This window comes from Rattus rattus, chromosome 4 (genome assembly GCF_011064425.1).
Source record: "Rattus rattus isolate New Zealand chromosome 4, Rrattus_CSIRO_v1, whole genome shotgun sequence".
Lineage (NCBI taxonomy): Eukaryota > Metazoa > Chordata > Mammalia > Rodentia > Muridae > Rattus > Rattus rattus.
Window position 1 is genome coordinate 81942408 of NC_046157.1, and position 70174 is coordinate 82012581.

At 52.7% G+C, this 70174-nt stretch overlaps 1 protein-coding gene across 4 annotated transcripts; it reads left to right on the forward strand.

Moving 5' to 3' along the window:
* The first annotated feature begins 20789 nt into the window (after positions 1-20789).
* On the forward strand, positions 20790-56171 carry Foxp4 (forkhead box P4). 4 transcript variants are annotated; one of them, XM_032900557.1, is made up of 16 exons: positions 20790-21023; positions 36816-36911; positions 44000-44122; positions 44518-44604; positions 45979-46126; positions 46234-46447; positions 46682-46786; positions 47453-47540; positions 48680-48763; positions 48888-49092; positions 49175-49251; positions 49941-50042; positions 53249-53370; positions 54833-54899; positions 55331-55500; positions 55744-56171. In XM_032900557.1, the coding sequence occupies exons 1-16, from the start codon at positions 20805-20807 to the stop codon at positions 55889-55891; spliced, it is 2055 nt and encodes a 684-aa protein (XP_032756448.1). In that variant the 5' UTR covers positions 20790-20804; the 3' UTR covers positions 55892-56171. The 4 variants fall into 4 exon arrangements, with proteins under 4 accessions (XP_032756448.1, XP_032756450.1, XP_032756449.1 ...); XM_032900559.1 differs by having other exon boundaries at positions 48924-49092; XM_032900558.1 differs by having other exon boundaries at positions 46237-46447.
* Positions 56172-70174: the final 14003 nt, after the last annotated feature.

The following is a 70174-nucleotide window of genomic DNA, read 5'->3' on the forward strand; positions in this document are numbered from 1 at the left end:
CAAAGTCAGCATACCTCACCCTCATGCGAGGCGACATTCGTTCATTAGTTATCATCAAATCCTTGACTTTTATTGTTTGTTTTTGGATTAAGAAAGACATTTTAAAAAATAAAAAATAATTTATTTTATATGTGTGCATGCATGCAGAAGTCAGAGAACACTTTCAAGATGTGGGTCCCAGGGTCCAACTTGGGGAAGTCATCGGAGGTGTCTCTACCCACTGAGCAATCTGGCCAGCACTTTTTCGGATTTTTGAAAACAGGGTCTCTTGTAGCCCCAGCTGGCCTGGAACCCCATCTGTAGGTGAGGACCTTGAACTGCTGAACCTTCTGCCCTTACCACCCAAGAGCTGGCCACTACACCTACTGTCATTTGAGTCTCATTTCTACTAGAAAGATCCCTGTGAAGTCCAAATATAAATGAGCTGGGCTGTGGGTGTGGCTAAGTGGGAGAGCATGCGTTTAGCATTTATGAGGCCCGGTTTGCTCTCTAACAGCACAAATATCTAAACAATGGCACAGCAGCCCTCTTCAACCTAACACCTTGCAAACCTTGAGCGGGGTCTGTGTGTATCTGCTGTGTCTGTCCACTTGGGCAAACAGATGCTTCAGACCTGGGTTGTTACTACCACCCTTCAACTCCTGGCTGCCTCGCCCAAAAGGGGCAAAATAGGTGAGCGGAAACCGCTTAAGCTAACTGTAATCTCAGAGGCCCATGGTGTTTGTTTGTTTGTCTGTTTTGTAAGTTTTCTCCAAAATATGTTATCCCCACTTAACCAGTTCATCCTCCATGGGGTCTGCCTGCCCTTGGTCACCTGTCTCAGGGTAGCCCAAAACCAAGGCTTAATACCTTCCTGTGCTCAACCCATAGCAGGGGTCTGGGGACCTGGCTTCGCTGGGGCGAGTGGGCCAAACACGGAGGGTCCCTGAGGCGCCCCTCACCTTCACGCACCCACAAAGGGAAGATGTTTGGGGTAGAGAGTGGGAGGATTTTTTTTTCAGCTCTTCACCAGTCTGAGCCTGGCTCCTGCTACCCAACTTAGCCCTCCCCCTCGGAACGTGGGCCTTTCCGTGCCCGGACTTCCCCCTCCCAACCCAAACACACACCAGCGTCCCCAACCCCAACCCCCCATCCTCCCAGTCCCCTTGGGCACAAGTGGTATTCAGGGACGCGAGTTTTGTTTACAATCTAATTTGTTCAGATAATTGCCTCGACTTTGCTCTGTGCTTGGCCCGCGTGGATCCAGCCTGAAGCCCCTTCTCCATTGGTTCTCACAGCACTTTATAGGAAATTCCCCTTTGCAGACCGAGGCGGCAGCGCGTGCGCGCCGGGTTGGGAGAAAGACTGTTCACAAAGCCCAGAAAGAGCCTCCCCAGCCCCAGCCCCCACACAGTGGGGAGTCAGAGGAGGCGCGGCAGGGCCCGCGCTGGACGTCGGCTTCGGACTCGGGGGGCCCCCTGACCACTCCCCGCGCCAGGCGCAGCCCGCCCGAAACCAGTGAACCGTGTGCCAGCAGGACTTGGCCGTACCTCCAGGCTCTTGGAAAAGGCCAGAGTTAATAAAGCGTCCCATCGGATGGGTCCCCAGTCCACTGTGAACCTCTACGGCCTATCGACTCTAGCAGATCTGTAGCCCCACGTCCCCATTTTTTTTCCTTCCCCAAAGTTTGGTCCACGTGGTCCTCTTCGGCTTGCCGCTGGCCGTCTCGCAGGGGGAAAAGTGGCTGCACCTGCTTTAGGCGAATTATGGTAGCACTAGAAGTTAGTCTCCCCTCCCTCCGCCGCTCGCTCGTTCGCTCCCTCCTCCCCGTCGCTCGGCGCGCTCCCTCCTTCCCTCCACCCCTCCGGTCCCCCGCCCGGTGCGCCCCGCCCGCGCGCCGATCGCTCGCAGCCACTCGCAGCCGGGGCTCAGTCGCAGCCCCTCGGAGTCCGGAGCCGGTCGCCCCTGCGGACCGGACAGTACCACCGGCTGCCGGGACGGAGCCCCCCAGCACGCGAGCAGGGCGCGGCGCAGGCGGCCGCGGCGCGGCGGGGAGGAGCCCGGGCCGGAACCAGGGCTGGGCCGGGGGCGGGGACGCCGGGGTCCCGGAGCCCCGGAGCCGGAGCGAGCTCAGGAGCGTCGCCGGAGCCCGGGGAAGGACGATCGGAAGCCGGAGAGAGCTAAGCCATCCTACAAAGTGCGATGCCCCCAAGGGGCTGAGGCGCGCGGCGATCGGCGCTGGAAAGATCGCTTCGGAGCGGCGGGGCGCGCAGGGGCAGCCCCGGCGAGTGGCGGCGGGCCCGGGCTGCGACCCGAGCGAGCCCCATGCCCCGTGCGGGCTGACGGGCCGGAGCCCGCACTGAGCGGCTGGGCCGGACAGGTAGGTGGCCGATCCAGGGACCCCAGGGACCCGGATGGGGGCTGGGCCGGCGACTCGTCCAACTCCCCAGCTCGCTCACTCTCTCGCCTGTTCCCTGGCTCACTTTGTGTTTGCAAACTGCCCGCCCGAGGCGCGTCGGGCGCCGGGAGGAGCCCGGCCCGGGGCCGGAGCACTTTGTTCCAGCTGGGCCGGCCGCGGCGCACTGACCCTGGTGAGTTGCGAGACCCTGCCCCCGGTCTGGGCCCCTAGCGGATCGGAGCTGTCTGGGGAACAGGTGGGGGCTGCGGAGCCGGGCTGGGGGGCAGCGGGAAGCCGGCCGGGGGGGGGGACAGCTTGGTGAGGCCACTGAGGCCCGCCCTGCCCCAAGAATCTGGGCTCCGCCCCCTCCTGGCCTCGCTGCTGGGAATGGGGTGTTAGGGGGCGCGACCCCCCCTCCCGGAGTGAGACAAAGAATACTTCCCGGCCCGGACTTTCCTGAGCCGGGAAGGGAAGTGGTGAACTGGGATCCCCCCCAAGTCCAGTCTGCCCGGGACTCCCCAGGACAAACAGAAAGACTTGAGTGTGTGTGTTTGGGGTGGGGGGGCAACAATCTCAAACACCTCGTCGCCTTGGTTTGCGGAGGTCACACTTCGGAAGTGCTGAGACTAGTCAAACCCCTTTCCCCGCATCCCTTAATCAGATCTGAGATAAAGCGGAAAACTTCTTGGGGACTTGAGAGAGACTGGTAATGGCCCCTGTGATTTTTTTTTTTTTTTTTCTTTCTTTTTTTTTTTTTTTTTTTTTTTTTTTTTTTTTTTTTTTTTTGTGCGCCGGAGCTGGTCTGTGGGGGACTGATCTAGTGGATACCCTCCTCATTCGGACACAGCTCCTGCGGGAATGTGGGAATAAGGTAACGGAGGGTGGGCCCAAGGCCACCAGAGATGAGGCTGCCGGAGTGACCAATCTGGACTCCCCAGACCGAGGACTCTAGTGACTCGCTAGACGTCTGTCTCCTGCACCCCTCTGGCCCGCGGCCATCCTCCGCGGCGCTCAAACCTTGCACTTTGCTTCTCCGTAAAACTTCTACTTCTTGGGCTTCACCGGAGCAGAACCCGGTGGCGCCCGGTGGTGAGGTGTCCTACGAAACCTGGGGCCGAGGCCACCTGTGTGAAGGAACGTGTGATTTCGTGGGACGCGGATTCGAGGCTCTAACCATCACGGATTACCCCCACACACACACACACACACTCCCCAATACTGAAGCGACCTCGTGAACGCTCTGATATTGCATCCGGCGACTCTAGGTTGGGAGGGCGGGATATTAGCGGGGATCCTTTCTCTCAGACAGTGACCCTCTTTTTTGCACCCTGAGCCTCTTGCGCCAACACTGCCCCGTGGGTTTCCACGTTCCCTTGCTTCGCACCTGAGATCTCAGCTATCTGGAGATCAGCGCTTGTGGCGTGCCCCCTTGCACCGGTCTCCTTACCCGGCGGACCGCGGCGCTCTGATCCGAGCTGGGTAGATTTGGGGGCCGGGAGGAACAAACCTGAGTCCGGAGCCATCCGTTTGGCGGTTCCGGAGCAATACCAGAATTTTGGCTAATGCGGGATTTTTACCTCGAACTTAAAGCGTCATTGCCCGGGTTAGAGAGCACCCGCCTAGACTGGCAACCGACGGCGTTGGGTCTGTAATTCAGGGTCGGGAGAGAGAACGCAGTTTCAGCGACAGTCGCTGTGGTTTGCTCGAGTGTCCCACGAATAAAGGAAAGAGTGGTCCTCGCTGTTCCACCGCTGCCTGGAGAAGCTTAACCTTCCACCATCCCCTTCCCATCCCCACCCACGTGAACCTCAGTGGGTTGGCCCCTTGGCCTAGGTACCCTGCGGCACCGGCATTTTAAGTCCCTGGTTGATTTCTACAGAGAAGCCAGGAGGAGCCTCCTGAAGGGGAGCGGTCGGCCTCAGACGACCTCTGCCCGCCCCCGCGGAAAACCGCTGTGGGGAAGTCTGCAAGCTTTTCTTCTTTCTTTCTTTCTTTCTTTCTTTCTTTCTTTCTTTCTTTCTTTCTTTCCTTTCCTTTCCTTTCCTTTCCTTTTTCTTTTTCTTTTTCTTTCTTTTTCTCTCTCTCCTTAAACTTAAGAAACTTCTCCCTTGTTAGATGGCTTGCTGGCTCTGAGGTGCCCTGAGAACAGAGAGTGTGAAGACTGCAGTGGACCACCAGTCTAGGCTGTTGGGCAGGGTGGCCTGGAGTATCGGGGATGTCGTGCCCCCCATTCCCCACTTGCTGCAGATCCTGTGATATCCGAATGTAGGCTTGTGGGGATCCTTAAGTGCCTCACTGGTTTCTTCTTGTCGTTCCTGTTGTGTTGTTTTATTTGTTTTCTGGGCCTGGAGGGGGAGACTTGAGACAGTGTCTCTTAAGTTGCCTAGGCTGGCCTCACACTCAGTGTGCTTCTTTCGAAGTAGCCTCTGGGATGCTGGGATTACAGGTGTGCCACACACACCCCACCAAGGCGCCTACTTCATTTTATCCTAGTTCAACCTTGGCAATGAGACGGAGGAGACCGTGGCTACAGTCTCTTCTGGCGCTAAGGCTGGGCCCCTGGAAGGGGATTGGAACTGAGGAACCTCTGAACATAGGGGAGCCTGACTGGTCAGGCTAAACTTGCTGGAGAACCTGCTCTCTTTCCTTCCTAGATTACCCACCCCTTCCCTCTACCTTTGGATAGAAACTTCCTTTCTGACTGTCTGGCAGGCCGTTCCCTTTTGGCCAGGAATGTGTATATCCTGCTGGGCCCTGGCTCCAAACACACCTTTTCTTAGCAGGGCAGGGCCCCCAGAGGAGTGGAAGACGGTGGCTTTCTTTGATCTGGTGATCTGGACTCAGTGTTTGCTGAGTCCCTACCCTGTCTAGGCAGATCCCAGGCTGGGTACTAGAGTCCCCTTGTGCTGCCATGGGGGATCTCCTCTTTGGACCTCAGACTCCTGGAAGAGAAAAAGATATGATTGGGGGGGGTGGCGTGGAAGGGGTTTGGTTTCAGAGGACTGGAAGGACTCAGAAGGACTGAGGCAATGAAAGGACATCTCCCCCTGAAGCCATCCTTTCTGCTCTGCATTTTAACCCTTTGCTGCCCATGGTACTTTTTGGAAGGTCTCCTTTCCGAACACAATATGCTCCAGCCTGAGCCTTTATTCTTATTCCCTAAACAACACAAAATACTTCCTTCCATTCACGGGGCTTCTCGGTTTCTCTGCCCCCCATCCGCCCTCTCAGCTGCTCTCAGCCTCCCCAGGCCCAAGGCAGCCATGGGCCCATCTTTTTTTGGTCAGGCTTCTGTGCCTCCATTGGCCAAAATAGCTTCCTCTGAGGTGGTTCCAGAGCCCTAGAACCCAAGGCACAGAACTCATGCGTCCCTAGGGCCATCCATGTGTCAGAGTGAAAAGGGCTTTGGAACTTGGCACTAGAGATAGGGCTCTAGGGAACTTCATTAAGCTGCTGGAACCTCTATTTTCTTAGCTTATAAGTAGGTCAGCGGTGCCCGGAGTAAAAGCAGCTTCAGAGTTGAAGCAGAGGTAAAGTTCCCCGGCCCAGCAAGTGTCTGGCCAGCCCAGTGCCGTCACCGATGGTCCTTGCTACATTTTCTTTCTTTTTAAAATTAGTTTGCCAGCACTGCCAGGCCACTTGTTGGGCCGAATGCTGGAAACGTTGGAGAGTATAAAACCTTCATTTTACAGGCTGGGAAATGGAGCTAGAGAGAGGTGGCAACATCTGTGAGGTTTTCTCCTGCACGGGCGCAGAGCTGGGACTAAATTGCCCAGCTCCAGAGTGACCAGGGGCTGGAGCCTGTGCTGTGGGCTGGCCACTCCTTTCTGCAGCCTTCTCTCTCCCTGGTGTGTCTGGGCTGTATTTCCTGCTTGCTTTTAGTAAGGGTCTGCACTCCTTACTCTGGCTTGTGCCTTAGGCCTTCTTAAGTCTTTAATAGGAGCAGATTTTGGAGATAGACTTCTCCAGAAAGCTGAAAAGGAAAAAATTACTGGAAGCCTGGTGTCTTTTCTTTTCAAGAGGGAGATTCCTAGTGTTTGGGAGTGGATGCTCCTGTTCTCGTAGAGAACTGTCAGGCTGGGAGTCTCAGATTTAGGAACTACCACTGAATGGTCATCTCAAAGAGGCAAGAACCTTTCTTGCTAGGAACCTGAACTTGTTGGCTGTCCTTCCCGTCCTCTGTGGAAATGAAAACTCCTTTGCTTGCTCCTGGGGGAACCCTGCTTCCTTGGCCTCTGACTCTGTGCTTACTCAGAGGGATTGGGGGGGTGCTGATGGGCTGGAAAAGGAGCACACAAAAGGTCTTCTGCATAGAACCACAGGATGGCGAGTCATTCATTCTTCCTTGTTGGGTGGCCCTCCTTGGTTCCAGGACAGATGGACACATACACGTATACACACACACACACACACACACACACACACACACACACGTATCCACTTACCTGCAGTAAATCTATAAATTACCCGCCCCCTACCCCCAGCCCTATTAGGCCTGTGTCTTCATCCCCAGAGGTCACCTCATCACCTGGGTTCCTTCTTTACCACTGCCTCAGCCTCAGGATAGCTGGGCTGCATGTGTGATGCCAGATAGCAGTGAGGGGGATTTGCTCCCACCGTGGTTGGTTCTGACGGATCTGACCCCAAGCACTACTGGGAAGTCCATGGTGGGTTTCCACATAATAGTAGGCCATGTGCAGAAAAACTGAAGTAGGGAGTGGGGCAAAAGAAACCCAAATCTGTCTGTCTGTCTCTCTGTCTGTCTGTCTATCTATCTATCTATCATGATGTGGAGCATGGCCCGTCTCAGAATTCTGAGAGGCAGCAGGCAGAGAGGGAGAAGTGCTGGCTGCCCGGCTTGGACAGGACTCCAGAAATACTGATAGACTTTGCAGTATGTCCGGTCTCTGAACCCATCCATCCTGTGTGCTACAGACACACTGGAAAGACCCAGAGAAGAGAGGAAATGAGAGGGGCTCTCTTGCAACTCAAAAAACCCAAAATTGAGCAAGTAGGGGAATGTGGATCATGGAGATGATTGCTAGGGACAAGAGAGGCCAGCTGGGGTTCTGACAGGGTGCATGTGTGGGGGTAGAGTTCTTGCCTTACTCCTATTCCACCCCAGCGTGAGGGGCTAAGTGGAGGGGTGGGCAGGTAAGGAAGCTGCGTTCTGCTTTTCTCAACCCTGCTCAAATGGAGCTGGCTCCTGGGATACAGTTCTAGCTGGCCTGCATTTCTGGGAGTCCGTACTTCTGGTAGACCTTAGCCTAAAGAAGTCACTCCCAAGAGAGTGACTTTCTCCTTTTCTGCGGGAATTCCCTGAGTGAGGGAAGGAAAAGGCCCTGCCATGCAGAGTTTGAGGGGAATAATGAAACATCAAGATATACCCAGGGTCCACTGAAGGGCAGCTGCTGGAAATGCTGGGGGCGAAGGGAGCCAGGGGCTAACGGCACTCAGGGGCAGTAGGCTGTGTTCAGGGTCTTATCTTTGGTCCCCTGGGACAGTCTCTCCTGCTTTACTCCAGAGACCACAGCTACCTGCCCTTCCCAATTGGAACACAATGGAGGTTCTGAATGCCTCCCCCAGACCCCACCCCATCATCTCCCAGCCCCAAGAGCATCAAGCATCCTTGCCCCTTGATGGGAGGTCACATATAATGAAGACCTACCTGGGCCTAGGGACAGAACTGTGCATTGTGGGTGCTCAGACTTTACCACGTACACTTTGCTCTGGAGCGCCGCTCAGCGCCATGCTCCGAGTGCTGAAGGGTAATTTTGTGGCTCCTTCAGGTACTCCGCGGAGGGTCCCGCAAGGCATTGTTAGAGTTTCTAACTCACAGCCTGGACTTTGGCCTGCTATTCTCTGCCGATATCAGGTTTCCTACTGTGCAGTTGGTGATTGGACAGCCTCCTGTCTCTGGCCTAACCTTCTTAAGGATGTGCATGGGGTTGGGGACTTAGCTCAGTGGTAGAGCGCTTGCCTAGCAAGCTCAAGGCCCTGGGTTCGGTCCCCAGCCCCGAAAAAAAAGAACCAAAAAAAAAAAAAACAGACAAAAAAAAAAAAACACAAAAAAAAAAAAGAAAAAAAAAAAAAAAAAAGGATGTGCACAATGTTTGTCCCGACCGTGTATCCCTGGCCTACTGCCCTTGAAGGGACTTCCTGAAGGGGGCGCTGTGGAGTTCAGGGCAAGAAACCCTGTGACTCTTGAAAGCCTCCTTTTTGCCAGTTAGAGAGGCAGAGCCTGACTCAAACGAGTTCTGCCCGCCTCCTCCTGCCTGATCCCCATCGACGAGATTTCCCTTCATCAGAATCTCACATCCTCCAGAAATTAATTTGATGTCTCTTGTTATCAATTAATTGAATCTCGTTGGGAGAGAGAGCTCCGAGAGGCGGGCTGCAGCTTGGTCCTTATGTGTTTCTGTCCCCACCTCCAACACCTGCCACTTAACAGGACAGCCTAACCCTCCCTCCCCCAAACTCTTTCTTTCTGCTCTTAATTTCATATATATATATATATATATATTTTTTTTTTTTTTTTTTTTTCAAAATGAAAGCGCTGCTGTGAGCCTCTCAGCCAGGTTTGACTTGAACGGCTCCCTCTGGCAGGGTCCTAGTTGGACCCACCTTTACAGACAGTCTTTCTCTCTCTTTGGTTTCTCCTTAAACAAACAAAGTCTCACCCTTCCGGATTTGTCTCTGACCCTGATCCTGAGTGCTCCACGGGCTAGAACTTGGGAGGGGTTGGGACAGCTACATCCTAGTTAGGAAAAGAGACACGGTTTTTTTTGTTGTTGTTGTTTTTTGTTTTTTTAAACATTTTGTGTGTGTACACATGATCATGTGCCATGGCAAACATGTAGAAGTCCAAGGACAACTTTCGGGAGTCAGTTCTCTCCTACAACACGGGTTCTGGGACTCAAACTCAGGTCGTTAGGCTTGGTGACATCCTTTACCTGCCGAGCCACCTCACTAACCCATCCTCCTGCCATCTTGTTCCAGCCCCTTTAGGAGTCATTTAGAGGTTGTTGCCCTTAGTATGGCAAAAGGCACCAGTATGGACCCCCTCCCCCAGCTTCCTAATAGCCAGGGTAACCATTGGCAGGAACCAGATCTCAACTTCATTCAGAAACATGTGGAATGACCGGATCCATCCCTTGAATGAAAGATGGTGGCGGGAAGGCTCCTTAAGATGCTCCCCGTTCTAGAACTTACAAGGAAAGACGTGCTTTTCGGGAGTTCTCAACCGGACACCCTGCACATGAGATATTTACCTTACTGTTCACAGCAGTAGCAAAATCACAGTCATGAAGTAGCAAGAAAATGATGTTACAGTTGGGATTGCCACAGCACGAGGCGCTGTATGGTGGGGGTCGCCACAACATGGGTTTGCAGTATCGGGAAGGTCGAGAAGCTCTGCTTTCCAGGTTCATCTGATCTACCCCACACCCTGGAATGACCCCCAAGGTGTGATTATTATTGTCATGACAGCTCAAGGACCCAGGTCTAGAGAGGTGCTCTGACGTAGCTGGAATCTCCCGTCCCCTGGGACACATCTCTTGAAATGCTTCATTATTGCAGGGGGAGGGGGGTGTCACATGGTGACCCCTGGCAACTTCCGTGGATTCCCACATAATCCAACCCATTGTAAGTGTCACATGAAATATTCCCCGGTTGGGCTTCCTTGGGACAATCACAACCTGCCTTTCTCTGCAGGGAGGACATGTTGAGATTGAGTGACAGATGCTTCTCCCCTGGCCTCTTCAGGAGCCATCATAGCTACTGGGGGCATATTACTTAGCATCTTTTTTTTTTCTTTTTCTTTTATGTGTATGGGTGTTTTTGTCTGCATGTATGTCTGTATACCACATGTGTGCCTGACTCCAACAGGATCCCTTGAAAGAGAGGCCATTGCTCTTAACCACTAAGCCATCTCTCCAACCTGGACCCCCCCACCCCCTCCTTTCCTCTCTCCTTCTCTCCCCCTTCTTCCTTCCCTCCCCCTCTCTTTCTCTCTCCTTTTTTCCTTCCTTCCTTTTTTTAAAAAAAGATTTTATTTATTTTATATATGTGAGTACACTGTCACTGTCTTCAGACACACCAGAAGAGAGCATCAGATCCATTACAGATGGTTGTGAGCCACCATGTGGTTGCTGGGAATTGAACTCAGGACCTCAGGAAGAGCAGTCGGTGCTCTTAACCACTGAGCCATCTCCCCAGTCCCCGGGGCTGGCCTTTAAGTTCATATATATTCTGTCTCTGCCTCCCAATCCCAATTCTGAGATTCTAGAAATTAAAACTGGTTAGCATCTTCCACACGGATGTAATTAGCTGCTCTCCGTATTCTTTAAGGAGGCTTGGGGTCAGGGCTGGTTAGGGAGAAGCTGCCTCGAAGACTCAAAAGAGATGTGTCAGAGAAGATGATAAGGACCCTCTGACCAGATCAAACTCCCCATGCTGCTGCCTAAGAATTGACGATGGCGTGCAATTCTTGTTGGATTTTGGCGGTACTGGGGGTTGAACCAGAAACCATTAAACTGAATCATTTCAAGTAAGTCTATCCCCCCTTTCTCCTGTGAAGTGAATTGTAAGGCTCATGCCTCCAGAGACTGTGCAAGTTCAAAAGGAGCCACCAATCCCTGTCCGGGTAAGGCTCTCCACTGCAGAAATTCTTAGCGTTTCTCCTCTTCCCACCCAAAACGTATCCTTCTTGTGTGGGCAGGAGCCCTCCCCCCTCCTACCATTCCCCAGGGTTGAGATTTCCCCCTCACCAGAATCTCACATCCTCATGAAAATAATCTGATGTCTCGTTATCACTTAATGGAATGGGGGAGCAGTCCTCTAAGAATGGGATCACGAGTGGGTTCTGGCCTATGGAGGCCTAGGGAGAACCAAGCACTTCTGAAACCAATCGGCACGGGGACAGAGAGGTGCAGGGGCGTCGAGCCTTTGTGTGTTTGCATGTTGCTGTGTTATAGATGTCTTTGAATTGATGCCTAAGATCCTTCTGAATGCCGTGCTTAGAAATCTTCTGGGGAGAGAGAGAGAGGGGCCAGGGCCGGGTCAAGGGTCCATGGAGCACCAGACCAGGTGGTCTGCTGCAGGCCTACAGGAGCCCTTGGTGCCAAGGGCACCGCCAGAACCAGACTCCAGACAGGTTCCAGATGGTCACTTGGGCCCTGAATGAGTTGCCCCTACCCCTGAACCGGCAGGCCCCCCACGTAAGACGTCACTATTTAATTAGCTGTGTCTGATTAACCAAACTTGGCATTAGACTCCTCTTGCCCTCATCTTTCCCAGCTCCGAATCAATGGCTTTGATATGCTAATTAGGGAGTAATTTAATTTCAAAAGGCCGCAATTAACAAGGGTGTTGTGGACATGCTGTAGTTAAGCGGAGTAATCTAATTTGCATTAGTAACAAGCAGGGACTAATTAGAAGCTTAATTAGACACTTAGATGGCTCTTATGTTTACCTTCTTAATGAGATGGAGTGGGCTCTTTGGTTCTCTCCGTCTCTCTGTCTCTGCCTCTCTGTTAATCCTTCCTTTTGGTCATGGTAATAGGAAGGCGCATTGAATGAGGCTTCCTTGCCAGGGCCTGGTGGAAGCATTGTGATGTCCCCATTCTCCTGGTAAAAGGTGAAATGGAGAAAAAGTGTTGTGCGTAGTGTCTCAGGTCTGTGGATTTGTCACCGCTGGGGTGGGATGCTGGGAAAGGTCTGGGGCTAGACGACCCTGTCTAGTTTGCTGTCTTTGAAGACTGGTTCCTCTTTCAGAGTGAGCCCCAGGCGTGTGGGGAAGAGAAAAGGATCTGAGTGAGGTGGAGGCGGGCAGGGACTGGGAGTGGACTGGCTGTCATTAAGAAGCACACGATGCACTTGGAGGTCTAGACCTATAATCAAGGCTAGTCAGGAGGCTGGGGCAGGACAGGCACACATTTAAGATCTGTCTAGTTATAGAGTGAGTTCAAGGCTAGTCTTGGCTCCCTTAGGGAAACCCTGTCTCCTACTTTAGGGGGGAAATGTGTTTTGAAGGGTTGATGTGGTAATAATACCCTTGTCTGACATACATAAGAATCAAGACTCAGTCTCCAGTACCGTATGGAAAGAAAAAGAGACACACAGAATGACAGACACACAGAGAAGATAAAATACATCAAATTGTGCTTTGGAGGCCTTGCGCCTTAGCTCAGAAGTCACCTGCAGGAGGCCTTTCCAGAACACCACACCCTGTTGGGCCACCCATTCTTCTTCCTTTCAGTGCCTAACATAACATTTGCAGAATGGAGGGTGTGTGTGTGTGTGTGTGTGTGTGTGTGTGTGTGTGTGTGTGTGAGAGAGAGAGAGAGAGAGAGAGAGAGAGAGAGAGAGAGAATATGCTTCTCCACCCTGACTGCAAAACTGTTGGAGGTACCCACTCGTGCCTGCATCCCACTCTGCAGGGTCTGATTTAACTGACCATGGGTAAGGAGGAGGAGCGGTTTATTTTTAAGGCACCATCCGTCCCTCGGAAGAGCCTTAAACACCTTTGTTTGCTTAGGATTCTTTTCACTCTGCCAGAAGCCAGGGCTGTGTTTTCTTCACCTCTGTTTGCCAAGATTCCCACTGCAGAACAAGGCCCACTCCCACCTCTGTTCCTGGGGTTTGAGCACGCTGCACAGACTTAGGGTTGGGTCCTTATGTGGGGCTGAGACTGTCTCGCAGAATGAGCTGTGAGGATTGGAGGGAAATGGCCCCAGACGTTTCCGAGCCTTCAGGATGAAAGGTCAAATCAGTGGACACATGAAATCAAGAGCTTTAAAGATACACAGTTAAAAAAGCTGGGCGGGGACGCCACAGGCCGGAGATCTGAACACCTGGGCAGTGGAATCAGAAGAATCAAGGGTTCAAGGTCATCCTCGGCAGAATCAAGCTTGAGGTCAGTAGGATTTTGCAGGACTGTGTCTTTGTAGTCAGGAGATTCTCGGGAGTTCCAGGCCATCCTGGTCTACCCAATAAGATCATGTCTCAGGAAACAACAAAACCAAAATGAAGGACAGAGAAGGTGAAGAAGAAGAAGTGATTGTACCTTCTTCTAAGTGAACTGTAGCGGATCCTGTTTTCCTAAGTGAAGGTGGGTGACGTTCAGGTCTCAGACTCTGGGGCTAACGAAATAAACTCTGAGGGCTTGAGAGATAGAACTTGTTAGGTAGACCAGGCTGACCCCAAGTTCCCAGTGACCCTCTTGCCTCTGCCTTCTAAGGGCTTGGATTACAGGCTTATGAAGCCAGACCTGGGTTTTTGCTTTTTTAAGACCGGATCTAACTGTGCAGCCTGAAACCTCATCCTCCTGGCTCAGCCTCCCCAGAGCTGTGATTATAGGCATGGAATACCATACCCAGCATGCATCCTTCCCTCCCAGAATACTATACCAAGATGTATGTCTGTTGCTTTTAGCATTAGAAAATAAAAATTTCGAAACTTAGTGGAGGACCCTCCTCCAGGAGATAGACCCCCTCCCCCTCAATGCTTCCCAGTCAAAGGCTGTGTGGGTAAGGTAGACTTTTTAATGGGCCATCCTTGCCCTGCCCCTGAGAGGCCTTGAATGGTCCCTAGAGTTGGGGGCAGGTAGCTCTTAAAGTGCCACACGTCATTTAGGGAGGGTCTTTGGATTGGTGCTCAGCCATAGGCGCATGGAGAAGCTGAGGTGTGGCCTCTGATCCACAGATGGGAAGGTTCCCGTGTTCCAGGAAGAAAGGAACTTGGGGACAGGTTTGTTTTGGAGATGAAACCCAGGGCTTTGCTCACTGTGGACAACTGCTGTGTACTGAGCTGGGTCCTCAGCCCTGAGTGGCATTATACTTGTGGGTCCGACCTTAACTTTTCTCAAAAGCTGAACAGAGAGCTGGAAGAAAGGGACCGGGCGAACCTTTAAACTGCTACAGGCCCTTTGGGAGTCCGGAACTGCCTTTCTCTGATGGTCTCCATTGTGCTCGTCTTATTTGATCCTTGGAGGGGAAAGTTTACCCGTCCCAAATTGAAGATCTGGACACCAAGGTTCAGACTGGTGACCGCTCTGTCCCATGTCATGAATCGTGCCAGGAAAGGGTTAGCAGTAGGATTGCTGCTTGTTGAGGTGGCTGTCCTGCTGAGCCCTCCCTACTCCTGGTAGCCTGCAGCCTGTGAAGGTCAGAGCCACACTGAGAGAGGCCGAGAGAGGCCGTGCCTGGGTCCTTGGCTTAAGATGCACACTCAGCTGCCTGTAGGACCAAGGTCGATGGCTCCGAAGAGCTATTTGCTGTCTGTTTCTTACTAAAGATCCGTTAGCGGGATACTCGGAAAGGACTAGACCGCTAAGGGCTCCACACGTCACCCCATGTCGTGCGCATGCGTGTCTTTGTATGTGCCTAGGAAATGTCACCGCGTCAGAGACCCGTAGCGCTAGAAAGGTCTGAACCCAGTAGGCTCTCTTTTGGGAGATGAAGGCCTTTGCGTGTGCTTTTGGAGCAGACAAGCTAGAGTGTGCCTGACCAGGCCTAGTCATCCATCACCGTTTAGCCTACGCATGGCTCAGCAAAAGAGGCCTGCCCTTACATTTGAGGCAGAGCCCCACAAGCGGTTTCATATGCTCCAAAGACACTGTGCGTATATATGAAAGTCTCGAGGATTAAAACCATCATGTGTCTATTTAAATTAGAGCCCCATTTATTCTGTGTACTCACGTCAGACAGAATTCATCTCAGGTGAGAAGGGCTATGTATCATTTCTCTCCCCCTCTGGGAATGTGAGCTCCAGAACTGCAGGTTGAAGCCTACTCCCGGCATACCCAGCCCGGTACACTGTCAAGGCCTAAATGCTGTTTGAGACTATGGGTGAAGTACCATTGTTAGTCCAACACCCTTACTTCTGGCTGGCTAGCCGAACACAGGGAGAGACACCCCACACACACAAGCGGCCACACTTCAGAGACAGACACTCAGGAAGACAGGAGAGGTCTTGTTGTCACCAGTTGCCTTGGCTGAGCTGAGTCCTTTCGGACTGGTCAGAAAGAACTGCCCTTCAGGCTCTTGTGGCTAGATCTAAGTTTTTAGCTTAATTGGACCCTAAGTGCTTGTTGAGTGAATTCATGACCTTAGTGGCCCATCAGGTTGGACCACGGGAAATCTCTTCGCTGAAGTTTGCTCTGGTCCTCGGAGCTCTACTGCCTTAGACAAGCAGGTCAGCATCACTGGGGATATTCAGGCAATACAGATTAACCATCGTATTCAGACCAATAGAATTAGCCTCTCTGATGGAGCTCAATACAAGCACGCTGAAGTTGTGGCTGATTCTGGGGCTCCTTCTCCTCAATGGCATTAGGTTTTAGGACCGTCTCTCTGTACCCTTGGCAATCAGTTTCCTGGTCTCCTTTTGGAGTTTTAAGTAAACAACATTCACTTTTACTGACCTCAAGTGCGTTCAGCAAGTTTTTGTGACCGACAGGGTTGCAGCTAGACTTAAGTGTCAGGCTCTCCTCAGGGCCAGGATCTGCTTGGGGGTGGGGGAGAGCACCAGGACTCTGGGTACAGGTGACTCGTGGCCACGCCCCCATCTGCCCCCTCGCCAGCTGCCGGTGCGCGTGCTGCTTCCCCGCGGACGTGCGCCCCGAGAGCGCGCTGAAGCTGCGCGGTCCCCTCCTTCCTTCCCTCCCCCGCGGGTAAACTCCGGGCATCCATCAGTCTGTTAATTGCACTAATTAGAGATCGCGGAGGTGTTAATTGGAAAACCCTGGTATTGTGCCTGTTTGGGGGACGAAAACGTCAATAAAAATTAATTGATGAGTTGGCAGGGCGGGCGGCGCGGGTTCGCGGCGAGGCGCAGGGTGTCGTGGCAAATGTTACGGCTCGGATTAAGCGACTGTTAATTAAAACGCGATGGTAATTAATACTCCCCACGCCATATGGGCCCGCGAAAAGGCACAAAAGGTTTGTCCACGTGTGGGGCTCTGGTGTCTTCCTCTCCTCTTCCTCAAAGCACCCCAGTGCCCGGAGTGCCCTTTTGGCCCCTAGCTAGGTGCAACTCGTCACTTCCGGCAAGGAGGGGACAGGGCGGACCCTGGCTGGTTCAGAGAAGGCGTTGCTGTCTTCGTTCCCGCTGGGGTGCGTCACAGAGGCAAAAGCCTCAGGGAAAGTGGGAGCCTCAGATGGCCACAGAGTTCCCCAAAGTGAACGAAGGGTCTGTGGCTTTGACCTAGCTTTCGGACGATGCCTGCTGGAGCCTCGGCCTGGCTATGGCTCCTTACGTGGCCGGACTTTACCAAGGGAATCTGAAAGAGACTAGGGGGCCTCCAATTCCTGGAGCACGCCCACACCATCTAAATTGTCCTCCACTACCCAAAACGACGTGTAGTGGGAGAGTAATCTGGGAATGCTCTGGTGAGAGAGCCTAGTCTTAGCAAACTTTAGGGAAATTTTAAAAGGTTTGGTGTCCACTCCTTATTGGCTTTTTGAGGGAGGGAAAGGCAGAGCCTGTTGGCTGCTAACTTACCATTCAGCTGGGGTTGGACTTGAACTCCTGATCCTCCCTGCTGACCCTTCTTGAGTGCTGAGATTTGGTAGCACACGCCAAGCTCTGGGTGTGTGTGTGTGTGATTATTGTATGAGGAGTAGCACAGTGGTGTGTGTGTGCGTGATTATTGTATGAGGAGTAGCCCAGTGACTTGCCCAGGCCACACAACTGGGGCTAAATAATTTAGTCTCGTCTTTACTTTCTCTGCAGCTGCAGATGTTGAGTTACGGATTGTTGCGGGAAGGGATGACTCTGTATTTAGAGGGAACAGGAATATGTAAGGTGGGAGTGTAGGAGTGAAGGGGTGGCCAGAGCAGCCAACTAGGATCCATGTTGGGTGGAGCCTTTAGGATAAGGGACTGTGTCTGTGCACTTAGTGGCATCCTGGTGGCTCCCAGCAACACCCAAATACCACTAGCTTCATATCCACCAATTGCCCTAGGGACTTTTGCCACTCCCCTACCCCCAAATCTTAGGAGCTTCCGAAACCACTTTCTTACGGAGAGAAGGGAAACTGAGGTCCAGAGATGTAGGAAGGCAAAGGGCTCTTGGCTGACTTGTGACCGAGTTTAGGCTGCTATCTCTCCTAGTTCCTAGGCATTGTAACAAGTCACATCCCAGCACCCCATCCCACTGAACCCTCTAGTTGGCTGGGCCCCAGACACCAGTGCCTGTTCACCCACAGAACAGCCAACTTTGTTACAGCATCCTGCAGAGAGGTGGGTAGGAGGCCTGAGGCTGTTGGCTGTCCGCCTCAGCCTTAGAGAGCAGGTGAGGATTCCTAGAGGGGCTGGTGCTCGTGGGTGGGTGGAAACCTGGAAGCAGGTACATTAGGTGTGTGTCAGCAGGCAAAGGCCATGAGAGAGGGCAGAGCCCTCCACAGGAATGGCTGCTATTCATCCCCAGCGCAGAAATGACTTTTTCAAATGCACATAATCTCAAGCATGCAAATGAGAGGTTTGCTTCACCCTGTTCAATTCGAGTGATCGGCCCTTGAATAGCTATTATTACACGGCACATGGCCACCATTATGTTGTTCACTTGGTTTTGCTATAGTCCTCCCGCTCCCAGAAACAACGAGCTGGAGGGGACAGGTCTGTTGGCATTCTCTCTTGCAGTCTCCCTTTTCAAAACTTGCTGTTAGAGCTACAACTTCGCTGTGTTCCTGCGAAGGTTGGAAGGGGACCACTTTCCCTTCCCTGGGGGAAGTAGCTGCCAGATTCTCTTTGCTTTCTCCTCTGCGTGCTTACACCCCTGAGGCGCTAGTCTTTGTCCCCTGGGGCCCAGGAGTTCTCAGATCTCAGAGCAGCTAGTCTGGGATGCTGAGCTGGCAGCTGCTTTCTACCCCAGCAGGGCTGGAATCAGAGGAGCCGGAGAGCTGAGTGGGCAGTGGGCTCCCTGTTGTCTTCCTATTTCCTCACACCCAGCTGAGGCACAGGCCTGAGTGGGGGAAGTTGCTCCTGTAGTTTGAGGGGTGGGTGGTTTCAGGGGAGGGGGCTGAAACCCTGTGCTGTGGTGGGTGGAGGCCAGAGCCCACCCCATCCATCATTTGGTAGCTACCAGCCCTGGGGCTGACACTGCCATTAAAGGCTTGGAACCAAGTGCTTAATCTCTTCCAAACCATCGCCCCCACACCCTAACCCTGCTCTAGCTCCCCTCAGAACTCAGGAGTGGGAGCCACTGACAGTGAGACTAAGGCCACTTCAGCTGTATGAGGATTCCCTCTCCCAACCCTTACAAGAGACAGTTCAGAGTCAGAAACTGAGAAGACACCCAGAGCAGTGGCGTGACCTCTCTGCACCCCCAATCCCCTCCCACTCTGCCTCCAGCAGGGATAAAGACTGAGCAAGTGGCCCAGGGGGGCAAAAGAAAGGCTTAAATGTAGGGATGAGAGGCAGAAGCTACTGGGAGCCTCCACCCTGGGAAGAGGAGTAATTCAGCTCCCCCCTACAGGTCCCCTAACTTGAAGGGCCTCCTCCAATTGGCTGAGAGAGACAGTGGGCTCAAGGGGCTTGATTGCTGTGTGATGTCAGACAGACCTTTAACTTCTCTGAACTCATCATCTCTGCTCTCACAATTAGGTAGATGGAGAGTGGTTTGCGGGGGAGTTAGGGAGGGCGTTCCTTAGGCAGGTGCTCTAATTGTCATGAAAGAACTCCAAGAGACTAGGACTAAAGACTTTTGACAGACAAGGAAACTGAGATTTAGAGAATTTGAGATGTATGTTAAACCAGAATCCATAGTGGGTACCAACTGTTCCCTTTAGGGTGATTATTCATGGGGTAATAGAATATAGAACTGGAGAAGTGCTTTGTGTCTGTGTGTCCGTGTACGTATATGTGTGTGTGTGTGTGTGTGAGTGTGTGTGTCACTAGTTGTGTGTCACTAGTTAGTGCTGGTTAGGGGTGTAGCTGAGGCAGTCTTACTGTAGAACTCTGGCTAGTTATGAACTTGTAATGCTTCTGGGTCGGTTGCAGGCATGCACCTGGGGTCAAAGGTATACACACTTCTAGCCTCAGAGTGGCTTTTTATGCTAAACGTCCCCCATCTGAGGTCTGTATGTGGAGCTGGTGAGAGGTTAGACTTCTACAACTAAGGGAAGGGAACTGAGCTCTCCCTGCGCCTCCCTGCTCCAAGGACACCTCTCTGGAGAATTTACAGCCACTCCATGTCACCCATACCTCAGGAGAGGGATTTAGGCCTTCACACTCAAGCTTTGAGTAAAGGGATGATGGCTTTTAATTAATTCATTTGTACTTTTTATTTTTCAGATTGTGTGTGAGCGTGTGTGTGTGTGTGTGTGTGTGTGTGTGTGTGTGTGTGTGTGTGTAGATGCTCACTTGTGTGGGTGTCTGAGGAGGCCAGAGAGGTTGTCAGATGGCCTGAAGCTGGAGCGACAGGCAGTTATGAACACTCCTTTGTGGGTGCTGGGAACTGAAAGCAAGAGCTGTTACCCTCTAAGCCATCTTTCCAGCCCTGTGTTTCTATGTTTGAGGCACAGTCTACAGTAGCCCAGGTTGGCCTGGAAATCCTCCCACCACACCTCCCAAACTGAGATTATACACAGGTTTTTTTTTCCTTCTTTCTTCTCCCCCAACCCCACTTATATAGCGCTGGATGGGAATGGAAGGCAAACCCATACTCTATCCTTAAATTACATGGGGCAGGGCTTGCTAGGACTTGATCTAGGGAATCCAGCCTGCCGGGCCTTTACCTAAGCCTATACCCTCAGCCTCTGTTTTCCCATCCGTGAAATGGGTGTTAAGTACAGACCTCACTGCGCTGGCGAGGACAACTCCCAGGGCTGTGTGTAGTAAGAAATAAGATAGAACAGCTGCTTTGGTAGCTAGGCTAAGGGCTTAAGACTTGATGGAAGGTGAGAGCTGGCGCTCAGGACAGCTGGTCTCCTGTGTCGTCTATGTCTAGGGCCTTCTGTGACCTGGGGAAAGCAGTTCCTGCCCCCAGGGGACTCCATATCTATGTAGGAACAGAAGCAAGGGCCATTTACTGGTGGAAAAGGAAGAGATTTGTTAGGTCCCAGCTATGAGGAGAGACTGAAACAGGTTTAGGACCCCGAGGGAAGAAGCAAGGGCTCACCTCCTACCCTCCCCCATCTAGTCTTACTGGAAAGAGGAAATGGGAGATTGCAGGGAAGAAGCCTCGGCTTCAGTGTGTTGCTGGCTGCCCCTCATCCAGGTCCCTAAGGAAGGGATGGCACTAAGAGGGTCTCAGGAGGAGCTCCTGGGAAGTTGAGGAAGAGACACCTCAGAACGGGAGTGGGGGAGGTGGGTGATGGGTGGGGGCAGCTTTCAGTTGCAGTCCCAGGTAGAACCTGCTCTGCCCAGCTCTTCTTGAGCCTCAGCCCCTCCCCCATGTCTCCACTCCAGGTCCCGATAGAGCGGCAATGATGGTGGAGTCTGCATCGGAGACAATCAGGTCGGCTCCGTCTGGTCAGAACGGCGTGGGCAGCCTCTCTGCGCAGGCTGATGGCGGCGGTGGGGCCGGGACCGCAGGCACGGCCCCGGCTGCAGGCAGGGACGCCTCAGGCAGGGAAGCGGCCAGCGGAGCTGACAGCAACGGCGAGATGAGCCCTGCGGAGCTTCTGCACTTCCAACAGCAACAGGTAGGAGCAGGCTGACCTCCCCAGGCCTTTATCCCCGCACCCTCTGGGGTCAATCACTGCTCTGTCCCGCCCAGCAGCCTGGCTTTCGTAAGAAGGGCCAGCCTCCAGGGCCTTCCCTATGTATTTCCTGTTCTGATGGCTAGCCTGGGCCTGAGGAGCTCTAAGTGGTACTGGTAGCCCAAGTTTATGGAGTTTGAAATAGTCCCAGCAAAGCCATAAGGACCGACAGCCGCCTGGCCAGCAGGCTTTGAAAGTCCGCTTTGAGTGTGTGGGTGTCTTGGCTCTTGTAGGCGTGTGGCTGGGAAAGTGGCTATATTAGCAGGGTTGGGAGAGGTGCTGTGCACACTGGAATGTCTTTATTTCTACTTTGAGCCATCCGCTATTCCGAGTCTGCTTAGGTCCCTGAACCGTGCTGCGAAGAGGTTGAACTTAAGGCACCGATGGCCAAAGCATCTAGAAGAGGTACTAGGAAAGCAGGGGAGAGGCAGTCGCATGCATGCATACATGTGTATATACTACATACATACTACATACTATATACATGCATACATTCATACATTCTTATTAAGATTTATTTTGATATCTTTAATTATGTGTATGTCTGCATTTTGCACACTTGTGAGTTTGGGTACCTGCAAAGGCCCGAAGTGTCAGGTACCAAGAAGCTGGAGTTATAAATGGTTGTGAGCAACCTGATAGGGGTTCTGGGAATCGAACTCAGGTCTGCTGGTTGAACAACAAATATTCTTAATATTTGTTGCCACCTCTGCGGCCCGGGCTTGTTTTAAAGGCTCACCCTAGGACCCCAGTGTGTGTTCCCTTTCCTCTTCTATGACTGAAATGTCCGCCCTGAAGGGCAGCCCCCGAGGGTTCAGGCCCGGCCTCTGAAGCTGTGAGGGCATTAGGTGGAGAACACAGTTATGGATGAACATGGCCCTTTGGTCCCAGCTCTACCCAGGGGTTAGAGTGGAAGGGGTCACACTTAAAGAGTTCAGAAGAACCAGCCGAGCCAGCCCAGCCTTGGGTCTTGTCTGAGTTTGCCCTGGCACTTAGGGGCTCAGGGGGGGAGGGTGGAACAGGAGAACCCCAGATGTACCTCACACCACCCTTCTCTGCTCTGTAGCCAGGGCCTTCATGCCTCCTCCAGCCTTCTCTCCAACCCAGGCTCCTCAACCACACCACACCACATCCCCATAACACCCAAGGCGTCAGGCTTTAACTGAAGGTTCCTGGTACTGCAACTGATCAGAGGGCTTCAAAGCAAGGACAGAAAGAACCCATCCTCGGGTCTCAGCGGGATCAGAAGCAGACAGGTGTGACACTCATTCAAGTAGGTGTGAACAGGTCGAGGACTTACAGGGTTCTGCGAGGGTTGCTTGCATATGTGCGTTCCTGCGTGCGGAGGTCAGCGATGGATTTAGGGTGCCTGCGGGGTTTTTGGTTTGTTTCTGTTTGTTGGTTTTGTTTTGAGACAAGGTCTCTGTAGCATGGCTGGCCTGGAACTCAGAATTCCTGCCTCTGCTGAGATTAAAGGAGTAAGCCACCATACCTGGCATCTTTTTTTATGTTACATTTGTGAGTATGTATGTGTGTCTGTGTGGGTGTGTGTGTGTTTGTGTGTGTGTCTGTGTGTGTGTGTCTGTGTGTGTGTCTGTGTGTGTGTGTCCGTGAGTGTGTGTGTGTGTGTGTGTGTGTGTGTGTGTGTGTGTGTGTGTGTGTGTGTGTGTGTGTGTGTGTGTGTGTGTGTGTGTGTGTGTGTGTGTGTGTGTGTGTATGTGTCTCTGTGTGTGTGTGTGTGTATCTGTGTGTGTGTGTGTGTGTGTGTGTGTGTGTGTGTGTGTGTGTGTGTGTGTATGTGTGTGTGTGTGTGTGTGTGTGTGTCTGTGTGTGTGTCTGTGTGTGTGTGTCCGTGTGTGTGTGTGTGTGTGTCTGTGTGTCTTTGTGTCCATGAGTGTGTCCGTGTGTGTCTGTGTGTCTGTGTGTGTGTGTGTGTGTGTGTGTGTGTGTCTGTTGGTGTGTGTGTGTGTGTGAGTGTGTATTGTGTGTGTCCGTGTGTGTGTCTGTGTGTCTCTGTGTGTGTGTCCATGTGAGTGTGTCCGTGTGTGTGTCTGTGTATCTCTGTGTGTGTGTCCGTGTGAGTGTGTCCGTGTGTGTGTCTGTGTGTGTGTGTGTGTGTGTGTGTGTGGTGTTCACATGCCACAGTGTATTTATGAAGCTTTGGAGAGTTCATTTCTACCATGTGCGACCGAGGGATCAAACAGTCTTCAGGGATCTATGGTCCTTGGGAGTTGGTGGTCAATCTCCTCTCCCTTCCTAAGCAGTCTCTATGGGAAGAGACCCACTGAGTCTGTGCTTTCTGATGGAGCAGAATCCTATTTTTTTAAATATCAAAACCTAACCAAACCTGGGCTGGAGCGGTGACCCAACAGTGAACACCACTTGCTGCTCCTGCAGAGGCCTTAGGCTTGGTTCACAGTACCCGTGTGCAGCTCAACTCCAGCCTCGGGGATTTGGTGCCCTCTTCTGGCCTCTGTAGGCACCTGCACTCATAATTTAAAATAGACATAATTAAAAATAATTCTTAAAAACTGTACTCCTAGAAGTTTCCGGAGGCCACGTGTTTCATATGACTGTTTTGGACCCCACTACATCTCTTTGCAAAGAGAACTATTCAAAATTTCAGTTGTGGCCAGGGGTCAGAGCATCCGCCTAAAATAAAAACAACATAGGACCAGCAAAATGACTCAGAGACTTGCCAGCAAGCCTGACAGCCTGAGTTCAATCTGTAGGACCCACAAGGTAGAAGGAACTCACTGATTCCAACAGGCTGCCTCCTGACCTCCACGCATGCACCGTGGCTCCTGTCGCATATACATCCTCACAAAATAAATAAATGAAATGTAATTTTCAAAAGCAAAATAGAAGGCTTGCCACGAGGCATAAACACAGGCCTCTGGGTAACGGGGGAGATGTTTGGGTGGGAGAAGGCAGAACCATCTGTGCCGATCAAGTTTCTAGGCTCTGCCCTGTACATAGGCCACGACTTCCCATCCCAATTCCATGGTCCAGTTGTTCCTGTTTGTTTTAAGTACCATCCCAAAGTCCTGGAAAATCCTGTATCGCCTTCACAAATAAACCGGGATGGGGATTTGGAGGCAGGCAGAGACCCGTTTTGTCCATTTGGGCTCACCATGGGGGAAGTGCCCAGGGCCAAGGAAAATATGTGAGACTTAAAAAAGGAAGGTTTCATTGGCTCTAAGACTGACATTTTTAACCAAAGTGAAACCACAGTGTGAGGGTCGTTCTCCCACTTCTAACAGACAAATGGGGGCTGTGTCCCTACCCACCCCTCCACACGCACAGATGTTATGTTATTATTGGTAGGGTAAGCAAGATGGAGAAAAGGAAGTTGCTCTGTTGGGTCTACCCGCCCTTCAGCCACAAGCAGGAAGTCTGCAGAAGACAGCTTTTGGATTTGCCCCGTGTTAAATGTCATTAAGTTACCTTGCCCTCCCTGGGGCGGGGGCCGTGTCATTCCCACATCACAGAAGAGGCGGCACAGACAGCTCCCACTACAGGCACCCAGTCACCTACATGATGTGGAAGGAAGAGCTCCTCACACACAGTAGGTGCTAAACACGCGTGTGCGTGCTTGGCGAGTGTGAACACTTCTTGCCTGACTGTAAGGGTCTCTCTTTTTTTTTTTTTTTTTTTTTTTTGGGCTGAGGGCCTTGCGCTTGCTAGGCAAGCACTCTACCACTGAGTAAATCCCCAACCCCTGTTTTTCTGCATTCTTTAGTTAATGTTTTTATTAGTGTGTATGCGTGCACGGTGCCCCAGCTACTCGCTGTGAGCCGGGGACAACTTTCCACTGCTGGGTTTCTTCATCCACTATGGCCCTCAGGAGCTTGCATTCACTCAGCTAATGACCAGTGGGTCTTGTCTCTTTTTCTTGTTTTAAGAGACCCTTAGGGGTTGGGGATTTAGCTCAGTGGTAGAGCGCTTGCCTAGCAAGCGCAAGGCCCTGGGTTCGGTCCCCAGCTCCGAAAAAAAGAAAAAAAGAATGCAGGAAACAAAAGCAAATTTAAAGCCAAGTGTAGTTACACACGCCAGTAACCCCAGCACCAGGAAGCTGAGGCCAGAGCGTCTCAAGGTTAAGAACACTGGGCTACTCGGTGAGACCCTGATCAAACCTCAGTGGTCCTGGGGCTCTGGAGATGGCTGAGTGAAGACGGTGCGTGTGTGAGAACCTGAGCTTGGATCCCTGGCACCCACATAAAAGTTGGATGTCATGGGACAAACCTATAATCCCAGCATAGTGTGTCTGGGTGACAGGGAGAGAGAGGAATCCCCCGATATGGCTGGCCACGTAGTCTAGTTTAAACTTTAAGCCCCAGGTTCAGTGAGAGACACTGTCTCAGTAAGGTGGGAATCTGCGCCTGCAGGGCGGTGTGTGTGTGTGTGTGTGTGTGTGTGTGTGTGTGTGTGTGTGATACAATTTAAATACATTGCACACATGTCCATAACCCTTGAAGCGTAAATAATTTAAAAAAACAGTAATGTGATAAAGCAACGGAGGAAGATATCCCACTGTCAGTTGCTGACCTCGACACATGCACCTGCACAGGTGAGCATGCTGGCACACACGTGTGAACATACACACACACACACACACGTGTGAACACACATGCACACACATGCATCCCTGCGGAGCATGGTAGTACAAGAAAACACAGAGGCTGGATGCCGAGAAAGTCAAGTTCGTCCTCAGGCACCCAGAGTTGGAGGCCTACATGAATCCCTGTGTCAGAAAAAGGGACACAGGGAGGACTCTGCCCGCTGCCCTAAGTAGCCACTCTTGGTGCCTGCTTAGAGGCAGAGAGGTTTGACAGAATAAGTCTGCAGGTCACATTTTGTCCTCTTGCCTTCCAGGGTGTCCCAGCCCAGATCCCTTTGTCTGTGGGTCCCTGTCTGTCTGCTGTGGGTAAACAAATTGAGTCCTGGCCTTTGGGAGTAATGAGTTGAGAGACAGCCAGACAGGGCTGGTCAGACAACAGGCAGGCGGGCGGGCGGGCAGGCGGGCAGTGACAGGACCTTAGGCTGGAGCAAACAGTACGGAAGAGGGCAACCACGTCACTTCAGAACAAGAGCGGGTGCTCCTGTTTCCATTGCAACCCCAGGCTGTGACCTTGTTTAAACAGAGGTGAAGGGACATCCCGGCTTAGCTGCCAGGTAAGTTCTGGCTGCACTGAGTCTCTTGCTGTCCCAGTTCAGTATTTCCCAGAGCCTTTATTAGTAACAGAGCCACTGGGGTGCCAAGCTCTGTTGTTAACTCTGGGGCTTTCCTCACATCAGTTGCTACACTCTCTGTGGAGTCTCGATCCTGTGATGGTGGTGTGGGAGGACTGCAGACCTCTCAGATGCTTTAGCAGAAACACTAGGGCAGGGGGCAAGGCTCAGTCAGTAGAGTGCTTGCCCTACATACACAGTGCCGTGGGTTCGAGCCCCAGCATAAACTGGACACGATGTCACAGGCCTGTAGCACCCATACTTGGAAGGTGGAGACAGAAACGTAAGAAGGTCAAGTTCATCCGCCACCTTATGGAGTTGGAGGCCACCCGGAGCGAGGGACGGTGGAGCCTTATTTTGCCTCTGCTACTGAAAATGCTGTGTGGACCCACAGATACCCTTTGGGTTTAGGCTGTGAGAGGTGGGCCCCTGGTTTTGGAAGAAGGTCTTAGACCTTCTTGGTTTGCTGTCAGCCAGCTGGACTTGGAGCCAGGAAGGCTGGACTGGCAGGATGGGGATATGCAGAGCCTCTGGCCATCGAGCTGAAAGGCTCCTGGGCCCCCGGACCCAGCGGTTCCCATTGTCCTTGGGTTGCAGGGGTGACAGGTCAGGGAGGGTCACCAGAGGGTTGCCTAGCGTCTGGGAACTCCCACTGCAGTTGCCACAGCAACCGGGCCAAATCCCACCCTGGTCACATCCTGTGAGGGAGATTCAAAAGGGTTGGGGGGCTCTGCACAGTAATGGGCTTTTAACTCACCCCCTCCGAAGAGAAAGAGGTGGGGGTTGGGGAGTCAGGGGGTTGGGGGAGGGGAGGAGAAGACTAGAAAGAGTCTTTCCCCCATCTGGCCCTCTTCTGCCCAAGCTACTTAGAAGGGCTGGGTGGAGAGGGAGCTTCCAGAGGGGATCAGCCCCGCCCCACTGCACACAGGCAGCCAACAGTTGTCTGAAGGCTTCCTGCTAGTCAGGGGCCCCCGTGTCTTCTGTACTCCAGCCTCATGCCCTGGATTCCTCTGTGTCAGCCTGGCCCCTGTACCTAACTTCTCTTTGTCCAACTGGGGATGGACTTCCTCCCCAGAGGAGCTGGGGTATAGGGACAGAGACTGCCCAGGGCGAGAAGCGCTTCGGAATTGTACCTCAGCACAGAAGTAGATGGGGAAAGACTGCCCTCCGTTTTCTGAATTAGTAAGCCAAAGGTCACCCTCTTGCCAAGAGGTAGCCCCTTTAGGAGAGAGGAAAGGGCCCAAGGCCTGGGTGAGAGCCCCCCTTTCACGGCAGAGGGTTTGTCCCCATTGAGGAGGATTGAGGGGCTGGAGGAGGATTTGGGGGAGAAAGCAAAGGGCTTAGGGTAGGGTTGTATCCTAGCCACCCATAGGGCTCCCCTAAAACCTTCAGTGGGAGCTAGTGTTGCTCTGAGATGCTCTTATAGGAGTCCTGGGGAAGGAAGGGATCTGCCAGTTTGTAGTCTAAACCCAGCCCCCTGTAGAATTAGCTGGGGCGAGGCAGTGCAGAACAGACCTGCTTCCAGAGAATTCTACAGCTAAGACAGAGAGAGGACCTGACTGTGAACTATGCTCTCCACCTCTGCACTGTCCTTGTCAGTGACCGGATAGCATCCCTTCAAACGCTGGGAATGCTGTCCTGTCTCTCTCAATACTCCAGCACCTCGCCAAGCTGGCTGTGGCTGGCACAGGGAGCTAGGCTGTCGAGAAGCTCACCTGTGCTGGTGCCAGCAAGGGAAGGATGGAGGAACCTTCCTAGGACAGAGTCCTTTCTGTGCTGCAGACCCTCCTCTGCTCTGCACCTGCAGAGGCCAGCCTCACGAGGAGGGAGCCCTCTGTAGAGTTGGCAGGGAGAATCTGCGACTGTACCAGGATGTCTTCCACCCTCCGGGGCCTGTCTGCGTGTGCTTCGCTGGGTTTCATTTTAATGGTTCTAATTTGAGAATGTGCCGATGTCATTTTTACGAGGTTGGTGTAAAAAAAAAAAAAAATTTACAGCCTTTTCCAAAAAGCTTTCTTGAGAGAGAGAGAGAGAGAGAGAGAGAGAGAGAGAGAGAGAGAGAAGAAAAGAGAGAATCACTTTGGGGTTTTATAGTCTCCCCCACCACACAGTTTTTGCCTCCCCCTTCCCGTGTGATTTCCTCTTTATGTCTCTTCATTGGAGGACAAAGCCTTACTAGTCAAGAACCTGTGTCTTTTCCTGAGGTTAGTTCCCTCCGTGCTGCTTGACACTGACCTCAGGCCTCTGACCCCCTCTCCCTGCCACCCCCTCCTATCTGTCCAAAAAGAGTTCTAAGGAGTGAATGAGTGTGTACGAACGCTTATTAGACGCTTGCTGTTTACTAGCTGGGGGTTAGGTATCACTTTCTGCTCAGAGTCTTCCAGATGATTCCCCCATCTCCGGATGTTGAATGAGGTAACCTTCATCAGACCATGCCAGTAGTCCACGCGCCAAGAGGCTGAGGGAGAAAAGTCATACGCTTAAGGTTAGCCCACAAATAGCAAGATCGCCTTAAGAAACAGAAATAGATGGGGCTAGAGAGATGGCGGAGTGTTTTAAGAGCACTGATCCCCAGCACCTACCTGTCTTCTCACAACTGTCTGTAATCTGATGGCCTCTTCTGATCTCTGTGGGCACCAGGCACGTATGTGGTATATAGACACACATGCAGGCAAGAACAAACAAAAAGATCATACATACTAAAAGAAAAAAAAATATTAAAGACAGGCTGGAGAGATGGCTCAGCGGCTAAGAGCACTGACTGCTCTTCCAGAGGTCCTGAGTTCAATTCCCAGCAACCACATGGTGGCTCACAACCATCTGTAATGGGATCCGATGCCCTCTTCTGGTGTGTCTGAAGACAGCGACAGTATGTATGTATAAATAAATAAATAAATAAATGCATACATACATAAATACATAATAAATAAATCTTTTTTTAAAAAAGTGTTTAAAAATTATATTCAAGACAAAAACCAACAGATGAGGAATGTAACTCAGTCAAGTAAAGTGCTTGGTGAGCAGGCATGAAGACCTGAGTTCTAGTCCCTGTGCCCATTTAAAAGGTCTGGAATCCCAGTGCTGGAAAGGCGGAGACCAGCAGTTGGCCAGCTGGCCCAGCCAAATGGGCAAACTCATGAGAGATGCTGTCTCAGAAAAGCAAAGGGAACCCTGTTGAGGAAGATACCCGGTGCTGATCGTCGGCCTCCACATGCAGATTCGCACAAGTACCCTCCTGTTTTGCCTTTTCTACCCCCGGGGCCTTTGCACCGGCTGTTTCTCAGCCTTGAATACTCTCCCTGGGAAGGGTTCGGGGCCTCTGTGGTGAGGAGTTTCCTCAGAAGTCTCCATGCAGTGTTTAATGTGACTCTCCTTTCTCAGCGTAGGGCTTAGCTGCCTCGGGATTCGCTTGTCTGGTGGTCATTCTGCCCGCCAAACTGGGTAGCCCAGGTCATTAAAAGTTGTTCCTTGAACTTGACAGTGGCTCCTGGGACAGTAGGTCACTGACTGAGTTGTCAGGGGCCTGAAGCTGAGAGCTTAAGAAGGCTTCTCCGATGTGAGACTCTGGGAGGGGCCGGGTGTAATTAGTATCCCTACAGGCCTTCTGGGTTTCTCTTTACCTAAATCCAGCCTGCCCCCCAGACACATCGATGATCAGCACAAGACCAATATGGTGGCTTAGGGGCTAAAGATGCTTGCCCTGCATGCTTAGTGATCTGAGTTTAATCAGCTCACGTAGCTATTGTCACAATATGGATGGGACTGAATTCCAGTTTTGACAAATATTTCCAGAGGCACAGGAGAAAGTGTGGCATTTACGGTTTAGGGCTGCCCTCAGCACCACCCGTGATCATAGTTTGTTGGTGTGGAGTCTCCCATTACCTGCAGCAGGCTCGTGCTCCTCTTCCCTGAAGGGCCTAGCTTTAGGTCTGGAGGATGCTGGTCTGGGTGAGCGCTGAGTCTCTTTCTATCCTTGCCATGTTCTTTGCTGACCTAACATTCCTTTACTGATAGGATATTCAGACCAATCATTGGGTTATAACCAACCATTTGGACCCCACTTGATTGGATGCTCTCCAACACTCAAGGCTCCCAGGCAGAGGATAAAACAGTGTGTTCTTCTAGCTTATCCCTAGGTTCCCACACACACATGGAGGGGGTGGGGAAGGGCCAACACAAACTGGGGTCCTCAGCCTCTGAACATCTCTGTACCCATCTTTAACCACATAGCCCAGAGGTGGGAGATCCCTCTTCCCTGAGACTCGTTCTTTCCTTTTTTAAGATTTGTTTATCTTTGTTTTCTGTAAGTTGGTGTTTTGCCTGCATGTGAGGGAGATGGGTCTCCTGGAACAGGAGTTACAGACAGTTGTGAGCTGCAGTATGGGTGCCGGGAACTGAAACCGAGTCCTCTGGAAGAGCAGCTTGGAGCCATTTCTCCAGTCCCCAGACTTGTTCTTTTCAATGCAGCCAACCCTGTTCTCAGCTCGCAGCTTTTGTTCTAGACCCTTGCTGGTTGCTTTCTGATTCTATCCATCGCCATGGGTGCGTGTGGGGATCCTGCTGATGACTTAGGGGTGCAGGAAGGGAGTTCAGCTCCCTTAGGGAGTTCTCAAACGTGAGGAGGTACAGGAGAGGTTGTGAACCAGGAAAGGTGAGGCAAGCCAGGTACTGTACAATGACCACAAGTACTCAGTAGAAGTTCAGCGATTATTAGAATACTTTGGCTCTGCGTGCCAGGTGCTGAACTAAGTCCTCTTTGTATGTTGTCCTAGGTGTTTCTACACAGGTTCCATGTGAAAGAGAGTCAGCTCACTCCAGCTTTTCAGAGGAACAGATTGAATGAGGGTCAGGCTTTGCTAAGGTCACTCAGCATAAAGGGAGAGGGGAGAGGTCTCTGTCTCCTCCCTTTTGCCAGGGTCTGTGTGCTGAGTGAACAATACAGCCCTCCCCTAGAGGAGGCCTTGTCCCACAAACATAGCATAGTGTGTGTTGGGTTTTTGTTTTGTTTTGTTTTGAGATTAGGTTTCACGTAGCTCAGGCTAGCCTCAAACTCACTATGTATTTAAGGATGGCCCTGAACTTACTTTTCCTCCTCCTCCTCCTCCTCCTCCTCCTCCTCCCCTCCTCCTCCTCCTCCCCCCTCCTCCTCCCCTTCCTTCTCCTTACCTCTTCTTTGGTTTTGGTTTTGGTTTTGGCTATCCTGGAATTCCCTCTGTAGACCATGCTAGCCTCTGAACTTGGAGATCCACCTGCCTCTGCCTCCCAAGTGCTGGGATTAGACATGTGCACCGCCATTGTCGTGGTCCTGAACTTTTAATCCTGTGCCTCTACTTCCAGAGCTGAGGTTACGGGCACTTGCCACCTAGACTGGTTTTATGTCATACAGGAGATGAACAGGTTTCATCCTGTTTCATGACTAGAGCTTTGTGCACGCCAGTTAAACAGTCTGCTACTTTAGGTGTAAGTGGTATACAGTATATACATTAAGCTGCATGGTATACAGTATATACGGTATACAGTATATACAGTAAGCAGCCTCCCCAACCCACGCTTGCTTTTCAGTTCGAAGACTGGGAAGAGAAAAAGAGGGCTGGGGGGGCAGGGTTGTTCCTAATTTTCAGTCCCATCAACCTTCTTTCCCCCTCAAGATTTCCCTGATGACACAGGCCTTTAACCCCAGCACTCAGGAGTCAGAAGCAGCCTGAGTTTGAGGCTAGCCTGGTCTACACAATGAGCTCCAGGGCAGCCAAGACTGCATAGCGAGACCCTGTCTCAAAAAACAAAAAAACAAAAAACAAAAACAAAAACAAACCCAGAAACAAACCCCAAAAGATTTCCCTAGTGGCTTGTCACATGTTGGGCATCTGACTAGCTTTCCTTCTCAGGGGCCACGCTGAAGAAACTCTGGGATAGCCCTGGTCTCCTTCCCCACCTCAGCCTGCTTCACCCACCCTGCCTGTTCAGAGTGCTAGAAGCTTGGACCTCACAGTTTTGCTTACAGCCTTGTGCTCACTTCCTGAGACCCTGTTACCATGGGCTGTTTCCTTGTCTTTAAAGTGAACAAAGGTCTGTTTGTTTGTTTGTTTGTTTGTTTGTTTGTTTGTTTGTTTGTACATGAGTGATCTGTCTTCACACACACCCAGAAGAGGGCATCAGATCCCATTACAGATGGTTGTGAGCCACCTTGTACTTGCTTGGAATTGAACTGAGGACCTCTGGAAAGGCAGCCGGTGCTCTTAACCACTGAGCCATCCCTTTGTCCCTAAAGTGAACATAGCTACACCTGCCTGACCTAGCTGAGTTCAGGGAGGGCTCCTGCTGAGTTTTTTCAGTGTCCACAGAAGTATTTTGGCTCTAGCACTGTGGGCCTCTGAGCTACCCTGACATTCTCCAGATGTTGGAGACTGCGAGGCTTGAACTGTGATCAGCCTGTGCCAGCCTTCCACACTTAGTCTGGACCCACACGGACTTTGTGTGCAGGGATAATGACTTCTGTGTGCTGTGAGCTGTGAGCTGCGAGCTCACTGCTGCAGTTGACAATATCTGTGCTCCTAAGGGGCTTCTGATCCAGTGAGGTGACTTAGTCAGTAAAGGGCTTGCTGTGTAAACCTGACCCGAGTTCAGACCCTAGAATCCATGTAAATTTGAAAGGGGAAAACGGACTTTACAAAGTTATCCTCTGTTCCCTATGTACATACACGTGCATGCACACACGCACTCACACACACTTACATGCACTCAAACTTACATGCACAGGTGTACACACATGCACACACATTTACATGCATAGGTACACACATGCACACAGATGCACAGATGCACACACACTTACAAGCACAGGTGCACACACATTTACATGCACAGGTGCACACATGCACACACATGCACAGGTGCATACACATGCACATACATGCACAGGTGCACACACATTTACATGCACAAGTGCACATACATGCACACACATATAAGCACACACACATATACATCCACATACACACACAAACACACAAAATGGGTGGCTCCAGTCTGGTCAGCATCATTAAAATAGGTGAGCCTGGCTGTGAGGTCAGTGCCTGTTGCTTCCATATCTCAGAGACTATGGGTCCAGTGGTTCATGTAACCCTCAGTGGCAGGGCCAGAAAAGACCTTGACACTTGGTGGTCTACACTGAAGGATAAATGAAACTCAGATGAAACCTTCGTGTCTTAGACTTGCCTGATCCGTTAGACAAGGATTGTACAGAAAGACAGCCCAGGGTGGGGGGATGCCCCAGGCTCCAGAGCACTGCCCCTCAGCCGGGGCCCAGATGTGTGGACGGCAAAGCCCATGGCTTTAAGTAGAGCCCAGAACAGCAGTCATTGCCCACTAGCAATGTGTGACGTGCCATGGCCATCCAAGGAAGGGAGTCTAGATCACAGCCCTGGAATCTGCCCACACACATCATTTGACACCTGCAGCGTATTCTTTAGGTGGTCTTAGGTTCCAGCTGGGTCAAGGCTGCCTCTAGGCAATCATGAGAAAGGAACTTACTTTGTCCACTATCAGCTTCCCGATGTGGTGGGAAGAAAAGGGTGAGTAGTGAATGAATGAATGAATGAATGAATGAATGAATGAATGAATGAGGTCCCTGGAGACATGACACCCAGCTTCTGGTGCTCCTGGTTCCTTCTGCAGTCTTTTCTCTTGCCTCCCCAGCACAGTCAGCTTTCTGCCTGCTGTGGGAGTTATTTCCAGCCCCCCCTGCTCCTGCCACATGTCATTTCCTGTGTGCTGTCACACCAGAGAACACCTCCTTCTCCTCCTTGTCCCCTTGATGAGCTGGTCCTCCAGGACTCCCTGGGAGGCCTGCTCAGAGCTTCACAGCACATGAGGTCCTTCCATGTGGGGACAGGAGCCCCTACCACCTATCGTGACCTAGCACACAGTAGGCACTTTATGCTAATGAAGGTGGGAAAGAGAAGGAAGGCAAGAACAGACAGTTCTGTCAGGTAGAGTGGGAAGAATCTGACCCAAGCGGGAGGTGCCTAGGGCAGGGTGGAGGGAGGGAGAGAAAGCTTGTGAGGTAGAGCGGAGGGCCTGCCACCTCCAAAAAGTGAGATTGTAGGGCTCCGTCATGGCCCCCACACCCTGTAAATCTTGTAATTTCATGCTCCAGGGAACCACAAAGTAAGAGAGTGGGTGAGGAATGAATTCAACTCCCCTGGCTACTCTGAAGCTCCAGAGACTGGGCAAGCTCTTCCCCCCCCTCACCCCACCATTTCCCCAGAAATCCCTCTGAGGATGTCCCCCCCCCATCAAGGGTCTGTCCCCTTCCCACTGACCAGTGTCTCTTTTGAATCCCCTGTGCTGGTCAGCTCTGGGGTCAACCCCCACTCCCACAAACCTAGTCTCTGAACCTGACTGCCTTTTGTGTTCTCTCCAACTTTAGAGGGCAAGAAGCATTATGTAAGGTTAGACCTGGAGGTCAGTAAAACTAGGCAACAGAGGCCAGAATGCCTTCCTGAGGGACCCTAGGCTACCTCCTCGCCTCTCCTCACCAGCTTCTTAGAGTCTCTTGACCCAGGGAGGTCAGATTTCTGCTTTCTAAAGAAAACCTGTTGGGAGATGCAGCGCTCTGACTCCGCCTGGAAGTCTGGAACATTTAGGGCGGGGAGGAGCTGGGGTGGACAGGGTCTGGGGCTGCCAAGGAGCACACGTTCCCATAGATACACCAGTGCGTATTTAGATAGTGTCCTAAGGTAAACTAGACTGAAACCCCAGGAAGCCGTGCAGTCAACACTGCGAAGGGCCACGCAGGTGGATTGTATATATATAGTTACACTGGGTACACACTGGGTGCTCAGAGGGTGTTTGCTGAGCTCTGAGTGTCCACCACACGCGGCCCTGGTACTGCTGGAGCTGGAGGCGTGGCTCACTGGGAGAGCTCTTGCCTAAGGGTGTGTGGGAGGCCCTGGGCTTGATCAAATGGGGGAGCATAGGGAAGAGGGAGCAGGGGAAAGGAAAAGGTTTCATCCTAAAAGATTCTGGGGTAGAAGAACGGGACCCGTGTGAGAAAGAAACAGGTGTGTGTGGCAGTGTGAGAGCCAGTCACAAGTTGGACGCCTTCAGCTAACCCGTGTGGGCCGATGGGGGCTGCTAAGTAGGGAGCCACCTGGGAATTAGAAAAGACAAAAACGTCCAGAATGCCAACAATGTGGAGGCAAGCATTGGTCTTTTAATCCCTCTGAGTGATCTTGACGTGGGTCGTGTCCCAGTTTTACGGACAGCAAGAGGGATAAAGAGACAAGTAACCACTGAGACACAGATGACTTACCCAAGGTCACACACAGCACACAGCCAGGGAACTATGGAGCTGGGACTGCAGCCCATATGTTCCTGGTGCCAGAGCCCTGCCTCCAGGGCCTGTATCCACGGCTTCCATTAAGCTTCCAGGCCTTAAGGAACCTGGAACTGACTGGACAGGTCTCCACTGTCACCACCTCCACCTCTGAGTCTTAGGGACAAGGTCTTGGCTGGGCCCCTATTCCTGGCCCAGACCCATATCCTTGGGTCTCCTTCGTCTCAGGTCAGACATACCACTCCCCACCTATCTCTGGCTGTACCCCACTCCACATCCTACTCCTGAGATCCCCTGGGCGATCCTTTGTCACTGTGGCCGCCAAGCCCAGGCACCCATGTGACTAATCATTTAGACACAGCCTTCAAATATGATCAGTTTCCTTGTGACCAGTGACCCCTCCCTCCACCCACCTGTGCCCCTAGAGGCACTGCTAGTCCCTTCGCCGCCCCTCCCCCACCACAACCCCGTAGCTCTTTTGATGGACACCCACCTCTCCCTCCTTAAATCAGACTTCCACTGATCAGCTGATCTTGGGACAAGTTCCTTACTTAACCTCCTAAGGATTTTAGCGGCCTCATCTGGGAGAGGAAGCTGATACATGCTACCTCACGCTTCATAAAGAAACACCAAGACCTTGCCTGCAGCCCCGAGTGATGGCAGTGGGTCTCTGAGTTCAAGGCCGGCCTGGTCCCGAAACGTAGTGAGTTCCAGAGCAGCTACAGTCTTTCTCTAAATAAATAGATAAATAGGTAAACAGATTGCTAAACAGGTAGAAAAATATCTGTAAAGCCCCAGTCACGTGGGTGCCCAACAAAAAGCAGCTCCTGTTCTACCCTGAGCTCACCCTCCTGCACTTTAACCCGGAGTCCTTTTGACCTTTGACTCTCTCATTTGTCGTCTCAATTGGAAGCCCGTGGACTCTCCGAGCCCTGGGTCAGTCCTCGAAGGCTGCCCTGTGATCCTGTTCTTGGTGACTCCTACCTCCATCCTTGCCCCCAAGGTCATAAGGACCGGTGATCCTCCCTGACGACCTTCTGCCTTCCTCCTCACTGCCTGAGCCCACCTCCCCACCCCCCACCCCGCTTCCGTGTACTCGTCCCTGATCCCAGCCACCTCTGAAGGCCTGGCTGGGGCCTCTCACTGACTCAGCCCCTGTCTTACAGGCTCTCCAGGTGGCCCGGCAGTTCCTGTTGCAGCAAGCCTCCAGCCTGAACTCCCCGGGGAACAATGACAGTAAACAGTCGGCCTCTGCAGTGCAGGTGAGAGGGGGGACCCACCCATGCTAGGCAGGGGTACAGGGCTGGGGGGGTACTCTTGGCAGGGTGGGGGGCTGTCAAAGACCACTCAGAGGGCCAGACTTTCCAAGCCCCACGCTCCTGAAAGACGTACAGTCATGCAGGGCGGGGTGGAGACACTAACACCTCTCTTGTCTCCACCTGGTCGGTCAGGGCTGGGTCTGCCCAGCTTCTTTGTCTGCACCTCTCTGGACCTGACTCACTGGGGTTCCTCCCACTGCGGCCCTCCTTCCTCCCCACGTGTTACCCTGTCCCTAAACTGAGTCTAGGCCCCGCTCAGGTTTCTCAGTTGAAGAACCACTAAGTCTCCCCTCCCCCAACTCTCCCAGTCTCTCCCGGTTTCCTGTCTCTTGACGTCTCTCTGTCTCTTCTGTTTTCCTTTGCACAATCTGCCCTTTTTTTCCCTTCCCCCCTCCCCCCAGCCTGTCGGCCCATCTGGCTGGCTGGAGGGGGAGGGGGAATATGAGGGGGTGGGGAAGCCTGGCCTTCTGTTTACCTTTTGTGTCACAAAGAACTTGGGAGAATTGCAGTCTGGGTCCCAGTGGGTCACTACTCTGGCAAACCGCCTTCCTCCCAGCATCCCCCCCCCAACCCTCCCTCCCTGCTGTGGGGGGGAGAGCCGGGGAGGGCTGGGACCGGAGAGAAGATTAAGACAGGCTCTGAAAGGAAGTTTATGTAAGGGGGAATGGGGTGGGCACTGTGCAGTGTTGATCCTGAGCCCTCTGGGGCCGTAGGGGACCTGGAGGACCTGGGAGAACAGAGACGTGAGGTAGGTTCAGGGTGCTCTCAGGATGCAGGCCTGAGTGTGGTCCTGGGAGAGGGTCCATCTTCCAGAGACAAGTTATCTGTGCTTGGGTTTTCTTTTTAAAGCTCGTGTTTGGGAAGGGTTTTGAAAAAGTTCATGGTGCCAGACAGCTGTGCGACCATGACCGCCAGTGGCCTCCTAGCAATCTAAGCCCTCCTAAGGTTCTCTAAGTTGGGAGCTGGCAAAGGGTGTGGCTGGGGGGGGCACAAAGTCTGGAAGGGCAACAGAAGGAGGGAATGGGGACAGATCTCCAGGGTTGTCAGACTAGGTCTCATAGGATAAGGGATCTTCCCTCAGATGTTCTCTGGGTCTACAGCAGCTCTCCCCATGCTGCCCTGACTTAGGACCTCCTTGTACAACAGGGAGGAGTGAGCTGTGGAACACGGACACACACACCCCATCCACAGTGCCTTGTGAACCCCAGCAGTACCAGAGGGGTTGGGTGGCTCTCGAGGAGAACCAGCATGGGGGACTTTCCAACTGGGGACTGGGATGATGATCTGAAAGTCACTTCCCTTGTCAAAGCTGCTGGGTTGGGCTCTGAGAGCAGAAAGATGCCTCTTTCTTTACGTTCTCACCTCCCGGGAATCTGCTTCTCCAAGCATTCAGCAGTTACCAGGTACTTCTTTTGTTCTTTCATGTGTGTGCACACGTGTGCATATCTGTGGGCACATATGAGCATGTGCGTGTGAAGGCCAGAAGGATAACCTCAGTGTCATCCCCACCACCTCCTCCGAGACGGTCTCTCAGTAGCATCCTGGCTGGCCAGCAGGTCCCAGGAGTTGGTGCTGAAGTTCCAACTCCAGGATTTCTCAAGCATTTCCCAGATAAGCCACCCTGCCCATCCCACACCCGCCAGCTTCGATGCTTATCCAAGGCTGGCCCTCGTACCCACGGGACAACTGCTATTATTAATCCATTCGCAAATGAGGAAAAAAACCAAGGCTCTAAGAGCGTGTCTAACTAGTCCAAAGTCACTCCGTGCCCTAATTTCTTTGCTGTGACAAAATACCCTGACAGAGAACAGTTTAGGGCAGGGAGAGCTTATTAGGCTCACAAGCCCAGCTAGCATTCATTACAGGGAAGTCAAGGCAGGAACTCGGGTGGCTACCCACATCACATCCAAGAGCAGAGAGAGCGAATGTGTGTGTGTTCCCGGGGTCACTTGCCTTCGCTCCTCTTAAGTGCAGGGAGAGATGGCAACAGGCTAAGTCCCACACACACCCCCACACACCTGTCAGTTAAGGTTATCAAGACCATCCCTTACAGGCACTCTGACCGCACTCCGACCTGCCGGCCAACGTGATCTAGAGGGTCCCTCCCCCATCGGGACTCTCACCTCAAGTGATTCTAGGTTGTGTGGAGTTGACCGACTGACAAGGGCAGAGAGCACACTGAGCCCACAGAACTGGCTTCAGAGCTCAGTTTTATGAGAAGTCCAGTGCCATCGAAGGCCCTGGGGTCCCAGGGACGTGGGGGTCCTTGGGGCTGGCTGAAGCTGAGCTTCCCTGGACTCCTGTTTATCCTGCAGCCAGTTTTGCTCTCTGTGTCTCCCACCCACATGTCATCTTCACTGTCCCTAAGGGGGTCCTCAAGTAGGACCGGGGGCCTAGGAGCCTAGAAATAACACTGGGCTCTGGGCTAGTGGGGAAATGAGAGACTAAGGCTGGCCCCTTACCAAAAACCATGTGCTGTGGATTTGGGACTTGAGTGACATGGGTCACAGAGGGAGGTTGTTGGGGCCCCATGGGTTCATTTTGCCCCTGGATGGGCTACTTGTCCCCTTGTCTCATTTCCTATCCTCCTGCAGCCAGCATCAGTGAGCTTCCAAACACCACTGAGGCTGAGGGGTATCCATCACTGTAGAGGAGAAATCGATTTCTGGGGGTTGAGCGGGCACCAGGAATTTCGAGGAGATAACCAGGGTCAGGGTCATTGGCTTGTCCGCTCCACAGTTCCAAAAGGTGCGCCTTTTCTTTGTGTTCTATGGAGTTTTGCTTTTTGTTTTGTTTGAGATAGGGGGTAGAGCACGCTTTCAATCCCAGCACTCAGGAGGCAGAGGCAGGCGGATATCTGAGTTCAAGGCCAGCTTGGTCTACAGAGAATGTTGCAGGAAAGCCTGGGCTACACAGAGAAAAACTGTCTCTAAAACAAAACAAAAACAAAAGATAGGGTCTCATGTAGCCCAGGCTAGCCTCCAGTTCTGTATGTAGATAGAGAGGTAGAGGACCTTGAACTTCTGATCCTTCTCTCTCCACTTAGAACTATAGGCACACTGCACCCCCAACCCCTGCACCCCCACCCCTGCACCCCCACCCTTGGTTTGTGTAATACAAGAAGTTAAAGCCAGAGTTCTGAGGGCATTTTGATAAGTCTACCACTAAGCTACATTCCTACACTCCTTCCTATCCCCAGTTTATTTAGTTCTTCGGAACAAGGTCTGATGGTTGTAGTCCTGATTGGCCTGGAATCCACTATATTGCCCAGGCTGGCCTCAGACTTGAGGTAATCCTCCTGCCTCAGACTCTATGTGCTGGGATCACAGACACTCCACTCAACTCCTGGCCACCACTGTCTTTATTGTATTCGAAGTGGGTCGAGGGCTAGGGCCCGAGCAGAGTTGGCTGAAAATCCAGCCAGCATTCTCCCGCCATGGCACCACAGGCCATTAGCTGCCTAACCTGGTCTCTAGACAGGGGCTCACAGCTGTTGACCAGTGTCCATACTGACCCAGCCCAGCCCAGCGAGTCTGCAGGGACACCATGAGAGGGAGGGCCTCCACTCACTTCAGAGACCCACTGGGACAGCCCCCTGGAGACAGAACACAGAGTGAAGGCTGACTAGGTGTCCACTCCCTGAGGTTTCTACAACCAACTGTCAAGAGGCACAGGGACCAGAAATGCCTTTTACGATCATCTCTTCCATTCCCCTGCCTCCAAGTGAGAAAACCCCAAGGAAGAATAGGCCACATCGTCTGTCAGTCATTCACATCTTGGTGCCCAGAGGGACCCTCTGGGTCTCCGTACTGGGCAGGACTCAGTGGTTGCTCTGGGTATTCCTGGAGAAATGGTGTTAAAGGGCTCAGCCACCAGCCTGGCACCTGCTTAAGTCAGCAGCATCTTCATTTGTCCTTTGTGAGGCTGAGAGGGGAAGGTGTTCAAATCCCAGGGGGCCAGGTAGGGACAATGATGCTTAGTGATTTCAAAGAGTGGGTAAAAGTGCCTGCCATACAAGCCTCGCTACCAGAGTTAGAACGCATGGTGGGAGGAGGAACCAGCTCCCAAAAGTTGTCCTTTGTGAAGGTCTCTCTCCCTCCCCTCTCACTCACACACATACAACATTATTATTATTGTTATTATTGTTGTTGTTGTTATTATTATTATTATTATTATTAGATTATAGTTTTAAAAGTAAAAGAATAAACTAGGCAGTGGTGGCGTACACCCATAAGCCCAGCACTTGGAGGCAGAGGAAGGCAGGCCTCTGAGCTAAATTCAAGGCCAGCCTGGTTTACAAAGGCAGTTCTAGGACAGCCAGGGCTATGCAGAGAGACCCAGAAAGGATCTCTCTAAGGCTGGGCTGCTGAGGCAAGACAGTGAAGCCAGGTCCTGGGCCTGCTGTTAGGTGCCTAAGAGCAGGTGGGTGGCAGCTCAGGACTCAGGCAGGAAGCACCCCAACACTGAGCATTATACTGTGGCTATCCTCTCCTTCCTCTTCTCATGGGGAGCCCCAGCTGAGAGGTTGACATTCTCATGCCCAAGTTCCTCAGTGGCCTAGGTTCCTTGATCTGGTGGGGACTGTCTTCTTCTTTTCATTCGTTTATGTAATTTACTTATTTACTTCTGGGTTCTCAAGTCAGTGTTCCTCTATGTAGTCCTGGCTGTCCTGGAACTTGCTTTGTAGACCAGGCTGGCCTCAAACTCAGAGATCCACCTCCTGTGTGCTGGGATGAAAGGTATGTGACACCCCCCTGACTGGCAAAGTTGTTGTTGTTGTTGTTGTTGTTGTTGTTGTTGTTGTTATTATTGTCAAAGATAACACGAACTCATGATTCACCTGCCTCTGCTTTCTAATGTTTAGTGCGACAGGTGTGCACTACCACACCTGACTACCGGGCTGGGGTCAACCCCAGGACTTTTTGCATGCTAGACAAGTGTTCTACCAACAGTGTCACATCCCCAGCCGTGGGGTTAAAGCTTCAAAGGGGGAAGTCATCCTGAGAGCTGAGCCTCATGGCCACTTTAAGTAAGGCTAGCCCAGTCCCTGTCTGCCATCCTCTAGGCCTGCCTGTCCTTTGTAGACAAGAGCTCAAGTCCCAGGGTTGTCTTAGCTATCTGACCTGTCCGGTTCACTTCCGGGTAAGAACGGGACCTAAAAACAAAAGCCCACAAGGGCCCTGGAGGCTCTAAGCAAGGTCTTCTGTGTGTCTGAGATTAACTGCCGGATTGTTGTCACCCTTTGTGGGGACTTCAGTACAGATCTAGGCTTGGAGTATTGGGGAAAGGTCAGGAGCAGAGCCCAGCTGCTGGTTATGGGTGGGAAAAGAAGACTTAAGGACACTGAGATGGTGAGGGGGGTCAGTGGTGATGGGTTTGTTCCTCTTGCTTGAGAGCTTTCTAATCTCTGGTTTGAGGGTTAGCTGACAGCTAAGGCCTGAGATGGGGCGTGGAGGGGAGGGAGGGCAACTCCTCCTCCTCTGCCTCGCAGGCCAGACTGGGGTTGAGGGAAGGGTCCCCTAGACACCTAGCCTGTCTCCACCCAGCAAGACTTGCTTGCTGACTTGTTTCCTGACAACCTGTCCCCCTCCCCTCCCTCTAGATCCTAGGGCCTACCAAGAAACTTCCGGTCAGTTGGGAAAGGCCCTTCAGTTAGCTGAGCACCTGTACTAGGGCACGGGAGTAAAAAGTTAGTCACCTGTATGCCGGGCTCACCGTGGCGAGGATACCCACAGTCCCATGGGAGCACCTGGCTGCCACTATAGGACTGTGTGGTGGCTTAAACTGCATTGTTGTGGCTGAGAGGGTAGACCAATGGGAAGCTATGATGTCATCGTTTTCACTCGAGGCCACTTGACTGTAGGTGAATCCTGCACTTCCTAAAGAGTGCTAACTGCATCAGGAGGCAGACAGCCCCTCTGTCTGGGCTTCAGGGATCCCGAGTTAGTTCATTTCTTGAAGCCCAGCTACTGTGTTGGAGGACAGTGACCTTCCCAGAGAGGGCAAGTGACTCTAGGCCTACTTGCCTACTATGCTGTGCACTCCTCTCACACGCACATCCACCAGAATGACCTCAGGAGTGTGTGCTCACTGGGCCTCTGCTCTGGAGCACCAGGTGAGCTTGTGCCAGAGTGTGATCGTGTCAGGGGTGCTGCTTTGGGGAAGACAGGATCTCGCCGTATAGCCGGTCTGGCTAGCCCGGAATTTGCTATGTCTGCCAGACCAACGTTTAACTCACGAGATCTGCCTGCATGCTGGGGTTAGGCAGTCATCACCGTGTCCAGCAGGAGGACGGCTTCTGACCATGCCTCAGCTGCCCTCCTGCGAAGGCTCACCTTGGCTAGTCATCCCAGACATGTGACATAAGAGCTGGAAGTGGTAGCCCGGTGGCCCGGTGGCCTGTCCCAGTGCTATCCAATCTCCTACATCTGGAACCAGGCATCCCGCAATCACAGCCATTCAAGTAGGCGACGGCTATGAGCTAGCCTCTCACTGCTGTTCTTGTTAATGCTCTAGAAGCCTGAATAGGTTGCCGCTGCTGCTGGTTACCTTTTATCAGAGAGCAGGGGAAATCGTATGTCCAGAGCCAAAGCTCTGCTCCGCTGAATGTGTGGCTCATTCTGTAATCGCAGCACTTGGAAGGCTGAGACAAGAGGAGTTCGAGACCAGCCTGGGCTACAGAATAAGAATGTCTTCAAATAGAACAAATGAAGGATAGAGGCATAGACCTGTGATCCCAGCACTTGGGAAATAGGAAGATTAGGAGTTCAAGGCCAACCTGGGACATATGATGACACCCTGTCTCATCGCCCCCTAAAAAAACAACAAAAACAACAACAAAAACAACAACGATGACGACAACAATAATAATAGTAATATTAAATAACATGGAAAACAAAAAGTCAAAAGAGACACAGCCCCATAGGCGGCAGAGCCAGACTATGAAGCCAGGCAGGTGCACTTGTGCTACTCTGCCATGCTGTAGGTGGGGACCTGGGTCCTGCCTCTGACTCATGGGGTGAATCCCACAGGTGCCTGTGTCTGTGGCCATGATGTCCCAGCAGATGCTTACCCCCCAGCAGATGCAGCAGATCCTGTCGCCACCTCAGCTGCAGGCCTTGCTGCAGCAGCAACAGGCTCTCATGCTCCAACAGGTGAGTCTAGCCCCAGGGCAGACACCCCCACACCCCCATGCCCACCCCACCCCCGCCACTCCCTCCCTGAGCCGCACTGAGGACCTAGGCTGTGGCAGAAACCAGAGAGACTGCCCACACCAGATGGATCTACATTCCTCCGGGGGTCCTGGGAACCCCCCCAGTATTTTCCACCCTTCTTTCTCATGCGCTGATCTCACTTTAGAACTCTGGGGGACAGGCTGGAGTCCTGGAACACCAGCCTCCCTGTTGGTCCCCAACACGCACACTCTGTGACGTGAGCTTAGGTCTCTCTCCCTGCCTGGCTCTGTTCACTGACCTCCCCTGTCTTGGCTGCAAGGCAAGGCTGGTTCACTTCTAGTAGCTCCTGGAGCCGCCCTCTCTTGCTCCCCCAGCTGCAGGAATATTACAAGAAGCAGCAGGAACAGCTCCACTTGCAGCTCCTCAGCCAGCAGCAGGCTGGGAAACAGCAGCCCAAAGAGGTGAGTGACTGCAGGGCCCCCTCCGTCCGTGATGTCGCCTGAGGGCTGCAGTCCCAGCACCTAAACCCAGCCTTCTCTAGCCTTGTGGGGAATGGTAGAAAACAGAAGGAAAATAGAGTTGTAAGGAAAGGGTTCTAGAAAGAAGTTAGGGGTGAATACTCACGTCTCCACGTATCCCCAGCCATCTTTTCTCTCCCCGCCTCAAACCGTATTGTCTCTGCACGTGTGTGTGTGAGGGTGTGTGCAGGCCATCAGATGTGTCTGATGGGCTTGGCTTAGATGCAGTGGATTCCTGTCATGTCGTGTCCCTTGGAGAGTCAGCTGTCCCATCCTGAGGACTCGCAGCAGTACACCTCCTGTACCTCAGGCTGCCCTAGCCTCTGTCCTGTCCCATAATGCCTTGTGCGGCCCTCACCAGTTCATCCTTGTAACTCCTGAGCCCTGCCTTCTGCTCCACCTCCTGTAGCCCCGCTTCCCAGTTGCCCCTTCCCAGAAAGCTGCTCTTGCTCAGATGGTAGCCAGGTATTCCCCACCCCCTCAGCCCTTCCGGCGTGCTTTCAACTGCCACAGATCTGGTTTTGATTCTCTAAGCTGTTTATCCTCTTGCCTCAATGAAGTGCCACCCCCAAATATATACCAGCCCACCCTCCAGGGCAGGCAGGCAGAGAGATGCTTGCCTCCCAAATATCCAGGACATGCTTGGCTCTCTGGGCTCAGGAAACTTGCTGACAGCCTGACTTGTCAGTGCCTGTATGAAGAACTGAATGGGGGGGGGGGACACATATAGGCAGGAGCTTGTGCCTGGGCAGCAGTGACATCACTGTTCCAGGACTCTGCTGAGACTGGTCATGTCCCGTCCACTCCTTTAGCACTGTATCTAAACTAGGACGGGATGGGGGTGTGAAGTCTCCCCCACCCCGAAGAAGGGGGCCCTGAGCAAGTAGGAAGGGTCTCCTCTAGGTGGGAGTGGTCCCCAGATCTGCCAGGCTCATCCATGGAACACTGTGATGAGAGAGAGACCCCCCACCATCACCACCACCACCCACCCTCCCCAGCACACAGCTGCGGCATGCATAGCAGAAGCTGCCGCCAAGGAGGAGGAGGGAGGAGGGAGGGCGTCGTGCTGCGTGTCTGGGTCTGGCTGTGTGTGTTTGCGCCTGTGCGTGCGTGCGTGCATGCGTGTGTTTACTGCGAGAAGGCATGCAGCCCTATGGAAGCTGGGCCGGGAGCAGAGAAGCTGCTGCTGCAGACGCTACCACGACAGCTCCAGGGGCTGACAGGCCCTGGGAGGGGGTGGCCGCAGCGTGGGGGCCAGATGGCACGGCTGAGGCCAACGGCACCCCTCTCTGCCCACCCCCTCGGGCTCCCTCCCAGGCTCTGGGGAACAAACAGCTGGCCTTCCAGCAGCAGCTCCTGCAGATGCAACAGTTGCAGCAACAGCACTTGCTCAACCTACAGAGGCAGGGGCTGGTCAGCCTGCAGCCTAGCCAAGCCTCAGGGCCCCTCCAGGCCCTCCCGCAAGGTGAGCAATGCCCAACCCCGCCCCCAACCCCACAGCCTTCACTAAGCCCTGAATAGGGCCCAGGCCCTACGGTGTGCTCCCAGCCAGCCAGCCTCTGTCTCCCGCAGCAGCCGTGTGCCCGACAGACCTGCCCCAGCTGTGGAAAGGCGAGGGTGCCCCGGGGCAGCCTGCTGAGGATGGCGGCAGGCAGGAGGGGCTGGACCTCGCCAGCCCAGCTGCTACTGCTACCTCGTTCGCCAGCCCTCCCAAGGTCTCCCCGCCCCTCTCCCACCACCCCTTACCCAACGGACAACCCACTGTGCTCACATCTCGGAGAGACAGGTATGGATGGCCTTGGGGGTAGCACGTGGCAAGGCTCTGCTCTGGGTTGCTCTTGGAACCCCGAGGGTGGCACTGTGGTGCGGACCCAGAGGGGGCGAGGGGCTGGAGCTCGGGGACCCAGGAGTCTGCCTTTTCTCCCAGGGTGTACAGAATGCTAAACCAGTAGTAGAAACAAAAGCTGGGCCCAGGGCTGCCTCCGCGGCTCTGACCACTACCCTTTCCCTCCTCTACCAGCTCCTCCCATGAGGAGACCCCCAGTTCCCACCCTCTTTATGGACATGGAGAATGCAAGTGGCCCGGCTGTGAGACCCTGTGTGAAGACCTGGGCCAGTTTATCAAGTAGGTGTCACCCAGCCTTCTCCCTGCAGGAACCCTCTCTGCCCAGCCTGCTCTTGTCAGGGGTCCTAATGTCCGAGCAGAGCTGAGCCAAGCAGAGCGGTGGGGTAGCCTAGCTCTTCCCCTGCTCTCCCCCTCCCCCATATTCCTGCTGGCAGCTTCTCCCCCAGCTCTCTCCCACTCCAGATCAGGGGTGTCAGAGGAGGAAGTCTATCTCTCCACATCCTGAAGAGTGATGGCCTAAGACGGCCAGCCGAGGACAGGCAGGGTGGGAGGCAGACAGGCGGCTGGCAGCAGGCGGCCAGCTGCCACCACAGTGCCAAGCTCTGTCACTGACTGATTAACTCCGCTGTCTCCCGGACCCTTGCAGCATCAGGGTCAAACAAATTGTTTTCACGCTCCGTCAGAGGTTTACTTAATTAGTTCATTTGCAATTAGATCTCTCTGTAGCCCGGTTTTAGCTAAGACATCAAAGGAGGCTGAGGAGAAAGCTTCCTCCACGGCCGCACCCCCCTCTTTGTTCCACCCTTCTCTTCTTTGTATCTCTTCTTCTGTCTGCTTCTCTGGCTAAGGGCTGGCTGACAGACTGGAGGGGTTGGAGGACGGGTTAGAGAGGTAAAGTAGGAAAACCCAGAGCTCATTCTCTTCCCTGCCCTCCTCCTCTCTAAGACACCTCAACACAGAGCATGCTTTGGATGACCGGAGCACGGCCCAGTGCCGCGTGCAGATGCAGGTGGTCCAACAGCTGGAGATCCAGGTGTGGCACCAGGGTGTGCAGGGAGGGTGCCGGGAGGGCCCCGGGGTCAGAGCCACCGGTGAGGATGGCTGAGCGGTGAGGGTGAGCGAGGCTGAGGCCCCACATGCAGGGAGCTGCTTCTAATGTGAATGGCTAATGTACAGGCCTGCTGTGTGGCTTGCTTCTGCAGCCATCTAGGTAGCTCGAGGCATCCTCAGAGTAGTCTGCCTGCAGGATAGTGTCATCCCCATATAACACAGGCCTTGGGAGCCCAAATAACTTTCAAGTAGCCAGTCAGGGAGTGGAGGGACTGGGATTAGAACCCTTGCTCCGGCATCAGCACGGAGTTCTTAAGAGAGTCACCGAGTCAGCCAACTACGTTTAACCCTCTCTGACTCCTCCCAAGGTGGAGAGAGGGTAGTTCTAAGAGATGCATCCAGTTTCTGAATGGAGGAAGTGAATCGTTTATCCGTTCCCACATACGTCCTCAGTAGTGAGCCAGCAGGCACTGGGGTGCTGTTCAGCCTCGGATTCTGCCTTCCGTGGGGAGAAGGGAAACATTGCTGACTGAGAGAAGTGTGTCAGGTGCTGTGAGCCTTAGGACACCTGTGGAGAAGGGAGAGCTTCACATCCTGGTCCTGAGGAGATGAGAGTCCAGATGGGGCAAAGAGTGGCCAAGGCCTTTAGCAAGTTTTCAGAAGTGAGGCATAGAGGAAACAGATGCCTCTGTGGGGAGGGGAGGGGTGTGGGTCTGTGTGTGAGAAAGGAAAGAGGTAGGGAAAGGGAGGGAGGTGTGTGTGTGTGTGTGTGTGTGTGTGTGTGTGAGAGAGAGAGAGAGAGAGAGAGAGAGAGAGAGAGAGAGAGAGAGAGAGATGGGAGAAGGAAGGTAGGTATGTGTGTGTGCATGGGAAAAGGGAGGTGGGGTGGGGAGAGGGTGTGTGTGTGTGACAGTGGGGAGGGGTGTGTGTGTGTGTGAGAATGTGTGTGGTGTGTGTGTGCTGTGTGTGTGTGTGTGTGTGTGTGTGTGTGTGGGTGTGTGTGTGTGTGTTTTGGGACTTTCCAAGGGGTCCTCCGGGGCCAGTGACAGGTAGCCTGTAGGGAGAGGATAAGGACCCATTGCCACCCTCACTGTGCCCCTCCTTGCCTGTGCCTTTTCACAGCTGGCCAAGGAGAGTGAGAGGCTGCAGGCCATGATGGCACATCTGCATATGCGACCTTCCGAGCCCAAGCCCTTCAGCCAGCCAGTGAGTGCCCTGCCCCCACTTCCCTGCAACCCCGCCCCCCCCCAGCCCTTCCACAGCACAGCCCTGGCCCTCAGGGAGCAGCCACTTTTGGTGCTTTTCTCAGCACCTACCCGGTTGCTCACAGCTGAACCCAGTCCCTGGCTCCTCCTCATTCTCCAAGGTGACCGTCTCCGCAGACCCATTCCCAGATGGCCTCGTGCACCCCCCAACTTCAGCCGCTGCCCCTGTCACACCCCTGCGTCCCCCTGGCCTGGGCTCTGCCTCTTTGCACGGTGGGGGCCCTGCCCGCAGGAGAAGCAACGACAAATTCTGCTCCCCCATCTCCTCAGGTGAGGCTGCTATGGGAGGGCTGTGCCTCCCCCCATGTGGGTTCCCCATCTGGCTGCCTCACCTTCTGCCTGTCTCCCCCAGAGCTGGCCCAGAATCATGAGTTCTACAAGAACGCAGACGTCAGGCCCCCCTTCACCTACGCCTCCCTTATCCGCCAGGTAAGCATGGAAGGCAAGTTAGCTGCACGCAGGCCTCCCGATACCTGATCTGTAAGGTCCCTTCCTCCTGGGGCCGTCTCTTCCTCCCGCAGGCTGTGGCTTAGGCTGCCTGAGCTCACTGGGTATTTTCCCATCCAGTCGTACTGACCATATCCACAGTGTGACGCTCGATTCTACACATGCCCCCTTCTTCTTCTGTTCCTTCGCTCCTGTCCACAGTCCTCGTGATCTGATGCCACACTCGCTATTCATAAACGCACGGACATACTCTTACACACGTGGCTGTTCTGTGGTACTTCCTACAGGTGTCCATTTCTCTCACACTCTCGGGGCGCACTTTGCCCAAATAAAGGAAATTCCCAACCCCCTCAAAACTGGTGCTTACGTACTTCCTCAGGGTAGGGCACATGGAGCCCTGTTTCTCCCCTCACCCCCAACCCAAAGAACACCCCCAGGTCCCTTGTGCACATGTGCAGCCACTGGACGCCGGGCTCCCAATACCCTCAGCTCTCTTAGCTCATTCACTCCCAACTTGCCTCTCAAAAGACTCTACCCATCCGGTTCACATACACTGCCATTGGTTCCTGTCCTCATGAGTGAGTCAGGGGCTACCTAGAAGGGTGGAAACACAGGGCCGTGAGGCCTCCAGATCCAGGCTGAGGGTCTCTTTGCCCTTTCCATGCCTGCAGGCCATTTTGGAGACTCCAGATAGGCAGCTGACCCTAAATGAGATATATAACTGGTTCACCAGGATGTTCGCCTATTTTCGAAGAAACACGGCCACCTGGAAGGTAAGGCCTGCCCTATCCTGACTTTCTTCTCTACACTGCCACATCCTACTGAGACCAAGGCTACCTAACACTCTGTCCCCTCAACACTTCTGCAGAAATAGCCCCCTTGGGGGGGGGCACAAACAGCCCTCACCCCGATCCTCTCAGGAATGCCAGTGTTCCTAACTCCCTTTTTGTCAATCAAGGGCTTGGTGTATTGTCTCAGCTGGTCTTAAAACCCTGGGTTCAAATGATCGCCCTGCCTCTACGTCCCTGAGTGCCAAGATTTCAAGTGAGCATCACCACACCCAGTTAAGCAGTTGCTGGGCATGGAAACCAGCCCTTTGTGTGCTAGGCATGTACAGTGCCTTCCTTTTAATGACCTTGGCCAGCCTTCTGATGTTGCTTTAGTGGGAGGAATTACTTCTCTCTTGTATGGTACGAAGAATCCAGCCCCCTGAGACAGGGCCTCGGGAGGGTTGACAGTCAGGTTAGTGGCAGGTCCTGGGGTAATTCATGGGTCTAAATTCCATAACTAATTAAGTCCAGGGGGAGGCTGAAGGTGTATGCTGGCCACAATACATGGGTAGACTGAGGCTCATAGACCATACCCAGGGACACAAATGTATCGATACACACACCATCCAGCTACACCAGTGGCAGGGAGATAACTGTCTCTATTCAATTAGTCATGTAACACTTTCAGCCATAAGCATTTTCCTAGGAGACCGGAGGAATGCAGGGCCCTAGGAAAATGGGCCAAGGGCTGGGATGCCAAACCGTTCTGTGGTTGAGATAGGGTGTGCGTGCACACCACGTGTGTGTCTTACACAGTGCAGCAGGATGGGAAGGTGGTATCTAAAGTAAGGTGGAGTTGGAGGGGGCGTTGGAGTAAGGAGGAGGAGGTGGGGGTGGAGTATTGGACCTTTCAGGAAGTCTAGATACAGGAGAGGGCAGCTCTCTCAGAAACCTAATTGTATCCCTGGCTCTCGAGTCCCCCTGCTGGCTAGTGAAAAAACTGCAGTCAAACAGACCACCTCCTGCAACGTGATGGGTCTCTCTTAACTGTGTCCTCCGGCACCGCCCGACCACTGGGTGGGATCTGCAGTTGCCCAGCCTTTTCTACCGTGGTAATGTACAGAGGACCACTAAAAGGGCCTATCGCGCCATCTTTCTTTCCTATGCCAAGCTCCCAAAGCTTAGAGAGACTGTGTAGCTGGGGCAGCCACTCTGATTGGCTATGAGTGATGTCACTTCCTGGCAACCATGGCCCTGCCCTCTTTTTGAGGCAGCATCATGTTTTAGGAGCCACCTGGTCCAACGTCTAGGCCAGGTCAGACGGCAGACTTTACAGAAGATACAATCCCATCACCTAAAGTTGAATATAGTGTAGATAGCGCTGGTTCAGGTGGTTTTTACAGTTTCTCAGTGGCCATGCCGACAGCCTCCTCTTGGTCTCTGGTTCATCCCACACACACAACCCTAATCTGATTCTGATACAGTGTAGCTTGTTGCTACCTGCACCACCCAGGGGTGCCACACTGCCCTGTCAGGTTACTATGTGGCTTGAGATCCACACCGACTGAGAGTTCTTTTCAGCCACCCAACTTCATTCATGCTACTGGGGAAAATGTAGCCTGTGGTTTCTTCCCTCTGCCTCTGTCCTGCTCCTGCACCTTCTCCAGGTCACCTCTCTCTACATCATTTGGGTTTCTTGATCCCCACCCCCACCCCTTCTGGTCGCCTTCCATAGGCTATGCCGGCTGCATTAGACCTAGAGCATCCAGGCTCGGGAGTGGGCGTGTGCCAAGCCAGCTGCCATTTCTTAGGGACAGAGCTACCATCTGCCAAGTCGACGGTCCTCAGCAGCCCTCCCATGTCCATCCCCTCCTAGGGCCTGTGTTGTGGGCCCATCCTTTTGTTTACGCAGCCCTCGCCAGACCCCTTAAATTGCCGTTAATGTTTCAGCGTAACGAATTAGTCTCTCGTCACGAATCAGGCTTCGAAACGAGGGAAAAAAGCCCCGGCGAGGCCACCCTCGGAAATTGGGGTCATTCTCATTTGCAAGGTGGAGGATCGGAGCCCCGTAATGCGGGCAAATTTATTCCGAGGCAGGAGCCCCGGCGTGATTAGGCTCTTTGTAATTATCGCTCCGTGAGATTCCACTCCAGCCGCCCGCCTCCCTCGTGGATTAGCAAGCGAGTCGGAAAAATACACAGGATTTAATTAGAGGCAAATTAAAATTGGTAATGAAATCGGGCCAGTTGCAAGAGGCAAGAGTTGGATGGGAGAGAGGGAGAGGGGATCTCCAGGGGCACCCACTGCCCGCCCTGCCCGCTTTCTTCCCCGTTTAGAAATGTAAAGAGGAGACGGGCATAGGCGAATTGGAGGAGACTGGTGGGGGGGACAGGTAATGGGGACAGGGCTGGGGCTGCTGGCAAGAGACAGAAAAACTGAGAGCGGAGATATGGAGGTGGGACCAAGGGACCTGGGGACGGGAGATGGGTGGATCAGAGCCCTCACCCAGGCTTCCAGAGGGAAATGGGCCCAGCAGCCCCGCCCATGTGTCCTACCAACCAGGTGACCTCAATTTCTGAAGTTCTCTTTCCAGGAGGAGGTAGTGACAAGATGTCTTGTTGTCTCACCGTTGTGCGTTTAGGCTGTCTTTTTCAAGTCAGAACTTAGTTTCCAGGTGTATATTAGGCTCCACTCATACCTGTGCTCCCAGGAAGCTGTCTGTCCAGAGTCACAGCCCATAGCCTCGGCCCTCGGACTCCTAGGGGTTCGGTAAGGGTAGTGAGGGCTGTGAGTTAGCTGAAATGCTCCTTGTGTGCCTGAAGTACAGTGTCCCAACCTCTCCTAGCCACCAGGGTCGCTTTGCAATCTTAAAATCAGAAGTCAAGAATGATTTCTGCCAGTGCATTTGGTCAGTGAGAGTGGAGAAAGGAGGAACAATTTAATTTTGTTGACAACAGCATTTTCTTGAGACGGGGCCTCTATGTAGTCCAGGCTGGCCTGAATCCCCTATATAGACCAGGCTGGCCTCTGTCTCCTGAGTGCTCAGATTGAAGCATGTACCACCTCACCCTATCCGAGAACTTTACCTCTCACTATCCCTGTGCCTGGAACGTGGTTGTTGTTCCTGGGACATGACATGTGGGACCACGGGAGGATTCTCCATGTGTGTTCACTGGAACGGAGGTGAATCCCATTCACTGCCTCCCCAGAATGCCGTGCGCCACAACCTCAGCCTGCACAAGTGTTTCGTCCGCGTGGAGAATGTCAAGGGGGCCGTGTGGACTGTGGATGAGCGGGAATATCAGAAACGGAGACCGCCAAAGATGACAGGGTATGTGGGCCCTAGCTGGGTGAGCGGCCCCCAGCCTGGCCTAAGCCGGCTCAGCTCCTGCTTCTTGGGGACACCCTGGATTCCAAATGCCTCCCCCCAGAAGAGAATGAGTGTGTCAAGGGTGGAGGAGACCCGTGTGCTTGGCAGGGCACATGGACGTAACTGACAATCCTGAGATGGGCACTGCCATTATCCGCTCTCACTTCTGACTGAGAGAAGGAGTCACGGGGGACAGGGTACCAGAGAGATGGCGCCCACAGTACTCATGGCTATAGCTGGGGTGTGAGCTGGGGTGACAGCTGCCGTCCTAAACTCTTCCTGCCACAGAATGAGAATCCTGGACCCCACATCTTTATTTCACTGTGGAAGAGTTGAGTGGAGGGGCCGGGGGCTGGCAGGAAGCCGGTGGGAAAGCAGGTTGATGGCACAGCCAGGTCCAGGACCAGGCCTCACACCAGGCCTCACACCAGGCCGATGCTCTGTTTCAGCGCACAGTAGGTCAGAACCTTTCCTTATCACACCAGCAGCTGCTTTCTTGCCTACATACATTGTCCCCCGGCCCCGGGCTCAGGGGAGACCTGAAGTAGGCTAAGATACCTTTAGCACCTAATGTCTCTTCTCCCCAAGGACAGGCTTGCTGGGCAACTGCAGAGGAGCAGGGGAAGGGGTGAGATGGTGAAATGCCTTACCACACCCCACATTCCAGCCTGGTAGTGTTCTCTCATTGCCAGCCTGGACCCCGTTGCTTCTCTGCTTCTCCCCTCCTGTGTGACCTCTGAGAGGCCCTATGGGGGCAGGGGAGATCCCTAGCCTTGGCTTCCCCGGTACCACTGGCTTCTGGAGCCTGCTCTGTATGTGGTGCTCCTGGGGACACGGCTCATCTGTCCTAAGTTCAAGAATTCCGGAAAGGGGACTTTGCGTAGAAGGAGTAACATACAGCCATAGATCAGGCTCCACTTGCCAAACGTCAGAAAACAGGCATGGTGGTGTGTGTCCGTGATCCCAGTCCTCGGGAGAAGGAAGCTGGAGGGTCAGAAGTTCTCTGTTTTGTTTTGTTTTACCAGACAGGGTTTCTCTGTGTGGGCCTGGCTGCCATGACACTCATGCTGTAAACCAGGCTGGCCTCGAACTCAGAGATCCGCCTGCCTCTGCTTCCTGAGTGCTGGGGATGAAAGGCATGCCCCTTGGGGGTGCGGACTGGGATATGAGAAAATGGTCAGAGAAACTGCTGGCCATGCCCTGTGAGAGGGGAATTCTGGGAGCCCTGCTCCTGCTTCACAGCTCTCAGCCCCAGACAGCTCTAAGGCTGGAAGTCCCTGCTTTAAAAACAGAGCAGAGAGGATGACAAGGATCCAACTACAGACTCCATTAGCAACAGGGAGAGCGCATCTCCTCATCCCGCTCTGGGTCAGGGAAGGCCGCCTGTGGATGTGTGAGTTGACATTGCCTTCTCTCCCCTAGGGAGCCCCACTCTGGTGAAGAACATGATCTCCGGCCTCAGTTATGGGGCACTTAACGCCAGCTACCAGGTGACTGAGCCCGCCTGCTCCCTTCTGCACGGGCCCCAGGCTTTGCCTAGCCTCCTCCCCCAGAGGGAGTAGGTGGGAAGGAGGGTAAAGACCACACCCCACTCTGGCCTCCACCCCACTCCAACTCCATACCAGCGTGTACCTCTGATCTCAAGCCTGAGTTCAGGAAAGGGTGGGCATAGCACATACAGACTGACACAGACGACTGAGTCCCGTCCCTCATCCCCTCAGACTAGGGTCCTCTGTCCCTCGGTGGGAGGGGGTCATTGCCACGCTAGAATTTTCTAGAGAAGCTGAGCAGTGGGCTGAAGAGTTCTTGCTGGGGTGTGTTGGTGGGGGTTGCTAAACTAGATCAGTCCGCCCCCTGCACGAGGGCTCTGACAACAGGGAAGGGTCTCCAGCCACTGACAGTCCCACCCTGTTTGCTCCAGGCTGCCCTGGCAGAGAGTAGCTTCCCTCTCCTCAGCAGCCCCGGCATGCTGAACCCTGGCTCAGCCAGCAGCCTTCTGCCCCTCAGCCAGGATGACATGGGCGCCCCTGGGGAACCACTACCCAGCAATGGGAGCAGCAGCCCCCCTCGCCTCTCCCCTCCTCAGTACAGGTGAGCACACACAAGCCCCTGGGCTCATCCACCCCACAACGGCTCTGTGGAGCAAGCCGTCTCCCCCATCTTCATAAGACAGCTGCGGGCCTCCTCACAATTCTCTGTCCTCCTTCTCTCCCCTACTTCTGCGTCTCTCTCTCTCTCTCTCTCTCTCTCTCTCTCTCTCTCTCTCTCTCTCTCTCTTCTCTCTGTCTCTCTCTCTCTCTCTCTCTCTCTCTCTCTATCACCCTTTCCATGCAGTCACCAGATACAAGTCAAAGAGGAGCCTGCTGAGGCAGAGGAAGACCGACGGCCGGGACCTCCCCTGGGCGCCCCCAACCCCAGCACTGTGGGGCCTCCAGAAGACAGGGACCTGGAGGAGGACCTGGCAGGAGAGGACATGTCCTAAGGGCTGGGTGGGCAGGCAGGGCAGAACAAGACCCTGCCGCCCAGTCTGGACCCCGGCCCACCCACCCCACTCTACAGCCCCTCCAACCTCAAGGCACTTCGGGGACTTGGACGGGGGAGACCTGGGCCCCACGCCACCTGACTGACAGACGCCTGGGGTCAGGCACATCCCTGCCTCCCCAAGAGAACACAGAATCCTTGGACTGGGACCCATAGAGGACATGGAGGGCCCAGACCCTCTCAGCCCCTCCCTGTATTCCCAACCACCACCAGCAGCAGCAGGGCTCTCCCTCCCCACCAGCGCTCCCCTCCAGGGCCCCTTAGCACAGGGGAGACCCGCAGGCGGGGCTGAGCCACCCCCACAAGCCCTACCTTCATCCCCTCTGCCCTGTCAGTGGCAGAGGTTTCTGGCCAGAGGACCCTTCCTGGTTCATCTTCCCTCACCTTCTTTTCCCAACTGTGAAAATTAGTTCTCCAGCCCCAGCTTCCCGTTCGATGGGGCGAGCAGGCTGGGGGTACACCTGCAGGCCAGCCCCTCAGCTGCTGGAGTGGAGCAAGTTGTGCCCTACCCTCCCCCACCCCACACCCGACCTGAGACAGGATCCAGACTAAGCAGGCCTCCACCCCACCCTGTTTGCTGGGTACTCCTGCGGCACCCCGACTTGAGGAAGCACTGAGGGACCCCCATGCTGGGCACCTTCAGAGCCGTGTGCATAGGTGGCCTCTGCCCAGAGCATCACAGCATGGAGTAAGCCAGGCTGGAACTACCCTCACCCCAGCCTATGGGTCCCCTGAACTGGGGTCCTCTCACCCCCCTCAGCACCCCTTCCTGTCCCCCCTTCCCCTCCCCTCCCAGTTAAACGGATGACCAAAGACCTTTCTTATGCCGGAAGCAAAAACCAAAACTTTTTGTTGGCTTTTTCTTTTGCCGCCTCCCCGAGCATCCTGCCCTCCCAACCCTGCCTCCTGGCCCCAGGCTGGAAGCCCCCCCTTCACTTAAGTTATTGTTTTAAACCAAAGTTTACAGTGTCTGTTGGTGGCAAGACCCCCTTTCTTCCCTCCCCCCAAGGGTCCAGGGGTCCTATTCACTTCCCCCTCTGCTCTTACCTTGCCTACGGAGATAGGAGAGGGCAGAACCCTGCCCCAACCCTGGGCTGCTTTCTGAGGGCGCTCCTCAGATGCCTCCATAGGACCAAGTCCCCATCATGCCGGGAGTGTGGATTCTAGCAGAAGAGCTAGAAACGATGAGATTCCACAGACCCCCTATGGGGGACCCACAACCCAAGGCCACGCACGGACTGGGTGTAAGGGATGCCTAGAACACCCTGACCAGGCCCCTTCCCTTAGAAAGACTTCTTGGATATTTCCCAGGAGAACCCCACATTCACCACCAACCCTCTATCCCTACCCTACACACAAGCTGCCCTCCTGAGAGGCAAGGGGCACCCCCCGGCCTTCCCCTATGTATCCCCACCTGTGTTCCGTTTGACCAGCACAGAATTATTAAAATCCTCTATTTACCGGGCCCTGTGTGTGTCACCGAGGTGAGAAAGGAGAGGGCCCTTGGAGCCAGATGACCTGCTGAAGGCAGGAATGGCAGGCGAGCCTGGCACAGGTGACCCTGGGTTCCTCCTCTCTCAGCTGTCACTGTGAATGCCAGGCCTCTGAGTCCTGAGTGCCAAGCCCTGGGTTTGCAGCTCAGATTGGTGATAGGGTTTTTCTCTGCCAGGGCGCTCTGTTCCAGCTGGGAGAGTGTTACAGCTCATTCATTACCTTGGGGTCTGTCACTGTGGCTGTGCTGCTCCACACATGGTGCCCTGCTAAGCCATCATGTCCCCTGGATGGGTATATGCGCATCATGACACTACAGGGTGGGTTTCCTGTTTGCGCTAAGGCGCATGTGTCTGCAGAGGCACAGTGCAGGTGGCTCTGGGTTAAGACCAGATGGTTTAACCCATTCGGGGAGACCCTGGGTAGTGAGGAGGAGGAAGAGAGAGGAGAGAAGTGGCCCAACTATTAGTCCCAAGGTGAGTTCTACCCATGGGCGACGTCATCTTTGAATACTGCTCCCCCCCGGGGCACACACTAGGGTCTCACCTCTCATGCCAGTCGGTGTTGATTTGCCAGTGCTTGGGAGGTTGACGGGCTAGCGGGAATGGGGGATGGGGCGCAGGAAGAGAAGTAGCAAACCTAAGTGCAATCTCCCTGCAAGCTACCGGGACTTTCCAGCCTCTGCAGCTGTGGCACGGAAGGCCTGCTGACCTCCTCTCCGCTCTAGTTAGCATCTAACATAGCCTCACTGACCCCTCTCCCCAACCTTAGCGCCTCCATTCCTCCACCTGGTCCTCTATACACTTGGCAGGAGTCTTGAGATATATCTCCTTGAGCCTGTCCATCCCCCCTACACACACACACACACACACACACACACACACACACACACACACACACACACACACCATCTGGAGAACCGGCTCCTTTTGTAGACCCGCAGACGGTCACGGGTGCGCATGCGCGCCCGCACACACAGCCCACCCTGACAGGCCGCACTACCCTGATCTGCCCTCCCCTCTCTCCAAAGGGCAATATGGTGTCTGCTTACTCTCGACAGCACCTGCAGCGCAGTCTAACCTGACATGACCTCTTAACACCTTTGCCCTCCTTTTCCCTCCCAGACCCACAGAAGGCCCCAGGAGAACCCGGAGATGTTGGCTGCCAAGCACCTAACTCCCTTACCCTACCCCTGAAAAAAGAGGATCTGTTCGGATAGTAGTTCCTAGGGGCAGCCTGCTTGCACAGACCCTAAAAGGGACAAGACGCCATCCTTTCCCTAACTCCCAGCTTTGTACTCAGGATAGTTCTCCCGGTAGTCTAACTTCAGTTTCTCCTGCTTCAACCAGAATTCTAGTGGGTTTTGTTTTCGTCTTTGCATTCCTCCATAGAGTGATGGAAATGTTTATCAGAAATATTAAACTACGTCGAGAAGAAGAGTGAAGATCTACTTGGATGTTGGTGAAAACTCTCCATACAGTATATGACATAGGAAGTTGCTAGGATCGTTGAGCTTAAGTCTTCCGGCTTTGTTTCTGAATCAGGATCTTCCTATTCAGCCCTGGCTGTCCTGGGACTTAGTATGGAGACTGGGCTGGACTCCGACTCCGGCGAGCGGCCTGCCTCTGCCTCCCCAATGCCAAAATGACAGATGTCTGCCGCCATGCACCAGCAGTCTTTCTGTCACCTTCCCACCAGGAACTCCTCCATGCAGTCTAGCTGCCTACTCTTGTTTTATTTACAGGGTCCTGTTATTTAATTTATTTTTTAAAGGTTATTTTACCTGTATAAATTTCTTGCCTGCCTGTATGTAAGTGCATTATGTAAGTGCCCGGTGCTGCAGAGGCCAGAGAAGGGTATCACATGCCCTGGAACTGGAGTTAGAGATGGTTATTGAGCCACCATGTGGGTGCTGGGAACCAAACTCCAGCCCCCCACAGAAGCAGCCAGTGCTCTGAACTGCCGAGCCTTCCCCCAGCCCGAGTCCTTCCCCCATTGCCTAGGCTGCGGCCAGCACCTGGTCCTGGTCTTAGCATGTCTGGCCCTGGTGGAGAAGCTCTCTGGAACCTTCCCTCCAGAGCCCACTCTGTCCCAGGGCCTGTTGTCCGGGGCCGGCAGAGGGCGCTTCAAACAAAGCGGACCTGCAACGCCGGCCGCTGCGAGCTCAGAGGGTGGAGCTAAGTCCTTTGAGAAGCCCTTGCCTCACCCAGGGTTTCTGTGGTTGGTTGTTGGGGCTTTCCAGATTCTTCCAGCGTGTGGCTTATGAGATATTCTACAGAAAATCGGAAGGAAGGAGGAAGAGTGTGGGGACCCAAAGACCGCCCCACCTGCTCACTCGGGTCACAGGAGGAATGAAACCAGTTCTAACAGTAATTATTATCAATATTTAGCCTAGTGTGGTGTCCTGTACCTGGGATCTCAGCCCGTGAGAGGCAGGAGGATCAGGAGTCGAAAGGCATTCTGATTCATACAGACCTAGGCCAGACTGAACTACACAAGACCCGGTCTGAAAAATATCCCTCAAAAAGTATTAACATTTAATGAGACTCTACTGTGTGCTAGATGCTTCCAGAAGCTTTGCATTTCATTCCCCACAGCTCTGGGTTAGATATTGTATCCCCATTTCTCAGATAGGGAAATTGAGGCATGGTCTAAATAGCTAGCAGGTTAGTCTTCTGATAGCAGTGGCTCATACCTGCTGTCCCAGTATTCAAGAGGCTGAGTTGCAAGACCAGCATTAAGTTCAAGGCCAACCTGGGCTACAGAGTGGGAAGGGGGCTAAATGTGCCCCCTGGGGGGAAAAGAGAGATGCTTGGTACCTGTTGCCTTCGAGATATTTAGCATGGAAATTGAGGTACAGAGAGCCTCAGAGGCTCGGTGGCTTTCCGAGGCCCCAGCTGATCTCTTCCCTAGGCAGAATGAGGTAAAGCCGGGTTTGCAGCGGAGCAAGGCTGAACCACCCTGAGGAAATAATCACACAGGGCCTGAATGCAGCACCTCCGGGCAAGGCAGACAAAGAGAGCCTTGTCCAGAGTGGGAGCCGATGGCCCCACATGTGCATGCACACACGTCATTGATTGGTTTACACCCTGAGGCCCCATCCACAGGTCTCAGAGAAGTCCCACCACCACTTGGGCCTGGCCCCCTCCCTGGGCCTCGGGATCAAAAGTTTAGAAAACGGGGCTGAGATGCCAAGTCTCATGACCTGAGTCCAATCCCCAGGACCCACACGGTTTCTCTGAGCGGCGCACTTGAGTCCTCCCCTCCCCATAAAAAAAAAAAATGATGTAAAAAAAAAAAAAAAAAAAAAGGCAGCCTGTCCCCGCGCCTGCCTGGCCTGAAAGGTTCATTGTCCTAGCGGGAGGGTCCAGGCAGGCATTGGGCTGGCCACCCTTGGTAGCTGAGCTAACTGGCAGTGTCAAGGTGGGATGGGTGTGTCCTCGCGCCAGTCCCACCCCCGGGACCTGGATTGACCCCAGACCCCAGGTTACGCTCTAGGGAGCAGGGTGGATAGGACAGTGACAAAAACATCTGTCGGGGAATAGTTGCTTCTATGGCCCAGAAATAGATAAGGATGGGCAAAGTCCACACCCTTCAGGGCAATAAGCTGGGTCTTGCAAAGTGTTGGGTCAAAAGATGGGCGGAACCTCAGGTGTGCTATAGTGGAATAGTCTGCAGCGAAGAAAAGGAATAAGCAAGAGGTCCCATCAGCAAGACTAATGTAAGAGAAATGGTGACGACGATGATGATGGTGGTAGTGACAATGATGATGATGATGGAAGACATAGAGAGTTCTTAGATTTATAGCATGTTTGAAACCATGTGTGGCAATGTTCTATCGGAGATATAAATGTGTGTGTGTATAATAATATATATAATATTATATAATGATATATAATATTATATAATATAATAATATATATATTAGAGAGAGAGAGAGAGAGAGAGAGATTTAATGAACCTATAGGAGTGCTAAGCCCTCAGGATCTGGCTGTCCTCTGGGGAAGGGGATGTAAGAGGGGAGACCCCTCAGAAGGTTCTGATAGGCTACTGACGTCAAGTTTGAGCAGGGCAGAAAGAGGGTGGGTCATTCTGTTACCTAAGCTGGATGCTACATTTTAGAACAAAAGGAACCTGAGGCAGGAGGATGGAAAGTTCCAGGCCAGCTTGGGCTTGTCTCAACCTGTGTAACCCTGTCTCAAAACACAGACGCAAATAAGAAAACGAAGGACTGGAGGTCAGGGAGATGATAATGCTCCTTAGTGGAACCTGAGTCCAATCGCTGGGGCCTATACTTGGTGGAAGGAAGGAAGCAACTTCTAAAACTTGTCCTCCCACCCCCGCATGCTTCCACAGCGCATGTGTGCACGCACACAGTGAGTAAACAGATAAGGGTGGTCAGGATTTCAAAAAGAAGAGCGGCGCTGGACTGGTATGGCACTCATGTGTCTTAAGGGTGAAAACAGGAGAATCCAGGAATTTAAGGCCAGCCTTGGCTATATAGCAAGTCTGAGGCTAGCCTGGTGGAGGAGGGAGGGGCAAGGAGAAGCAGCCAGACATGGTGGTATATGCCTGTGATCTGACTACAAGCAAGGCTGAGGCAGGAAACCTTAAGAACTTGAAGACAGGACTGGAGAGACAGCTCAGTGGTTAAGAGCACTGACTGCTCTTCCAGAGGCCCTGAGTTCAATTCCCAGCAACCACATGGTGGCTCACAACCATCTGTAATGGGATCTGATGCCCTCTTCTGGTGTGTCTGAAGACAGCTACAGTGTACACATATAAATATAGCAATAAATAAGTCTTTGAGCTGGAGAGATGGCTCAGCGATTAAGAGCACTGACTGCCCTTCCAGAGGTCCTGAGTTCAATTCCCAGCAACCACATGGTGGCTCACAAACATCTGTAATGAGATCAGATTCTGGTGTGTCTGAAGGAAACTACAGTGTACTCATATAATAAATAAATCTAGAAGAAGAAGAAGAAGAAGAAAAGAAGAAGAAGAAGAAGAAGAAGGAAGAAGAGGAGGGAGGAGGAGGGAGGAGGAGGAGGTAGAGGAGGAGGGGGGATGAGGGAGGAGGAGGAGGAGGGGGAAGGAAGGGGGGGAGGAAGAGGGAGAAGGAGGAGCAGGAGGAGGAAGGAAGGAGGAGGAGGAGGAAGAGGAAGAGGAGGGAAGAGGAGGAGGAACTTGTAGACAGTTTGGGCTAGAAGTAGTTTATCTCCAATACAATCAACAGGTGGTGGCAAGACGGCTCAGCAGGTAGAGACAGCTGCCGAGATCTGAGTTGGATCCCCAGGACACTGTGGTCAAAAGAGAGTCGGCTCCCATAGGTTGCTAACATGCATATAGTGGTTATACACCTTCCCCAGTAAATAAGTCAGGAAAGATTTCCCCCAAGCCTGAGGTACAGCTCTGTGTTTGTGCTGATGCCTGAGGGGTCCATTCTCTATGGAGGAGGAAGAGGAAGAGGAAGAGGGGATTATTCCAAGGTGTGAGGCCTATGTCCCAGAAAGAATCCCTACCCACTGAACAAAGCAGCTTAAATCTCATCAAAGGGGATTGGGGATTTAGCTCAGTGGTAAAGCACTTGCCTAGCAAGCGCAAGGCCCTGGGTTCGGTCCCCAGCTCCGGAAAAAAAAAGAAAAAAAAAAGAAAAAAGAAAAAAAAATTCTCATCTAATTATGGAGACACTAGAATGCCCGTGCCAGGCAAGTGGACCAATGAACATTAGTGAAGCACGGCTGGCTATGGAGTAAGAGGCGTGGCCACAAAGGAAGCCTAAAATAAAGACTCTCAGAAGGCAGACCCAGGAGAGAGGGCCGGCCAGGGCAGGGGCCCATAGAGGCAGAGGCCTGAGAATGCACCCTAAGACAGAACAGCTCCCAGAAGGACTATGCCAGAGGACATCTGGGGAGCAAGTGAAGGGGGATGGTGGGATGGGGGATGGGGTATCTAGAGCTGAGGCTCTGTTCCAGAGATTTTAGTCACAAGTGGGAGAGAGCAGACCTTCTGATGATGAGGGAAGGGGTCATGGCCTCGGACTGAGAGGTCCCAGTATGAACCTCACCTAGGATGGCTTCGTTGCTTTTTAAGGTGAATAGAGGATTCTGAGTTTGCACAGGGTAGGCCCTTATCTTCTCTGGACCACCACTTTACCCCTCCCCTCCAACCTTCCCCACACACACACACACACACACACACACACACACACACACACACACACGTAAAACCTAAGAGACTTTTCAAAAGAACCTCCTCTAGCTGGTTGCAGAGGCAGATTGATCACTGTGTGTTCTGGGCCAGCCTGGTCTACATACTGACATCCTCCTTCCCCATCCCCACCGAAGGAAAGAATTTATTCCCGTCCCTTCTGGTCTGAGCACTTTTCCATGGGGAGAGAGTCTCTGACACGCCCGCGTGCCTTAATTATTTAAGAGGACTCCAGTAAGGAGGGTTATTAATATTTGGCAGTGAGAGGCAGCCGCAGAGAAGGAAGAGAGGTTAAGTAATGAACTGGAATGGGCCAGTCACTCACACATTCAAAATTGATGGCGACTGTCCTGCATACAAGACCCTGATGGGATCTTAAAATATAGAATGTGTTAGACAGTCTCTCCCCTCAAAGACCTGGGGACCCAGATGACGAGCAGAGGCAGGAGGAAGGGGGACCTAGGAAAGGCTCTGACCCTGTAACTCCCCTGGGCATTCAAGTGGTGGGAGGCAACTAGGCAGAGGGAGGTACTGGGAAGGATGGATGGGCCCTGAGAGACTGAGGGAGGCTTCAGCCCGGAGCAGAGTCAGATGGAGGAAGCTACTGCTCACCTCAGAAACTTAGACTCTTGCTCTGGACAACATCAACCATGGCAACAGCAAAGGCCTGGGGATGTAGCCCACTTTATGTGTGGCGGCTGTGACAATTCTTCCCCACCCCTCTGAATATTTTATCATTGCCGTTGTTGCTGGTGGATGTGTGTGTGTGTGTGTGTGTGTGTGTGCATGTGTGTCACTGTGTGTGTGCATGTGTGTCACCACAGCACACATGTGCAGATCAGAGACTCCCACCTGGCAGGCTCCCTTGTTCCTGCCTCTGTGCATGTATACACTCTGAGCTCTCTGACCCTTAGGTGTCCATGCCTTGCCCCAGGGTCCACCTCCCTCTGTAGCAGGGGCGTTAGGACGACAGGCGTTCATCAGAGCATTAGGTTCTCTGTGTGCTGCAGAGATTAGACTCCGGTCTTCACCACTGCCCCTCAAGAGCCCTTCCTGCTAAGCCTATTATTTCCTGTTGTTTATGTTTTGCTGTTGTTAGTTTCGGTTTTGAAAAAGACTCTGGAGAGATGGCTCAGTGGTAAAGAGCACTGGATGCTCTTCCAGAGGTCCTGAGTTCAATTCCCAGCAACCACAATGGTGGCTCACAACCATCTGTAATGAGAGCTGATGCCCTCTTCTGTTGTGTCTGAAGACAGCTACAATGGACTCATATACATAAAATGAATGAATGAATGAACAATGAATGAATAAGAAAGAAAAGAAGAAAGAAAGGAAGAAGGAAGGAAGAAAGAAGAGAGAGAGAGAAGAGAGAGAGAGAGAGAGAGAGAGAGAGAGACTCTGGCCAACTAAGCTCTGAGGATGACCTTGAACTCTTGGTCCTGCTGCTTCTGCCCCCCACAGACAGAGGTTATAGACATGCACACCACATTTGGTTCCTCCTCCTCTAGCTCTGTTCTTGGGTTTTTTGCTTGTTTGGTTTGCAGACAGGGTCTCACTATGTAGTCCCGGCTGGCCTAGAGCTCATTATGTAGACCAGACTATCCTTGAACTCACAACGGATCCACCTGCCTCTGCCTTCCCTAGCTCAAGTGCTGGAACTAAAGGCATACATCGCCATGACTGCTTTGTTAGTTTGTTTAATTTTTCTTTTCTTTTTTTTGGAGCTGGGGACCGAACCCAGGGCCTTGCGCTTGCTTAGGCAAGCGCTCTACCACCGAGCTAAATCCCCAGCCCCTTAATTTTTATTTTAAGTGTGTACCTTTACATTGCATGCATGCAGTGCCAGAGGAGGCCACAAGAGGGCGTTGGATTCTCCAGGACCTGGAGTTACAGGTAGCTAAGAACCATTATGTGGTTGCTAGGAATCAAACTCTGGCCCTTGGAAGAGCAGCCAGTGTTCTTAATCACTGAGCTATCTCTCCAGCCCGAGTCTTAAAAAGAAAAAAATATTTATTTTATTTCACAATTATGAGTATGTGTATTGGGGTGTTGTGTGCATATAAGTGCGGGTGTTGAGGCCCGGAATGTCCTGAAACTGGAGTTCTGGGCAGTTTGAAGCTGCCCGAGGTGGGTGCTGGGAACTGAATGCGGACCCTCTGAAGAGCAGTGGGTGCTCTGAAGCCCTGAGACCCCTCTCCGGCCTCCTTCCTCTTTTTCTTAAACAGGCTTGTTAGGGACGCTGAGGTGGAAGGCATTGTGAGTTTGAGGCCAACCTGGGCTACATAAGGAGACCCTGCCTGAAAAATACAAAACAACAAAAGCTAAACACGAACGGAAGGAAACCAAGACCAGACAGACATTTTCATTTTGTAGATCAGCTGTGAGGGCGAAGCCTTTCATTCCTGCCCTGCTGAGAGAAGACAGGTCTGGGCGGCAGCTGTGAACAGAGAGGAAGGGGGTGGGAGGGAGCCATGAGGAAGGAGAAAAGGGTGACCTTGTTCCACAAATAGGAGGCAAGGAAAACAAAGATACAAAAGGGACCCTATGGTTTTAAAGCTTGGGTAACAGTGGCGGAAACCAGGGGCAGGACCAAGGGTATGGGGGGGAAGGAGCTTATTTTGTGGCGGAAGATGAAAGAGAGGCTCCGAGTCCAGTAGAATTTGAGGTGACAACAGAAAACCCAATTGGAGCAACTTCTAATTAAAGATGGAGGACGGACAGAGTTCATGCCCTTCCCCTCCTGCCTCCAGAAGCCGGAGACGCTACGGGAGACATTGTTTTATTTTAAGGACTAGAACCCAGAAGATGAACACAAGACAAGATGACAAGCTGGGGAAGTGGGAGGGAGGGTGGCTGAGGCAGCCAAGTCCTCAGCAGGGAAGGAGAGCCTAGGTGCAGCCAACCCTCCCTTCATGACGGACTCACAGGGATGCCTCAGCTCACGGCCACCTGCGCGCGCGCGCGCGCGCGCGCACACACACACACACACACACTCAGCTCACAGCCACCTGTACACGCACACACACGCGCGCGCGCACACACACACACACGCTCACACACTCAGCTCACGACCACCTTCACACACGCACACACACACACGCACATGCACACGCATACACACACATGCTCACACACTCGGCTCACAGCCACCTGTATGCACACACACACACACACACACACACGCGCGCGCACACACACTCAGCTCACGACCACACGCACACACACGCACACTCACACACTCAGCTCACGACTACCTTCACAAACACACATGCAAACTCACAGAAACACACACTTAAATAAACCTTGAATAAACTTTTTCTCTTTTGCGATAGGATTTCTCTGTTTATCTCTGGCTGTCCTGGAAGTCTCTGTGTAGATCAGGCTGGCCTTGAATTCACAGAGATCCAAATACCTCTGCTTCCCAAGTGCTAGAATTAAAGATGTGTGCCAGGCTGGGGAGATGGCTCAGTGGTTAAGAACACTGACTGCTCTTCCACAGGTCCTGGGTTCAATTTCCAGCAACCACATGGTGGCTCACAACCATCTGTAATGAGATCTGATGCCCTCTGCTGGTGTGTCTGAAGATGGCTACAGTGTACTTATAAATAATTAATTAAATTATTTACTCTGCTCGAGTAAACCTCTGCTTAATTTTTCACTTCTTTTCTTTTCTTTTCTTAGGCACGGTCTTACTCTGTAGCCCTGGCCTCAAACTCACAGAGATCCACTGGCCTCGGCCTTCTGAGAGCTAGAATTAAAGGTGTATATTACCACGTCTGGCCTAAAATAATCATTTATTCTCAGATACCATGCTATATCCATAAAATACAGGTCATGTGATGTAAATATAAACATTCTTAGGACAAAATGAAGCCTTAGAAATTAAAAATATAATATATAGTAAAAATGAAAACCAAAGCCAGGAAGACTGGAGGTTAAAGACAGGGTCTGGCCAGGCATGATGGTACAAACCTATAGTCTCAGCACTGAGAAGGCTGAGATAGGAGGGCCAACCTGGGCTATATAGCAAGATCATGTCCTTAAGAAAAATAAGGCCAGGATCCAGGCATACTGGTACATGCCTTTAATCCTGGCACTAAGGAGGCAGAGGCAGGCAGATCTCTTGTAAGTTTGAGGCTAGCCTGGTCTACAAAGCGAGTTCCAAAACAGCCAGGGCTACACAGACAGAGAAACCCTGTTTCCAGAAAAAAAAAACAAAAACAAAAATAAAAATAAAAAGCAAAAAAATAGGTCCAGGGATGCAGCTCAGCCAATACAGTGTTTGGCTAGGATGCACAGGCCCCGGACTCAGTGTCTAACACTATATAAGCCAGGCACAGTTTTTATGCCAGTGACTGAACAAGGCAGGAGGATTAGAGTAAGAGCTCAAGAACTACTTCTGCTAACCAAAGAATTTGAGGCCAGTCTGGGATATGAGAGACCCTATTCTCAAAATAGAACAAAGTAGGGGCTGGAGAGAGATGGTTCAGTGGTTAAGAACACACCATACACTTCCATTGGTAACCTAAGATAGCATCCCCATAGTGGCTCAGGACCATCCGTAAGTCCAGTTCTATGGGGGGTCCAGCGCCCTCTTCTGGCCTTCATCAGCATTGCACACATGTAGTACATATACATACATGTAGACACCCATATAAATAGAATAAAAATAAATAAATCTGTAAAGTAAGTAAATATTTAAAAACTGGAGTTAAATTAATAGTTATTACTTATTAAAGTATAACAATTAATGATAAAACAAAGATGATATTAAAAGTAAACACACAGGGTTGGGGATCTAGCTCAGCGGTAGAGCGCTTGCCTAGCAAGCGCAAGGCCCTGGGTTCGGTCCCCAGCTCCGAAAAAAAAAAAAAAGTAAACACACACACACACACAAAATAAACAACCAACCAAACAAACCGACCATAAAAGAATACAGAAACGACCCTGGTACCTGTCGGACCAGCCTCTAAGGAGGCCAAGGCAGGAGGCTTACCTCAGCCCAGTTCTTCAGGGCCAGCCCAGGCAACGGTGAGGAATTCTCACAAGAGGCAGGTGAGGGTGAGTTGGAGCGGGAACCGGGGAGGGAAAAAATGAGCAATTCAAGAGTTTTTCAACTTGAATTCCCAGGCCACATAAGCCAAAGAGCAAGTATAAACTTATCCCCCAGAGCACGGCCACGGGGCTTCAGAACACAGGCAGGAAAAGCAGATCTCACCGACTCGCAGGCAGAAGGCGGCGGCACATCAAAAGCGTAGCGCTTGACTGTTCCACCACGCCAGTAAAAGAACCGTGTTGCCTCTGACGTTCTAAGGGGAAATTAGCCCCAACCTGAAACTCACCCCGCCTGACTACTAATTAAGCACAAGGGGGAACCGTAGAGACATGCAAATTCCCACCCAGAACTCCCGTTCCCCGTTTCTCACAGCAACAGGGTGGATCTACGGCTCCCACACACAAGGCAAGGAAAGCCCAGGGCCAACCTAAGAGGTATGGAGACATTGAGCCAGGAACAGAGCACGTCACACTGGAGAGGTCCGAGGCTTCTTCCAGAGGTCCAGCCTGACATTTTGGAGTCTAACCTTTGAATGTGTTGTAACGATATCTACCCTGTAGGTTTAGGGGGGTCTTATCTCTAATATATACAAAGAAGACAGGCACAGAAGAGGAGGCAGGAGTCCAAAGAGAGGGAAATGTCTAAGGAAAGTCATAGCAGCAGAGAGTCTGTTTGTGTGTAACACTTAGCCCTGATTGCAACAGCACCGACCCCAGGTAATCAGGGCCGATCTCACACTGGAGAGGAGACAGGCGCTCTGAGAGCCGTCACCCTATGGATGAGGAATTTTAATCTGTGTTTTTCAGAGGAAGGCTTTAACTGATAGCTAAAGGGGAGGATGAAAAGGTCACAGAGTCTCTTTTAAAGGAATTTTGAACTCTGTGTGTGTGTGTGTGAGTATGGGTGTGTTAGTGTGTGCGTGTGTTTGAGTGTGAGTGTGTTTTTTTATGGGTGAGCATTAAGTGTGCGTGTTTGCGTGTGTCTGTGTGTGACGTTTGTGTTTGTGTGTATGTTTTCATGTGTATGAGTGTGTGTTTGTATATAGTGTAAGTGTGTTTGTGTGGGAATGTATGTTTATGTTTGTATGTACATATATGTGTTTGTGTGGTGTGTGCATGTGTGTGTGTGTGAGTATGGGTGTGTATGTGTGGTGTGTGTGTGTAGTTTGAGTGTGTATGTGTTTGTGGTGTGGGGGGCTGGGGGGGTTTAAGTGTGTATGTGTGCTTGTGGTATGTGGTGTGTGTGTGTGTGTGTGTGTGTGTGTGTGTGTGTGTGTGTGTGTGTGTGTGTGTGAAGGATCAAGACCACACAGACACGGACCAGGCTCCATTCACTATATTTCCTGAGCACCCAGCCCAGGCAGGACCTGTCCAACAGCAGGTCCTCACCTGATTATGGGGTGAGTCACAGAAGTTCCAGAGGGCAGACAACTTTTGCTCTGCCATATCACTGAAGGATTAGGAAACT

Coding starts and splice junctions, on each gene's coding strand:
- Foxp4 (XM_032900557.1), top strand. CDS start 20,805: ATGATGGTGGAGTCTGCATCGGAGACAATCAGGTCGGCTCCGTCTGGT. Junction 49,093..49,174: donor CTGCTCCCCCATCTCCTCAG/GTGAGGCTGCTA, acceptor TGTCTCCCCCAG/AGCTGGCCCAGAATCATGAG. Junction 50,043..53,248: donor GAAACACGGCCACCTGGAAG/GTAAGGCCTGCC, acceptor CTGCCTCCCCAG/AATGCCGTGCGCCACAACCT.